The sequence below is a fragment of the Phoxinus phoxinus genome, assembly GCF_949152265.1.
Source record: "Phoxinus phoxinus genome assembly, chromosome: 3".
In the NCBI taxonomy this organism is placed as follows: domain Eukaryota; kingdom Metazoa; phylum Chordata; class Actinopteri; order Cypriniformes; family Leuciscidae; genus Phoxinus; species Phoxinus phoxinus.
Window position 1 is genome coordinate 28,820,974 of NC_136878.1, and position 72,089 is coordinate 28,893,062.

The 72,089-nt window shown below is 40.5% G+C and overlaps 2 protein-coding genes across 3 annotated transcripts; one reads left to right on the top strand and one right to left on the bottom strand.

Annotated features, from left to right (window-relative positions):
* Positions 1-861: 861 nt before the first annotated feature.
* vcana (versican a) lies at positions 862-14,789 on the top strand. Its single transcript, XM_079607659.1, has 8 exons — positions 862-6,826; positions 6,958-7,071; positions 7,919-8,032; positions 10,145-10,303; positions 10,456-10,538; positions 12,122-12,266; positions 12,470-12,652; positions 13,217-14,789. The coding sequence occupies exons 1-8, from the start codon at positions 1,063-1,065 to the stop codon at positions 13,363-13,365; spliced, it is 6,711 nt and encodes a 2,236-aa protein (XP_079463785.1). The 5' UTR covers positions 862-1,062; the 3' UTR covers positions 13,366-14,789.
* Positions 14,790-15,907: 1,118 nt separating this feature from the next.
* hapln1a (hyaluronan and proteoglycan link protein 1a) lies at positions 15,908-23,705 on the bottom strand. 2 transcript variants are annotated; one of them, XM_079608587.1, is made up of 4 exons: positions 23,298-23,696; positions 19,609-19,935; positions 18,108-18,410; positions 15,908-18,026 (listed from the first exon to the last, which is right to left on the bottom strand). In XM_079608587.1, exons 1-4 carry the CDS (start codon positions 23,359-23,361, stop codon positions 17,737-17,739), a joined length of 984 nt encoding a protein of 327 aa, XP_079464713.1. In that variant the 5' UTR covers positions 23,362-23,696; the 3' UTR covers positions 15,908-17,736. The 2 variants fall into 2 exon arrangements, with proteins under 2 accessions (XP_079464713.1, XP_079464712.1); XM_079608586.1 differs by having other exon boundaries at positions 16,036-18,026; positions 18,108-18,434; positions 23,298-23,705.
* Between the last annotated feature and the right edge of the window lie 48,384 nt (positions 23,706-72,089).

Sequence of the window (72,089 nt, forward strand, 5' to 3'; positions counted from 1 at the left end):
GTTACTTCACATACAGCAGCAACCACAGTGACGGTTATGGACGACAAAGAGCTGTCATCAAAACCATCTGAGTCCACCATCGTTGATGTTTCAGAGACACTTTCCTCCTCTGCTCAGACTGAACATTTAGACAAGAGATTATCTGAAAACACTGTAACAATTAACTCAGAGATGACAACTGCTAAAGATATCCTGTCCCCAATTATTTTTTCAAGCTTGCCATTAACAGAGTCTGAAGCATCAGGAGATGACACCTCTGATTTGTTTAGCAAAGAGTTCACAACATCAAGTTCATTGTACATACCAAGCAAATCAGACCAAGAACTCACCAAAACCACAGGACAAATCTCAGTGTCCAGCTCATCAGATGCAGTGGCTACAGGAGATCAGACAACTGAGACATATAGTAGAGAACCTGTTTCCACTCTTGACTCTACTGTAACTAGTACCATACATACATTTACATCATTGAACACTGGGGTCTCAACAGGAAGAACAGTCACAAGTCAAGATGTTACTTCACATACAGCAGCAACCTCAGTGACTGTTATGGAGGACAAAGAGCTGTCAGCAAAACCATCTGAGTCCACCATCAATAATGTTGCAGAGACACTTTCCTCCTCTGCTCACACTGAACATTTAGACAAGACATTATCTGAAAGCGCTGTCTCAATGACCTCAGATATGACAACTGCCAATGGTTTGCTGTCACCGTCAAGTATTTTTTCAAGCTTGACATCAACAGAGTCTGAAGCATCAGGAGATGACACCTCTGAAATGTTTAGCAAAGATCTGTCAACCAGTTCTTCACTTCATACTAGAACAATATCAGACAAAGATCTCACTAAAACACCGTCTGACAAAACAGAAACAATATCAGATACTTTAGTTACAAAAGATCAGACAACTAAGACACATAGTAGAGAACCTGTTTCCTCTCTTGACTCTACATCGTCAAGCACAGTACATACATTGACATCACTGAGTACTGATCAATCAACGGGACAAACATTCACAAGTCAAGATGTTACTTCACATACAGCAGCAACCACAGTGACGGTTATGGACGACAAAAAGCTGTCATCAAAACCATCTGAGTCCACCATCGTTGATGTTTCAGAGGCTCTTTTCTCTTCTGCTTGGCCTGGACATTTTAATGAGAAGTTATCTGAAATCACTGTCACAAGCACAATGACCTCAGAGAAAACAACAGTAAAAGATGCACTGTCACTGTCAAGTTTTGCTTCAGTTTTGCTGTTCACAGAGTCTGAAGCTTCAGGAGATGACACCTCTTACATTTCTGTCAACGAATTTACGACATCAGGTTCTCCATTGTACAGCACAACCAAATCAGACCAAGAATTCACTACAACACCTGACACAGCAGAAACATTCTCAGTGTCCAGCTCAACAGATGCTGAATCTACAAGAGGTCAGATTGAGACTTATAGTAGAGAACCTGTTTCCTCTCCTGACTCTGTACTCCTGACTCCTACTGTAACTACCACGGAACATACATTTACATTGAGCCCTAGGCTCTCAACCAGACGAACAGTCACAAGTCAAGATATCACATCACATAAGGCCACAGCGACTGTGTTGGAGAACAAAAATCAGTCAGCAAAACCATCCGAATCCACCGTCACTGATGTTTCAGAGACTCTGTTCTCCTATGCTCAGACTGGACATATTGTACAAAGTACAATGCTACCAAAGAGGACAACATCCAAAGATTTTCTGTCACTGTCAAGTGTAGCTTCCATTTTGCCATCTTCAGAGAATGATGGTTCAGGAGATGACACCTCTCATACGTTCGGTAAAGAGTTCACAACAAGCTCATCGCTTCAGGTTACAATTAAATCAGATGATGAAATCAGCAGCAATACAGCTTCTGTAAAAATGCAAACAGAGCAAGCTGCCACATTAACCCTTTCAACAGTACCTTCTATTGACATGACAAATGCAAGCTCAGTGTGGACTTTAACTCATGCAGAGATCCCAATAATTCAGCCAACAGAGAGACATCAAGCAGAATCCCTCTCCACATTTTCCTCTATCATCTCAGAGAAAACAGTTCAACAAGAGGTTTCAAGTGATGAAGACAGGATTACACTGACAACAAAATCATATGATCATTATATTGTAGCCACTGATGAGGCAGAAATTCATGAGACTGACCAAACATCAGAACCAATGAGGTATGAAAGTTCTTCACATTCCACATCATCCACAACAGAATTGTTTTCTAGCACAGTCCAAACAGTGGTTACAGACTCATCTTCTGAACAAGGTAGTGGAGACCTTTCTGAAAATGAAGTGGTTGAAGATGCTGGCTCTGGTGAAATATCTTCTGCTGTTGTAGAATCAATTCCCCCCCAAGTTACACCATCAGAGGACACGACAACTGTTGTTGGTTTTGAGTCAATTACTGATTTTGAAGTGCAGCCATCAGAAAATATAACTGCTATAATATATGTTAAAACAACTGTGAGTGGAGAAGCTAGATCAGTCACAAGACAAGAGGTCATTACATCTCAAAAAGAGATGGTCTCCTTAGCAACTGAAAATGAATCAAGTTACACAACAACACAGCCTGTTAGTACAAGATTCACAGAGTATGTTGTTGCCACCCAGACAGCCCCAGTGTCTTCCAGACCTTCTCATACTATTACAGAATTGACAAAGTTGACTAATCACACCACAGAATCAATTCATACTGCAATTGGATCAAGTAAACCAAGGCACACTTCAGTGGCAACAGTTGAATCTGCCCACACTGCCACACACACTCCAGCTATCCAAACAACATCTGGTTATTTTAAGCAGAGCCAAACATCAACAGTCACTGAAAGTTACGAAGCGACTTCAGCTCCTCTCAGGAGAAGAACAATGTTTACCCCATCTTCTAGCAAAAGCCTTAGCAAGCACACAACAATCTCATCTGTAGATTCAGAGGATGACACAACAGATGATGAAGGATCAGGGGAGTCTCCTGTCATTCATGTTTCATCAGCAGCCACCAAAATGCAGCCTGGTTCTCCTACAGTTCTTGTAACCAACACTGACTTTACAGAACTTGACAGGGACATCACTATAACACAAAGTTTGAGCTCCATTACATCTACATTTTTAGACAGAGAGGGCTCTGGTATTGTTGAAGATGACCAGGAAACCACTCACCAAGAGGGTTCAGGTGAGGAGGACAGAGTGAGTCCAACAGCTAAAATCTATGATAATTATACTGTGGCCACAGATAAGGTGGAAATCAGTGAGGCTAACCGCACTTCAGAGCCAGTAAGTTTTTCTGGTTCCTCCTATTCCACATCCTTGACAACTGAATCAACATTACTGTCTAGCACAGTCCAAACAGCAGTGAAATCCTCATCTACTGAAAATAGTGAAATCACTGCTGAAAGTGAAGTTGATGAAGATACTGGCTCTGGTGTAGCTCTTGAGACACAACCACAGAGAACTGAAGTTGCACCTGTTGCAGTAGTGTCAAGCACATCTGAAGCTTCATCAGGTTCAGGGACACAAAATAGTTCCTTACAGCCAAGTACTCCAGAAATCAACTTCAATGGGTTTTCATTATTAACCACAGAATATGACAAGGAATTTTCCTCACCTGAAGATCCTACTGATGAGATATCGAAAACAGCAACAACTAAGTCATATGAGGACCTAACTGTAAGAACTGATGAGGCAGAAGTTTATGAAACTGAGGAGAAAGCAGGATTCTCAAATGCTGCATCTTTCACTGGCAGTACAGATTTCATTCATCAGTCAACTTTATCCCAATTTCCCTCATCCCTGAGCTCCACCCTGTCAACGGTAACATTTACAACTTCACTTCCAGAGGATGGCAGTGGGGAAGACTCAACAGAGGGGGATGGAGCAGAAGATTATGGATCAGGTGATGACACAACTCCTGTGACATCGTCACCTTTGCTCTCAAAAATGAAAGAAACAACCATTAGCATTACATCCTTTAACTCAGTCAGAGATGGACAATACAGTACATACAAAATTGTTTCACACATAACCACAACACCTCAAATGCAGAGTGTGTTCTCAAGCACAAATGCTGAAGGTACTCTAGTTTCAGAGACAGCAAAGACAGAGAAGGAACCTTTGGGTGGTTCTGTCTCAGAGTCAACAGCCACTAGTTTTACTCCTCTTGAAACACATTCTGATGTGGCAACCAGCCACACTGTATTGCCTTCTTTAATGACATCTCAGGGACCTGTGTCCACCCCTACTCCACCTGTCTTCTCTAAGGACAATGCTGATCAGCAAGTCCCTCAAACAAGCTCAGTCTTAATATTCACAGGGGAGGAGGAAGATGAAGATATGCTTTTTTCAACTGTAACAGAGAGTATGAGAGATCATAGCATCAAACCAGATGTTATCACTAAGGATGAAATTATTCTTGATGCAGATACTATGTCTGTTTCAGAGCAGTCTTCACCTTTTGCCCCTACAATTGTAACAGAAGAAGCAGGTGGAGTAACCCCAATTTTCATGATGCCACATCCCTCAAGCATTATGACAGAAGAACCAGAAGGATCTGGAATGGATGGCACCCAGTTACATGTGCCATTTGAAACCTCCACAGATGAGTTAATAGTTCAACAAACAACATCAACCCCAGACATCCTGCAGAGCAGTTCAACATATGTAGATGAGGAAACACAAGCAACACAAACAGAAACTCCTGAGGCTACTGATGCTGATGTAAATGAACACTCAATAGATCGTCATACCTCCACAGAATCCAAACAATTTACATGGGAGACACTGACTGACGACTTCTCGAGAGACACTCTGTCTACTAAAGATTATAATGTGAAAACATCCACTTTAACCCCCAAATCATCTCAAGTGTCCACAGACAGAGTCATAGACATAGTTTCAGCTGAAGAGCACCAATCTGAGGATGTTCTAAACATTCAGACCCTATCAACACAGTCTTCCAAGACCAGAAAGGGAACAAGCACTGCATCCTTCCATACTGAATCAGATCAAATGTCTGTCACAGATTCATTAACAGAACTTATGGATTTAGAAAGTGTTAGCATGGCTGAACCTGCCAAGACCACTGCAAGTACACACACTGAAACAGCAGTAACAGATGTTAATGATTTAACAGCTGACACAGAGGACACATTAGACATCACAAATGTTGATGACATTGTATCAAGTAGTCCCACTTCTGATAAGGTAATTCAGGGAAGTGAATTAACAAACACAGATATTTCATCTGGTATTTCAGAGGAAACCACAAGTGCATTATTTTCTTTAACAGATGATGGCTCAGTTGATCAAACTATTGAAATGCTTATAGGACTGTCTGATTCAACAGACTCTCCTTTAACAGCTGCAGATGATTCAGTTTCAACATCTGTGGAGACTGATATTGTGTTTGTCCCGGCCTTGCCTGAAGCAATCACAGTAACTGATGGGGATCCATATCAGCAAGCTTTGTCTGAGATGACAGTGACACATAAGCCCAACACAGACACTATGACGGATGAAGATGTGCCGTTGCCATCAACAACCATTCCCACACCTCGTATATCTGCATCAATAATTAACATGACTACGGACATAGTAACATTAGTGGGGTCTCCTTCATCTACATCCATACCAGGTCTGAGTGACAAAACAGAAACTCCAATTTTCTCTGAGGAAGGGAAAGACGATGTAATAGATTATGACACAAAAACTGAACCTTACAAAGTTGAGTCCATACCAGACTTCATGAATAAAACAGACATTGAGAATAAGACTGCCTTAGACATTAGCTCAGAAGATGTGACTAGCATTGATGACATCACCAAACCTGTAGGGGTGAAGAGCTTCACCACCTCACAGCTTGATGTTGCGACTGATTTTGAGACCACGTCACAGCCCAATTTTGAGACAAGCTTTGAGACCATCTCACAGGCTGATGTTGAGACTGGATTTCAGTCCACTTCACAATCAAAGATGTACATTGGCATTGAGATCTCTACAAAACCTGAGGATAGTGCAACAAATATTGATGGAAACACACAAGCAGAAGTTTTGAATACCGAGACCACTTCTCATTTTGACATTGAAAAAAGCTTTGAGATAACCATGCAACCAGATATTAAGAGTGTCTCAAGAACTGAGAGTGATGCTTCACTCACCAGCTCACCAACCAGTATAACAAGTGGTTCAGATAGAAGCATGTCTGGGGAGGTTAACACAGTCTCATCCAATACGCATCTCATCACAACAAGACTTTTTGATGTCACAGATAAATCAAGTTCTGTTTCTATAAATGCAGAAAAATCATTGGAAGAAGAAATAGTTGAACATACAACCCAGCCCAAACAAAATGACACAGAATTCAGGACCACCACACAACCTCAATATGATGGTTCTGTAACTTCGAGTAGCTTGAAAAGCAGTTCAGAGGAGGATTCAGTTATCACAGATATCCCATCATCTCATGAGGTTCAGGTAGTGATTCTGTCCACTGCAACAACTTCACCTATACCTCTGACACCTGAGACTGATGTAAAGATTGTCAGTAAGGAAACTGCCTCAAGGAAACAAGAGGCAGCTGGTCAGATTGAGGAAGCTGTAACTCTTTCAACTGAGATTCCTATTCAAGAAACAGAAGGTCAGATGTCATCATCAGTGCCTACAACTCTGAGTGAGTCTGCAACACCGTTTGCTTCTCATGAAAATGTTTCTGAGGCCACTTTGGTTGAACGCTTACCCCCATGGTCACAGAATGAAAGCAGTGCGGCAGACCTTGCATACACAATGACCGGGCAAACAGTAGATATTCCAGGTAGGATGTTAACACTGTTTTAAAAATTTATTTAACATAATTTGTATAGGCTACTGTACTTTCTATACCTATATCAATATAGCCTACTTGTTTTTCATGTGCACAATGGCATATCTTTCCTCTTACTGCAGGTGTTCACTCCTGTTCTGATGATGTTTGCTTGAATGGCGGTTCTTGTGCAAAAATAGGCAGTGCTCAGATCTGCAGCTGTCCACCTGGATACAGTGGCGCATACTGTGAAATCGGTACGTTGCAGTGATATTTTATTTATTTATTAAAAGTGCACTGCATAACTTTGGGCACTCTGTTGCTATCTGTGGCCGAAACATGCAATTGCATGTTACATGCAACCTTGTTTATTTTTGTATCCGTTGTGCTTCAGCAATGCTGTTCTGCGCAGAATAATCTGATAGTTTGAGCAAATAAGTAGTATATCTGTCACTATAATGCTGGACCTTCTTTACTCTGTTTATGGACATGGCATAAACAGGCCAAGGCAAGTTATGTAAACCATTAATTTCCCACCAAATACATCCCAACAGCTATTTTTCCATCCAAAGTTGTGATTTTAACTTATGTGCAAAATTGGAATATCGCATAAAACATTTGCTAATAAAGCACTGTTTCAATCCAGCGAGTCAAAGAGAACAAAATTGTCACTTCCTGATAAACTGGCGCTAAATATCACTAAGAAAAGTAGGAGATGCTGCTGTATATAATAATTTGTATATATATAACATTAATATATAATGTGTTTCCATCGTAGTTTATGCATATGTTTTCTTATTGGATAAAAAAGGTATCCGACTCAAATGAGCGCATATGTTTTTTATGCGCATTTTTAGAATTATAATAGCATAAATATAGCTGGATAGAAACATAGACACTGTTGTGAATCAAGTTTAGACAACTTTTTAACTGTTTCAAACTGATTTTTTAAAATGTACTTAGTCAATAATCGGATTTTGTTCATTTTTTACACAAAAATATTTGGTAGTGCACTTTTAACTTATTATCATCTGGCTTTTTGAACTTATCTTATTGCACTTCAGTACATTATTTACTCATCATATATATTTCTTTATTTATCAGACATTGATGAATGTCACACAAACCCTTGTCGGAATGGAGGAACATGTATTGATGGCCTAAACTCATTCACCTGTGTATGTCTTCCGAGTTATGCAGGAGCACTGTGTGAGCAAGGTAAGATTATATGTATCAAATAATCACTTGTTCAATACCTAAGAGAGGTAATCACTGTAGTCACAATACTATATCTTTCAACTTGCTGATATTGCGTGACACTACTGTAGCCACTGAGGTTGATGTGGAGATGTAACAAGTGAATCTCTGAACTTACAAATGAGGTCATTGCTAGATGACATATGCGTGTGACTCACAGTTTGGTAGATTCTGAAAGTTGATAGATTTTGATTTTATGTAAGAAATTGGGTGTGTTCCAAAGCAGACAGACAAAGTGATGCTGTACTTTCCGCTATTTAAGAGGATACCATTTCTCACAGATCATTTGAGCACAGCTGTTAGGACCATCAGCCATCACTCTTTCCCTTATTACACTGTAGACGTTGATTTACACTTTACATGAGTGAGATTACCTTCTTGAGAGTTTTATCCCTGTCAAACCATTACAAGTGTTTATACACATTAAAATGCTTCATAAACGAATATACTAATCATATCAAAATCTCTCACATCTCACATCTGACTTTTGTCAGAATTAAAACAACTGTAAACTGTCGTCATGAGTGCATTACCCTCTTGAGTATGCTGAACAGTCTCTTTATCTTAAACTTGAGATAGCATCAACATTACATATATGAAAAAGTGTCTCTTTTAGAGGAACTGCCTCCTGTTACTAGTCAGTGATTCAGCAGTGACTCAGAATGTAAGTGGTTCAGTCTCAGGGGCCGTTCACACAGATTGAATTTTTGCATTGATCTGTGCTTCTTTTCCATTGCTTTTCTATCCACATGCGTTAGACAGACATGTTTGACCACTGCACTCACGCCTGGCATCTTTTGCAATGTCTCGCACATGACACAGTGTTTATAAAACACATTTTTTAAATTCCTCTGACCACTGTCTTTTGTTTTAAGCTGTAAAAATGAATTCTCTGTGAATGCCCCCTCAGAGTGTTAGTGCGCAGACAGCTGTTTACAGACAAAGCATAAATGCAGAAAACTGCTGAATGCAATCTATGCAAAATTAAGTAATTATGTCATTCAATTCATAAGCCAATTATGGTTTGTGTATTTTAACATATATTTTTTTACTGATGTTATGCATAATATAATGGTTAATAATTTGTTTACGAGTTTTAATGATTTTATTCTTTGGAATGATGTTTGTTGTATGTGTAGTAGTGACACATCAGGTCTGACATTTTCTCTCCTGTGTTAATTTGCTAAAGGTTTAGATATTTCCCCAATTAGTGGTTCTGTCAGGGCAAGTCTTCTGTAATCACAGTGATTTCAAACAAGCAATCAAAGCTCTCAGCCTGATGTTGAGCAGGGCTGGTCCACAAACAGTCAGTAAGTGCGTTTACATGCACTTTAAAAGTTTGCTTTCAGTTGGGCCAAAACAATAATTTGTCTTTTCAAAATATCATGTGAACGCTTTAGCCTGACTGAAGTTGTACCAGAAGAAACTGTAGCTCAAAAACCAGCTGCATTGCTTTATTGTAACGACGTACATAAACATACTTACTGTTATTGATAGGACACACTTTCTTTGCAAATGTAATGCTGGTCTAGAAACAAGACTAATAACTTTCTGAGTTGATAATATGTTTACTTTAAAACTCTCCAAGCGGTTACAGTGGCTATTTTATTGACAGAATTTACTTTGGTATACCGTAATATCTTTCTTAAACAATGCCTCAGAGCAAAGCATCCAATCTTCTCCACAGCACAGTAGACATTCGTATGCAAAAATGAATTGGCTTCCTGATATGATAGACACATGGGAGTAACTTTTGCTCTAAGTGATATTGCTGAACTGGCATGTAATTTAAAATGAGGATGAAAGGGAGTTATATCATATTCCCTCAGGTCCAATCATTCTTACTTGAAAAGAGTGCCACTGAAACAAAAGAGGTTTGATTTATTGTTCTGATAAGAACACCCTTACAGTGTAAGCCCAAAGGTAAGGACTAATAAAAAGAAATTGACAGCAGACAATAGAAAGCACCTTTTTTTTCTGACTTGCAACTACAGGATTATCTCAGTTTTAAGGGTCTACATGTCAATCTTATGTGTAGTGAATCAACAGTAATGCATACATTCTTTTCCACAGACACCGAAACATGTAGCTACGGCTGGCACAAGTTCCAGGGCCACTGCTACAAATACTATCCTCATCGACGTAACTGGGACACAGCAGAGCGTGAATGTCGTCTCCAGGGGGCACACCTTGCTAGCGTTTTGTCCCATGATGAGCAGCAGTACATCAACCGTGAGTATACATAAAACAAGTTATGGACATTCTGTCTATCATCATCTCTAATTTACGCATTCAGTTACATTTCCATGCAAACTAATGATGGTTATTTATGAGGAAGGATACTTTGCTAGTGAATTTACCTTAGTTTCTCTCTCCTCTTGTAGGCCTCGGCCATGACTACCAGTGGATCGGTCTGAATGATAAGATGTTTGAGAATGATTTCCGGTGGACAGATGGCAGAGTTGTGGTAAGAACATATTTCAAAACGTCCTTATTAGTTACTAAAATGTGTTTTGAAAGAATGGTGTTGATGCAAAAATACAAAGTTTACTTTTTTTCTTGAAAGAGATATTACTATAAAAAGAATGAGAACTTTAAGAAAGAAAATGTAGATGTGAAAAAAAGGACAACAGAAGACATATGCAAACTGCTCCCTGGTTCTAGAGGTGTTCCTCCATTGAACATGAAAGTGGCCAATTACAGTCGTTTAGTCCTGACTGGGCTCTCACTTCAAAGATAATGGCAGCATTTTGTGGGGAAGGGCCAAAAAAAGCCCTGGGGCTCATGAGATAGGAGTTTTCAGCTGTGGAAGTCCTCTCAGGACTGGAGGATAAAAATAAAACGAGTTGAGAGGAAGCTTACAGGTGTGGACAGGTAATGAAGGTGTGAAGGATGAGCAGCACCTGGAAAAGGCTGCACTAAAGATAATACAGACCTAGAATGTGAGTGGGTGACATTTCAATCCATTTGGTATCAGTGAGGTACTATAAACAAATCCGCTGGAGTTTGCTCTACTATTTTTCTTTTCTGTTTACAGAAGAGTTACTCTATTAAGAGTTTGTTTCTTCATGCATTTAAGTATGTGCCATTGGAGTTATCCAGACGGCCAAAAACTGCATTACGTCAATTTCCAAGCAGGGAGCGCACATTCCTTTTGTAAGAGGATAATAGCAGGACGTTAGGTGAATTGTGTTTGAAGAAGGTAATATTCACAGGCTTGCTGAAAGATCGTAGCTCCGACCGCTCGCATCGATCAGATGTAATTAGCCTATGCTATTTTTAATATATCTACAAACTTTGCAATTTTTATTTAAGTTAAAAATGATATACCGTATAGGTAGAAGAGTGCCAATACACATTGAAATACATATGTAATTGTCCACAGTGCATTTGTCCACAGCTGAGAAAGATGACTGCGGACATCATGTGGTGTGTGCAAGGGGAAAATATAGTAGTTGGACAAGAAAAAAGAGGATGCAGAGAAATATAGCGAATAAAGTGTGTCCATGATAGTAAATTACTCTTACCGTGACTGCTGGCTGGTTTTAAAATGTCTCTGTAACATTTAAGAGCAGTTAGCTGTCTGCTTCTGCTACTTGTTCAAGGGCAAGTGTGCACAAATGCTGGCATGACCTTGATTAATCCCTCCTTTGACATTTATCTTTTGTGTATAGTAGACCTACTCTTGTAGTATACGGCCTCTAAATCAAATCCTTCCTTGAAAAAAAGTAGTTTTGTTTGTATTTTGTGAGTTTTTTTTAATCTTTCAAATGCATTATACTTCTCTCTGCAGCTCCATATTGCAGTTTAGTAAATGTACTCAGCGCCCCCTACTGATGTGTCTGTATCATTGTCATTTTAATGACCTCCAGTAGGAACATTCTCTGCTTGAAAGCCTTTGAAGCCTTTAACACTGTGTTCAGTGACTTTAATGTAACAGTGTTTAATGTTTTAATGTAACAGTAGAACAATAAGATCTAAAACTAATTTCTTTAGGATTGTCTCCCTCACATTGCCGTTCTCATCTCTATCTGTATGCTTCCCCTACAGCAATATGAAAACTGGAGACCGAACCAGCCGGACAGTTTCTTCTCCTCAGGGGAAGATTGTGTGGTAATGATCTGGCATGAGGACGGCCAGTGGAATGATGTTCCCTGCAACTACCACCTCACCTTCACCTGCAAGAAAGGCACAGGTGAGGTTTCAGCTTCTGGATGAGGAGCATATATAGAATAATAGTATGTTTATTTTCAGTCAAGGTTTATATGTGGTTGCTTGCAGAAAAATCTAAAACTACTCTCATCTTACAGTCATGTCTATAGTGGTTTAAAGCAGCTTACATTTTAAAAGAAAATTTCAGATTTAGTGCTCCACTGATGGTTACTCTGTTGTCAATAGTGTCCTGCAGTCAGCCGCCTCTTGTCCACAATGCCCGCACTTTTGGCCAGCTGCGCCCACGCTATGAGATCAACTCCCTGATCAGGTACCAGTGCATGGACGGCTTCATCCAGAGACACGTTCCCACCGTTCGCTGCAGAGGAGACGGCTCATGGGATTTGCCTAGGATTTCCTGCACGAGTCGTAAGTATTCTGTGAAAATCCAACAAAGCTTTTTAAGAATCCATCCCAATATAATTTTTTTTGTCTTATGCTCACCAAGGCTACATATTTGATCAAAAAAATAGTATTGTGAAATATTATTCAAGTTTTAATAGTATTGTGAAATATTATTAAAGTTTTCTATTTTAATATATTTAAAAATGAACTTTATTCCTGTAATGCAAAGGTGAACTTACAGCAGCCATTAGTCTTCAGTGTCACGTGATCCATCAGAACTGTGGATCTGGTGGTTCATAAATATATAAATACATTTAAAAACGTATTATCATCAGTGTTAAAAACAGTTGTGCTGCTTAATATTGTTGTAGAAATAGTTGGATTTTAGGATTGGATTTTAAGAAATTTTAGGCTTCTTTGATGAAATATAAAGTTAAAAAGAACAGCATTTATTTGAAAAAGAAATATTTTGTAACAGTGTAAAAGTCTTTATAGTATATTTTGATCAATTTAAAGTAGCCTTGTAGAATGTGTTGTTGTTTAAAAAAGAAAGAAAACAAATTAAATGTACCTGTATTTACTTTCCAGCCTCCAACTTCCAAAGTTTATATAGAAGACGGTATCAGACATATAGAGGAGTCGTTCGCAGTTATCCGAAGAGATCTGCAGAAAAATCAGTTGATGTACTACGACGACACCATCGCCATGGTGTAAAACACAACCGGACACAACAATAGTTGCTATGGTGACAACCATAATGTAAGGTCCATTTTAATGTATTTTGATAACATGTGACGGACCTGCCTGCTGGCTGAAAGAAAAAAAATTAAAAGAAAAGATTATGAAAAGGACCTGAAACTGGTTCAGCATAGAGTGGAATATCACTGGAAAGAGTGCTTTTTTCTGTTTTTATCTTGTTAGAGAGATGTTTTTTTTATTTTTATAAACTATATAAAGGACACATTCAGCTGGCCTCTGAAAACACAAAAAGATTATCTGACCTGCCCTCCATCTGTTCTGCTTCTTCTTGGGAATACACAGTGCCTTCATACATTATAACTCGCAATCCAGATATAGTGAGCTATAATAGTACAACCAGAATACTATTATAAAGTTTGTGGCATTTTAGCCTGCAAACATAATGGTACATTTCTAACACACTAAAAATTGCCGTATGATTCCTTTCAGTATTTCTTCAAGTTTACAAAAACCACAGGTGTATGCAGACATCCTGCTCCTTACTGAACTAATGAGAAATCATACAGTACATATGAATGTGAAAGAATATATTTATTTAGAGAGAGTGAGCAATGGCTCACATTGAGTTAGTGTTTGTTGTGGTAGAAAAAGGTCAATAATATCATGAAAACACCTTTATGGTGGATGGTTTTGATATCTGAATGTCAACACAATATGTTTAATACTTTGACTTTAAGGTATTCAATATTGAAAAGCCATGTAGATTTTAGATTATTTATATTCTTCTGTTTGATGTCTCTTTCAAGTGTTTACAATACACATCTTGTTTCACATACATAATTCCACCATTGTATTTTTTTATAAACCAAAGAAACTTACTGTATGTATTTCACATAATTTCAACTTTCATGTTTTTTTTCTTGGACTTTTTAAAACTACTTTAAAGAGAATGTATTTTGTGAGATGCTTAAAAGACTTAATTTATTTCTTGAGCTGCTCAGCATTGTCTTCTTATTGCTGTAATAAAATACAACATACTGAGGATTTAACTTGGCCAAACTGCACATTGACAGAATTCAGTATAGTAAAGGACAGTGTGTCAATAGTTGGCGTTGATGTGACTAATAGACGACATTTGCAACTCACAGAATTTAGATGGATTTCGTTATGACATTTGGGGTGTATCAATGGACCAAAATAAGAGGATTCAAAGTAACAGTTTGTTGTTGAACTTGTCATCCATTTGTTTATTCCCAAGCATTTTTTTCTGATCTTTTCATTTGTGTGTTTACTTGTTGTCAATGTTTTTTTTGTTTTTTTTTTTAAAGTGCACATATCTTTTGTTTTTATATTTATGGTATAACTTGTTTATTGTCAAATGTGATCGTCTAGAATGTTTGTGAAATGGAAAAATTGTAAGGAACGTTTTTGCCTTCTATGTAAACAAAGTTTATTATATTATACTTGTGTTGCTAGTCTTTTTTGATTCTGATATATAGAGTGAGTTTTGGCTATAGGGAAGGGCTTAAGGATAGACATAGTTAATAATTCTCAAACATTAACTCAAAAATTTAAATGGGATGTAATTTATTTTTAATATGATGAAATGCACTGTGACACGAGTAAAGACATTGCACGTCATGTGTTTTAGTATAACTATAAAAATAAATAAATAAAGTATGTGGTTCATCGGCAGTGCCTAATGTTGACCACCAGATGGTATCAGTTCACTAACACAAAGACACTTGAGCTTCTGAATAGTTCTATCAGATAGCAAAATGATGTAAATGATGTTTTGTGAAGCTGAGTTTCATTGAAATATTAATGATAGTCAATAAAAAAATGTAAATGTTTAAAAAAAAAAAGAAAAAAAAAGAAATGTATAATAAAATAAAAAGTCCTATAGTGCGTCAGTATTACTGTTCCTTGGGAATAAACAAGTTCTCAAAAAGTTAAATGTTAGTTCTGAGGACAAAAAACATCTTGCATAATTTGTTGGCAGATGCCATTTGCTTTGATACTGTGTTTGCTATTGTAATAACAGTCAGACATTGCACTTAGGATCTGTTGTCAAGTTGCATATCTTTGTGGATTATAGTTTAATAAATATGTTGCATTTAAAGTTGCAAAGTAATGTAGAAGCAAAAACAGACTTCTGATGTGCCTTGGGTGTATGAAGTCCCATTGCTATTATTTTCAGTTGACATGAATGCATTTCCCTGCTGGTATACCGCAGTGTCATTGTTCATTAATACTTGTGGTTTTCTCATTTATGTCTTGGAAGACAACCATTTTCCATTGCAAAAATTATTTATTTATTTATTTATTCATGTTAAACAACTGGTATTAATTTACATGTAAAAAAGGCTGAATTAGTCACAGAGTAGTGTATAATCAGCAACTTTCCCTGCAAATGCTTCCCAGACTTCTCATAGAGATTCGCATAGATCTAAAGTTGAGACAGAGCTACTCTGAATAAAGTATTTAAAATCCTCATATTATAGGCCCCCACACACACTCAGTAGCATGATGAGAACTCTCTGTTCCCAAAAGAAGTGGAATATACTATGCAATCAGCTTAGTTCATGTTGATTTAATGTTTTTTGTTGGGTAATGTAATCCATGCCCAGCCAAGCTGGCATTCATACGGCAACAAACATTGCATACTCAGCATCTGGACCTTCAACATCCATGGTTATAGGCACTGTAGATTTACAACACAGTTTAATGGAGAATAGAACAAAAGCCATTTCAATTTTTATGGGTTTTTATTTTTCATTTAAAATTGATTTCATTCATAAATCGTACACTGCAATTCAGATTAAAAGAAAAGAAAATTATATTTTGAGCATAGACAAAATCATACAAAATGTAATTTATGTGCACTGTGGCTTCTGCAGTTCAAAGCTTAAAGGTGGAGAATATTTTCCTCTCCCAATCCCATAATCAAACAACATCTATCAATACAAAGTGACAAGTAATAGATGCTACGTTCACAGATCTCATTATCTGAAGTCAACCACACTTTGCCTGTCATTACATTCCAATGTTAGAATCTATTAGAATCAAACTGTATGTGTGTGTGTATGTGGATTTTAGTGCTGTTTCTCCCTTTTTACAGAGAACAGTGGTATTACAACATCATTCAATTGAGATTTACATTTACACTTAAGCAACTAAGGCTCAAGCTAGTCTTGAAATGGTGTTGCAAAAATTCAACTAGGTCCTAAACGATTCTCTCAAAGTAAATTTTGTGTGTAAAGTTCAATGCATCATCAGCAGTTTGTCAAATTCTGTCAGTCTCTGGTGAAATACTTGTCAAAATTCGATGAACACATTTTACAACTTTTAAAATCTTCACCCAAGGCCATCAAGCTCAAAACTGAGAAATAGCTTCTCTCATGATTGGAAAATAAAAAATAGAGCAAGTAACAGGTGAGAAAGTACATCACAATATTGCAAACAAAGGGTAGACATGAATAATGAAACAATGGAATTATTTATGAATACAAAGCCTCAACACTACAGGCCAAACACATTCATTTGATATTTCAAACAGATAAAATAAGGTCACAGTTCAGAGCACTGGATAATACACCAACACAAGAAAAGAAAAATATATAGCTATATAGTATTAAGAAAATTAGAATTTGAGTAAGATCACAAAAGTGTTTCAGGAAAAGAAAGGTGTCAGGTCCATTTACGGTGCCTTTGCTTTTCTGTTTGGGAAAGTTTCAAAAACTTTCTGTCATGTTTAGACTATTTTGTTAAGTTTAAATATTTTGTTACAATGTCACAATTGAGATTCTTGACAAACTCACACTTACTACTTACTAAAAGGGGTTTTCATCAAAATGGTGTGACTTGAACTTTCCTTCCAGCTGAATATACTTTCTGAATGCAATTTGTGTTTGTTTTTCATACAAATGGTGTAAAAATCTATATAAATTGTAAATGATAGATAAATAATATTGTGATGTGAATGTTGCAGTACGGTCTTTACAGTATGCTTTCTATAATAGTTGTCACAGGATGAACGTGATTTCACCTAATGCAAGATGTTCCTGGAGCAACATCTTAGTTGGTGCTGGAACAACATTCCAATCAACCAATCAGATTTGGGTTTGGTGCTTCTACATCAGTGTTATACACCTGTAATTTCCCTCTGATTTTAGGGATAACATATGGGTAGGGTTAGGTTTTGGGGTAGGACAAAACTTTCGGGCAAGAATGCCGTTTCAGGATCAACAAACTATATTGACCCAGGAACATGTCTTACTTGGAAAAATCACGGTGACCATTGTCACAGTTAAGGCTAGTTCATGCAAAAAGTCCTTCATAAGTTTGGAGGAGGACACCGATGTATTGTTGCTCTTTGGTTGGTGACAGGTAACGTGACATGAAGCGCTTCACGGTTGAGGTTTGTAGCAATAGACACCGTACAGCTTCTGCTTTTTGTCGGGGAAGCCAACAAGGCGAACCGCAGCCTCCGTGGGGCTGCAGTTCTTCCTGGGCCTGGAGATAGGGTAACGAACGCTACCGTCGACCAGCCAACCGGCATCACAGCGGTCGTATCCATGAAGCTTCCAGGCAGCATACATATGGCCGACCTTTGCAATCTCAGCTCCATCTCTCTCGCATGCATTGACAGCCTCCTCATAGTCGAGCTTCTTGGGCTGGATCAGGTAGTAAAAGCGGCCTGTGATGTAAAACAAAGAGTTTCAGGGTTGTGGACACAGACACTGCTAAATGTTATACAGAATTGAACTGTTTAACCCACCTTTAAGGCTGGCTGTGAAGCAGAACACATCATAGCGACTATTGGACTTGTCCCTCCTGCCGTAGTTTCTCAGTCCGGCGGAGGTCCTTGCGCCTCCACAGGGCTCTCTGGGTTTGGTGATGGGATACTGCACGGTTCCGTCATTGAGCCAGCCGGCATTGCACCAATCCAGCCCACTTCTCCATTCCTCGTAGAGCTGATCGAAAGAGGCGACCACAGCGTCCTGCTCCAGACACGCAGCCTGGGCGTTTTGGAAGTTGAAGTTGTACCGCCCCAAACGAGGGGAGTATGGGAAAACAACCCCTGTGAATGAAAGTGAATTTTCCCCTGAGGAAAAGTTTGACCGAGTTTAACATTAGGTTGATTTGATGAATGTATTTTATGACCAGCCAAATGAACGAACGAATAAGAGCGATATTAGTAAAAGCCTTAGTTTTACAGAGCTCCCTGCTTAGTTACAAAGATTTACATGGTACATTGTTAGACAAAAAAGCTATTCAAAAAGAGAGAAAATTACTTGCAGGGTTTAGGCTTTTCAATCTTATACTCCATTGTTCCAATGTAACAATGGCTAGTTTTGCCAGCCTGCTTCATTATGCTCATGCACCTCACTTTTCTGTGTAAAGATCCCCATTGTTTCTCTGGAACCAAGTCTGCAATGGTGGTCTTGGCCAATGACAAGAACTACAGGGTATTACAGGAGAATGAGCTAATGATAAGTGGCAAATACAAAAGTTGAAAGAAGCATAAGCGAGCATCTTCACATTTCAAGTGCTAATGTGTAGCTTACTGTTGATGTAAGATGTGTTGATGTCTGTTTACTAAAATTACCTGTTAAAATTCAAATTCTGAACTATATAGAAATAAAATAAAATATGTTTGTAAAGTAATGGAAATGTGTTTTAGATTACAGTCAGTTAATTTGTCAAGTGTGCTGCACACATCCTGAAAAGTGAAGCCAAAACATTCCGATCGCTGGTGGCTGACTGCAGTATAGGTCATAAACCCACCCTCTCCATGTAATCGAATGGGACATGAGCCAAAAAAATCTTCTTATAATGCTGATGTAAGTTCAATTGTTATTTTCCCCAAAAAGTTTGGTTTTAGTTAGTTATTTAATGCTATAAAATTGGGTGTAACATCATTATTGACAGCTGTGCTTGTGATTGAATCTGCGGGAGCGGGAATATGGGCAGGACCTTGACGCAGACTTGTGCTCCAACTGATGTAATCGGCAATGACCATTTCTGGGTTTCTATTTTGCTTCATTTTTCTATACAGTGGAAGGAACTGGAGACATGTCAACTTTTCAGTCTATTATACAGTACATGCCAATGCAGACACATATGGGACATCTCTGCTGTTTTATGACCAGTTGGCTATGGATTGTTTAATTTTCAATAGTAAGTCACTTTGGTTTAAAAGAGCCTGCTAAATGAATACATATAAATGTTACAGGTTAAATGATTACTTATGTGGCAGCATAAACAACTGAAGTTACCTTGCAGTTCAAGGTCCACTTCGACAATCTTGTCAGTCAAGCCATTGATGATCTCACACCTGTATGTGCCATAGTCCTTCAGATCTAGGTTTGTAATAACCAAGGTGGCATCATTGCCATCCGCCTCCAACATGTAAACGCGGTTCTCAAAAGTTCCGTAGGTCTTCTTGTGGAACCCCATGGACATCAACACGTCTGTCTCTGTTGAGTCATCCTCAAGCTTTGTCCACTTGATTCTGTTTCCGAACAAATTGGACAGACCTTCCAGTCTGCAGGGCAGAGTGATATTGTCTCCTCTGTTGGCGTAGACCTTGATTCTTTCACCATCTAAAATGAAACAAATAGAGGTTTCTCTCTCAATGGTTTCTTTGTATTGAAACCACAGGTGGTCTAGTATATTTGTTTTATACGTTTACAAGGACAGGATGAGTTTAATTATATGAGATTTCCTCCCATCCTTTTATTGGTTTGATTTTATTTATATCCATATGTTTTGTCTTAAGGATTTAAAGAAGCCTACAATCTTCACAAAACAGGAAGAAACACAGTGCCAGACAAATCTCATCCGAAGAAATACTCAAATTAAATGGAATCAGATGGTACGCTTGCACACAAACTGGGCTACCACAGACATTATTCTCCCCTTTTGTGTCAATAAGGACATATGTTCCCCGACCCCTCTTGAACAGTTTGCTAGCTGATGCTGTGTCTGTATCTCTCGTAGTAGTTGCTATGTCTGCTTGTGGTTAGGGGCATAATTGTCTCATTCAGTTCCTCAATATGTTTGCTGATCTCAGCTTGAGCCTTGGGAGGCCCTAATCCATCACAGCTCCATGATGGAAGATTTGATAGATATCAAGGAAACTAAAACCGACCCAAGAGTTCTCCATGCCAGCTATACACCGCTATCAAAGTGTCGATTGCACAGCACACATAATTCGATTTAGCTCAAGGCACCATTCAGTCTCTCTTTTCCCTATGGTTCAAACTGTCTACAGATGTGCTTTTCCAAATAATTTAACCCATATTATTAAGTAAACTCTAAAAAGATTAAGACAAAGACAAAGGCACTTTTACTGTCAAACAATGACCAGCATGTTCTACAAATAACCTTTACACTCAGGTGAAGTGTATCTGCAGGAAAACCTTTCCCATATGTTCAAAACAAATATGGGACTCATTAGCAAGACTTTCTGTCTTCTGCATCAAACCATTTCCTTTACCGTAGTCCTTTATTACTCCTCACTCGACTAAGCTGGAAACTTAACCATAATAACATGTGCCCAAACTGTGTTCTAAACATCTGAGTTTTTCATGGATCAGAAGCCATGTTAAACTGTTCTCCACCTTTAATTATACAGCACTTAATTCACATTATGACCAACTGATGAAATATTCTATTCCGTCCAGAAGTAATAAAATCCTAGCCCATTTCTTACAATCATTACCACATCTGATCCCTTTTTACACTTCATTGTGAGTCATTCACTCTCTCACTTTCACTTTCTTCCAAATAAACTCTCGCTTAGGAGACAACAGTGCCAAGGTGGAACAGATGAATAATCTCTCATCAAATGATCAAGTACACCCTCCAGCAGCTACCAGTTTTGGAAATTTATAACTAAGCTTTTTGGATTAGGGCTCCACACATACAAGAGCTCTCTTTGTTGGCTGACTATCTGTACACAATTGCTGGTGTGATTTTGTACCAGGTTTGCACAACTCTCAAATATCATCTCAAATCCTCTAACCCATAATGTTCTCCATATACCCAACTCCCACTAGTTCCCGTGACACCCCATCCCCCATCTCCACCCACCATTTATTCCTGCTCTTGTAAGCAAACAGAAGGAAAGTGTTTACTCTCGAATGGTAGAATGGAAGTGCAGAGGTGGTGTAAATATTTAAGTGCCTCTTTCCCACCCACCAAGAACCCAGCTATTTGGTGTGAGAGAGGATAGATATTAATTTAACATAAATTTATTTTTTTCCTCACAGAAAACTGTAATTGAGGTCCGTGACTGAAGGAGTCATAATAATGTAGTAATCATCTAAATTATTAAAATAATAAATAGTATTACAAAATGATAACAACAAATAACAATTATAAATAAAAAAGAGCAAGAGAATAAAAAATATTCAAATTCAAATAAAACAATATTTGACAATTTATTAAAAAAGAAAATGTAAGCAAGCAGACTCCAAATAATATTTCACGTAGTTAGACAATAGGTTATATAACAAAGTCATCAGAGACATTCCCAAACTGAAGTATAAACAGAGAGGGTGATATAAATTTAAATTAAAACAATCATTCAACACTGCCATGTAATAAATGTGTTTGGGCCCCATTAGCATCTTGTACACATCTGCTGCATAAATGAGGTTGGAGTCCCACAGTTTATATGGTTGTGAAGTACACAACCCTAAATGCATAAAAGCACACTGATTAGAGCTTCACATCTGTGTATACAAGTGGCATATGGAATCGCTCCCTCACAGTCAGACAGTCTTGATGGCTAAACTTGACTTCCTACACTTTGCTGAGCAAGCAGAGGTCAGTGGAGTATGAACATGAATTATTGCACACAGCTGGACAGCACTCCCGCTATCATAACCATCCTACTTGTGCATTGACATTTAGATTCTGCCTCTTTCTCCCCATTTGCATGTACTATGGCGAGTTTATTTGAAAGTCCTTCCTTCATTATCTCCCCTTTTCTCTCGCCCATCACACACAAAGCCATTCTATTTCTTTTTCACACACCCCCTACTCAGCCATGCCTGACTAATGGCTGCATTATGTCTTGAACAGAGCCTCCGTGAATCAGGCCTGTCTTGAGCAGTCGCTAAGTGCCCAAAACTATAAGAAACTGTCACTTCTTCCTCCAGTCCCTACCTTCTCTCCATCAGCCCCAGTCCAGCCCAATCCATACACACAAATTAATTTACAGACCATTACATCAGAAGGAAACTAACTGCATTCATAGAGGGGCTCTTTACATTTTCAGAGGCTGTTAATCTTGCTGTAGCTCCTGTCAGATACATACATTCAGTGGCTTCACTGTAAAATCAATGGATTTGGCAACGGCCAGCATACAGCTGGGAATATAAAGGTCCACTGTGTGGCTCTTCAGCCACTAACATGCTCCTGACATCACTGGCTGTCAGGAACTGATCTTGCATTTACCCTCAAGAAAAGGTAATAGATCTGCACTCAGGTGTAATCAGCCGACCCGCTTTTCACGGTCAGTTCAGTGTTGGCTTACATCCTCCACTAACTGTCAACAACTGTAAAACAACTGTTAAATTACCTGCAGCAGATGTTTTAAAGCTTATGAAAGACTGTGGTGAGCTGAATCTTTGTGGGTGTGTGTGTGTGTGTGCATGTGTATAGTAGGAGGAGGCTTGGAGTATTTTAGAGATGAATAGTGGAGTAATACAATTCAAATATGGTGATAGCTTTGAGGAAATTATGTTCATCCATGGTAAATATTTTTTTGTCTTATCCTTTATTCTCTAGTGTTTAACTTTGATGATCTAATTTCTATAAATTATAATGTGCAGTTTTTGAGTATTACATTTATATTACCACATTCTCATATGCACATAGACACATAAACAGATGCATTCTGAAACATAAATTCATTAATTCATTCATGCACGAAGGGATCAAAAGTGGTTCTTACCTTGTGCTTCAACATGTAGACTGCTTGCAAAGAAAAACAATGCCAAGGAAAACAGAGCGATCATCTTGTCTTTTTGTTTCTTTGTCTAAAGGCCTACTAACTAGAAAAGCAAAAAAAAAAACCAGGGAAACAAAATAAATGCAATAGGGCAATAAAACTGGAGAGTCCAGAAAAATACTGTCTTCCCGTTGTTGTCGATGTAGGTGTTGGTAGTTGTGCCACAAGAAAGATTGGGCTCCAAATAGGTCCATTCAAAAGGCTTATATTGAAGCCCTGGCCAAATGTAGCCACTCCCCCTCCCCTTAGAGCGAGATGAAGCCCATCACCCTACATTGTGTGTCTGTGTGTGTGTGTGTGTGCGTGTGGACTCCCTCATTTAAGAGCAGCTTCTCTTTCTGCCATGCATGGTTCTCCGTTTTGATTTAAGGGGAGACGTGCCGACTACAATGTGTTGTTTGTGCTGGCTACAGTATGGTTAACAGGATTTATATAAGGACTATTATGTTACAATGTCTTTAAAATGAGAAGAAAAAAGCTTAATATATTTTTTTAAAGGCTTTTGTGACATCACATTTGTTTAAATACAGTTTAAATTAACCAGATGTTGATAGATCAACTTTATACAGGCATCTTATCAAATAATATATTAGTACCAGAAACCCACTTAAAATATTTCTTTCTCAACATTTAGTCTAAGGTCTTCAAAGTAAATCTGTCCAACAGTGAGCATGTCTCACTGGAAACAATGTACTCCCCCCACTAAGAATATATTAATTCAAAAACACCATTCATGTTTTCCAAATTCTGAATTACACAACCTCTCAACATGCTTGTAATACATGACTTTGCTGATTGATTTTTTCATGTGTTTGTACCTGCTGTGTTATGATGTTTTACATCAAGGCCTGCCAGACATATTTTTGATCAGCCAAGAAATCCAGAAAACATCCACCTTCCCATTTGCCCATCTTCTTGGTTCCTCTTGAAACCTCTTCTTCACCTAACATAACCCTCTTTTCAGATTACTTAATGGAAGGTTGTACTGATAAGTAAAGATATGACCCCCTTCACCAAAACAAAAATATGTCTGGACTCTAAAAAGACCTCATTATCACAGGAGAAGAGATAGGATGGGGATGTGGAAGGAGAATGTGTGGTCCATCAAGGATGTTTTCTTAGTGGTCTCGGAGTGATGGTGAAAGGGAGTAACCTGTTCAGTAACCTGTAATGATGTCCCATCACAGCTATTTCAGCTGTGATTTACAGATTCTAGGTGAGAAGACACCCTTCATCCCCACAAGGCCTTGTCTTAGACTAAAGCTCCATTGAGTCATGTTCCCCACCCTGAAAAAAAAGCTAACAGAAGATAGAGGCCGTTATGCCAAAACCAACACACACACACACACACACACACACACACACACACACACACACACACACACACACACACACACACACACACACACACACACACACACACACACACACACACACACACACACACACACACACACACACACACACACACACACACACGCACACGCACACGCACACGCACACGCACACACACACGCACACTCACACGCACACACACACGCACACTCACGCACACACACTATGGAAAATGAGGAAGGGTCTCTGGTTTGCAGCATGACTGACTGGAAATGTGGGTCTAAAACACGTATTAATTCTTGATTACCCCAGATGATGTCATGAGTTTCCAAACACTTAAACACAAAAGGACCAATTTGCAGAAATAATAATGGCACTTATGAAAGCTAGTTTAGGCAATTTGACTGTTTGCTCTTGAAGCCATTTTATTTTTGGTTAAAGGGGTCATGACATGAGAAACCAAATTTGCCTTGATCTTTTGGTATATAAGAGGTCTTTGTACCATTAAAACGTCCTGCAAGTTTCATAGCTTAAGACGTCCTCCCCATTATAAACGAATCATTTATTTAATCAAGCTCTAAATACAGCTCGTTCTGGATCCATGGTAAGAAGTGACGTCACGGTACGAAGTGACGTACCAGCGTTTGCATATGACCGCCTCCCGCACAAGACAACTACACTTAAAGCGCAAGACAGCTACGCTCATTTCGTATCATCGTCGCGCCCGCCGCTCGCCTCACAAGTGTTCTGTCGACGGACAGCGAGTGGGTCTGTGTACAGGGAAGTTACGATGCCGCAGATGTGCTGTTCCTGGCTGTGGACAAACAACATCTTTGAATACGCTGCGAAAGATCCAGTCGTCAGGGAAAAATGGATGCACTTTATTTTTTGCGGACGTCTCAGTCACGGCAGTGTTAGTTTAAGCGTGTGTTCTATACATTTGAAGGATGACTGTTTTGAGCTTTGCCAGAAAACTGTTGCTCAAAGATAAGTCCGTGCCGACTATTCTTGGCTCAACATCGACGACGCAAACTGTAAGTAATGTATTTAAAACTTTAAACTACTTTTTAAATACGCTGAAAGATCCAGTCGTCAGGGAAAAATGGATGCACTTTATTTTTTGCGGACGTCCCAGTCACGGCAGTGTTCTATACATTATAAGGATGACTGTTTTGAGGAAAAAATCCCAATATGATGCTTGGCTTTGCCAGAAAACTGTTGCTCAAAGATAAGTCCGTGCCGAATATTCTGGGCTCAACAACGACGACGCAAACTTACTTTTTACCATGGCTAATATAAACACATTTGTATAAGAGAATCTTGAAAATATGTCGCCTTTCTAGTAGGCCTACATGTGATAGAAAATTAAAAATGTTGCCTTTATCAATGCTGCATCTTCAAATATGGCCTGTGCATGCATTTTTGTCCGTGGTACACCCTATCATTTCATTGGAATTAGTTAAATAATGTTAAACTGTTAGCAAATTAAGCTATAGGAAAATTATGTAACAATAATCCGTTTTCAAGTGTCTCGGGTTAATTTTTTTTTATTGATTCAAAATAGTTTCACTTTCCATGTGGACACGGGCTGATCCAGTCTTCGTTGTTGTGGTGATCGTTCATTTTCCTCTGATTCCGGCTCAAACATAATAAGGTTTTATCATTGCAAGAGCCATCGCTTCGCATGCATCACCCGCTACTAAACAGTTGCGCCGAATCCGCAAACGTTCTGGCTGGGGGCGTTAATAATTGATGCATAGGCACTGACGTTAGCCAATCATAACAGTGGGCGTTAACACTGAACTCTTAAAGGGGAAACACCCCCAAAACAGACTGTTTGAATCAGAGGATGAAAAACAGGGTGGGAAAAGGTCATAAATCACTACATTTTAAAAGTTTTTTGTAAAAAAAACTATAGTAATACTATATTTGCACCTAAGGGAACATAATAATAAAATAAAAAAAAACATGTCATGACCCCTTTAAGAGGTGTAGTTTTGAGTTGGTAAGGTAAAAGAAAACAGTTTTTACCACTGTTTAAATCTATGAATGACTTGTGCATTGATAAAAGAGAACAGGTTTAAAATATACTGTACAAATCTTAAAAGGCTTTATGAAAGTAAGGAAACCAGGATATTTATAATAATAAATAATACTAATAAATTATTTTATCATCTCTATCAACGACAAACAGTGTAGAGCTCATCAGATCACTTAAGTCTGGACTAAATCCTTCTGCTTTATTGAATTATGAACCCAGTCTTATTTGGAGCCGCCAAAGGCTAGGGAGTTGAAACCATGTCTGGTTGTATGTGGCTATAAGCCATAGTGCACATCTGGAACATTTGTGGTACATGTAACCATACAGTTCAGTCGGGTTTATTCAGCAGACTCACAGTATTCACCAAAAACTAATTTTTTAGACTTGAAATGCCCCTAATTCTGCCTAGTGATGGCAACATAATAAAAACACAAGCTTTTATAGCAACACCTACCAAACAAGCGTCCCAGTGTTTAATGGATGACGCATGGAGGTACTCACCTCATATTACAGTAAAGAAAAAGTTCACCCAAAAATCATTTACTCACCCTCATATGACTTTCTTTCTTTCATGGAACATGATAAGATTGAAAAGAAAGTCAGAAGTTTATAGTGGAATTTCTAAGTTGCTCTTTTCCATACATTGAAAGTGAATGGTGGCCATGGTTATCAATACATTTTTTTAAATAATATTTAGTAAATACTTACAATTTTAATTTATGTCCCTCAAACAAAGATATCATGTGGCTATTGAAGATTTAGTACATGGGTTATATGAATACATTTGATGATGTTTTTCTGATGAGGAGATTTCCCTGATCCCAATCCACTTTCAACGGAAGAGATTGGTATTGTGCCATATTTCTAAAATATTAAATAAATAAATACATAAACAAATTGAACAAAACCGTTAAGGATTTTTTTTGGGATACTTTACATTACAGCAAAGTATTATTAGTAACATCATGTTATTTATTATGTCACGGATGCAACAACCTCATCCACACCAAACCCTTCAGCTCCACCCACTCGATCAGCTTCACCTGAGTATTTACCCAGCGCACCTGCACCCACAGCCACTCATCAACACACAGTACTTAAGCAGTCACCTTTCCCAATTGTCTGGTCTTGTAGTTACCACCTGTACAACTTGCCTGGCTCCTTACCTGAATTACTCAACTGCTACAATCCCTTCTTTTCATCATCCTTCTTCTTCCTCATCTCACAGCACAGCACCTGTAAGCAACACACAGACTGTTATCACTCCAGTTAAGTCTACTGAACAATCTATATGCTGAACACTCACCTGCTTATCTCGGCTGCCAAAGTTACCTGTGTTGTCTCCTTCTGTATGTTGACAGAAGACCAGACCACCAAAATGCAACAAGGGAAAGAGACGAGCGAAAATAGCCCGCCGGACCCGCTCATGGAACTGGTTTAAGCCGTTCGCCAATCATTGTCATCCACCACCGTTGTAACTACTTCTGATTGACTCCTTTCCATCTTTCCTGTGCGGAGTGTCAATGTAGAATACAAAACCAACTGTGCCTCTACTGTGGATCAGACGGATATCTGATTCCTAACTGTCTGGTCCGTCCGCCATGCCCAACGCTCTGTTTCAGCGCAAGCCCTCATTGATACTGGATCAGCCTGAAACTTAATTTCCCTTAATCTTCTTCACCAACTCCATCTGAAAAGGAAACTGCTCACACAAAATGAATATTCACTCCATCCTGGGAACACTGCTGGGCCGTGGCTGCATTAAAGGTGCCCTAGAATGTGAAATTGAATTTAACTTGCCATAGTTAAATAACAATAGTTTAGTACATGGACATGACATACAGTGAGTTTCAAACACCATTGCTTTCTCCTTCTTGTTTAAATCTCGTTTTTGAAAAACACCCCTGAAAAACGGGCGAATCTCCACATAACACCTACTGTGACGTAACCGATGGCATCATTAATATGTACGCCTCCAAAATTTGCACAAGCCAAGCCCTTTCAGAGATACGGTGCTACACAGAACTGCGCTGCGCAGGTGAAACACACACACACACACACACACACGCACACGCACACAGACACACACACGCACGCACGAACGAACGAACGCACATACACACACACACGCACACAGACACACACACGCACGCACGAACGAACACACATACACACACACACGCACACACGTGACTGTTAAGTTCGTACTGAAAATAATGAATAAACTTACCACTCCGAAACGTCCATTTGCATTCTACAAACAACCGCTTGTTCCTCAAACTCTGCATCGTCGTCTGAAACCGGCTCAAACATATACGGTTGTACACCGAGTCTCTCCATTTGCACGTCGGACCTGTTTGCTGTGACTCTCTGAGCTGTTGTAATGAGCCCGCAGTGAAAGAGCCAATCAGAGCAGAACTCCTCATTACTATTCATGACCCTTCCAAATAAGGTAAAAACAGACCATTTCATTCTAGGGCCAATTTATAGGGTTGGAAATTGACCTGTAAAACCTTTTCTGGACATTTTAAATGGCTTTTTAAGCCACATACCCTCTATGTAGATATCAGGGACAAAATTAAAATATTATTTCAACACATTCTAGGGCACCTTTAAGTACTACCCCCACCGCGAGAAGTGGATGCCATCCGAAGTTGGCCTCAGCCCAATACCATTATGGACCATCAACGCTTCCTTGTCTTCACCAACTTCTACCGCCGTTTCATCTCAAGCTACAGTTCGATCAGCTCTCCACTCACCTCTCTCCTGAAGAACCGGCCCAAGTCTCTGTCCTGGAACCCCCTTGTCTCGAAAGCCTTCCAACAACTCCAAGAAGTTTTCTGTTCAGCTCAAACCCTGGTCAACCCCGATCCAGCATTACCCTTCATTGTGGATGTTGACGCTTCTACGACCGGGGTTGGAGCCGTGTTATCACAGCAGCAGGGTGATCCACCAGTACTCCATCCATGTGCCTTTTCCAAAAAACTGTCCTTGGCAGAGTGGAACTTCAAACATCAGAAACTTGCCTTGGGGGAGTGGATACACTAGCTGGAGGGGGCTAATCATCAGTTCGAGGCGATAACCGACCATCGCAATCTAGAATACATCCAAGAGGCCAAGAGGTTAAATCTCAGTCAACCACGTTATGCGTTGTTCTTCACCCGATTCAATTTCATCATCACTTACCGTGTGGGCGGCAGTGGCTCAGTGGTTCATGTAGGTTGTCTACAGACTGGAAGGTTGGTGGTTCAATCCCCGGTTCCACCTGACCAAGTGTCGAGGTGTCCATGAGCAAGACACCTAACCCCAGCTGCTCCCGATGAGCTGGATGGCGCCTTGCATGGCTGACACCGCCGTCTGTGTATGAATGGGTGAATGTGAGGCAACATGTAAAGCGCTTTGGTGGCCATTGGGTCTGTGAAAGCGCTATATAAATGCAGTCCATTTACCATATTCCATTTACCGTCCAGGAGACAAAAACCTGTAGATTCCCACTCTCACCCACATCACCTTGAGCCAGACTTGTCAAAAACCTCAACCTATACTCCCTCCAGCCATCATCTTGTCCTATCCAATGGTCTTTGAAAGAGCAAATTTCCGAAGCCTCACAATAGGATCCCGCTCCGCCGGGAGGTCCTGGGGGATGAGCCTACGTTCCACGGGCTCTACGTCTGTCCCGTATGGACTCAGTCCATACGTCTTTGTACATCCAGGCAGCCAGCAAACCCTCTTCTCCGAAACAAGTACTGGTGGCCAGAAATGTCTCCAGATTCATCAAGGCCTGTTCAGTCTGTGCCATTTCACAAAGTCCAGGTCATCTTCCTGCCGGTAAACTGGTTCCATTACCCATTCCCAATCGTCCTTGGTCCCACATCAGCATCGACTTCGCGACCTACCTACCTCCCTCCGAATCCTACACTTACATCCTGGTTGTCGTCAACAGGTTCTTAAAAGCTTGCAAACTGATCCCTCTGAAAGGGTTACCCACAGCATTGGGAGCATAATCCTTATTTCAACCCGTTTTCTGTCATTTCGGAATACCTGAAGACATAGTCTCCAACCGTGGACTCCAGTTCATATCTCGTGTCTGGCACTACTTCCAACTTCTGTGGATTTCTGTCAGTCTCTCATCTGGATACTATTCCCAAACCAACGGCCAGACTGAATTTAAGATCTAGGAGATCTGTAGAAACCTGCGGTCTTACTCTCACGGATGCAACACCCTGATCAACACCAGACCCTTCAGCTCCACCCACTTGATAAGCTTCACCTGAGTATTTACCACAGTGCACCTGCACCCACACATCAACACACAGTTCTTAAGTAGTCACCTTTCACTTCCCAATCGTCTGGCCTTGTTGTTACCACCCGTACAACTTACCTGCCTCATTACCCGAACTACTCACCTGCTACGATCCCTTCTCCTCATCATCCTTCGTCTTCCTCATCTCCAGATCATCGTCACTGTCACAGCACCTGCAAGGAACGCAGAGACTGTTATCACTCAAGTTAAGTCTACTGAATGATATGTACTATGCTGAACACTCACCTGCTTATCTTGCCTCCTCTCTTCTACCTGTAAATAAACTACCATAACCAGAGTTACCTGTGTTGTTTCCTTCTGTACGTTGATTAATTAGTCTTATGTATGTGGATTTATCAATGTTTATAATAAAAGCCTAAATTAAATCTGTTTATCGTATAAAGTAATCATGTCTCTTAAAGGGATAGTACACTTTAAAATGAAAATTATGTCATCATATACTCACCCACAAGTTGGTTCAAACCTGTATGAACTTCTTTCTTCTGCTGAACACAAAGGAATATATTTTGAAGAATGTCGGTAACCAAACAGTTAACTGGTCCCATTGACTTCCATAGTACTTTTTTTCCTACTATGGAAGTCAATGGGACCAGTTAACTGTTTGGTTACTGACATTCTTCAAAATATCTTCCTTTGTGTTCAGCAGAATAAATAAATTCATACAGGTTTGAAACAACTTGAGGGTGAGTATATGATGACAGAATTTTAATTTTAAAGTGAACTATCCCTTTAAGAAGACTGAATAAACTGTTTGATTCATATGGATTATTTTAACGATCTCTTCAATAACTTTTTAAATCTTCAAAGGTTTGTTGGAATGGACTTTTGATAGAGCGATAGAAATATCTCAGGTTTCATTAACACTATCTTGTGTTTTGAAGATCAACGAAAGTCTAATGGGTTTGGAATAACATGAGGGTGAGTAAATTGTGACATCATTTTCATTTTTGGGTGAACTGTCAGTAACAGGACATACCGAAGGAAAACTATCAAGAATATAAATATAAAACCTTACACTGAATGAAACACCTTGTCTGAAAAATAAAGTCTGAAGGCTTAAAATTACAGTCTTAACCCTCTAATGTTATTTGTTTCAGCAATGATTAATGAATAATAATTACACAACAGCAACATGTAAGTGATCTATTATTTTAAAATCGTCAAACTGATCCCTTTTCCCTTAGAAGCATTGGTGTCCTTATAGTTAAATTGCCTCTGTGCAAAGATTAATCTTGATACACAATGGCAAGAGATCCCGATTTGATATGCTGTGCGGTGCTTTGCTGTGGGAAAGCTCCCAAAACAAACAAGGCACTCAAGTGTGTCTGTGTTGGCTGAGCCAACAGTGGAGGAAAATTATGTAGCTTTCCCATGTAACATAGGGTTCCTATTGCACCAGTACAGTTATTAAATGACTCATTTGTGCATGTGTTTCTGACTCAGTGTGTGAGTAAGCGTGCAAGGGAGTGTAACCAAACTTATGTGTAGATGTAGTGATACTGTGCATAAAAAAAGCAATGAACATCTATGAGATAAATCTCTTCTGCCCCACCCAGGACCCTTCCCCAAACTTGCACCATTTCAGAGCCAAGTGTCTGAGGTGCTGAGCGTAATAACAGCTGGCCAGCAGTTTCCATATCATGCAGATGCTCTGTGCTTTCTGCATTTGGCAGGGTGGTACAGTTCCCATCACCGTCATGCTGTTTTCTGGTTGCCTTTAGGAGCTCTGCCAAGACAGCTAAAAAATAAACAATCCAGAGACTTCTTATGTAAATCAGTGCAATATAAGGTTTGATAACATTCATAGAAGGTGGAACTACAAAGGCAAATGTGCATTAATGACATGAATAGACTCATGAATAAGATAATATCCTGTAAACATTTCCGTGCTGCACTATATGTCCTTTAAACAGCTACGTAGAGCTGTGACTAGTGACCCATGAAACTTGAGCTCATACGTCATAGTTTGAACGATAATTAGAAACACAGGCACTGCTCTCATGGGTAAGTTGTGTGACGTGCGAGCACACCTCAAAGGACTTTACAGGCGCATGAGAGACAAAGGCCCTATTATGATTTTTATTGCTCCAGATTTTCCTGTGACTTCAAAAAACACAAATAATGAGATATCAAGACTGATTACTGTTAAAATGGTTCTCAATAGTGAATTGTATCATTAGTAAAGCTCCCCAGAGAAGGAAGAAAGCAGCACAGAAGGTGCTGACTGATTGTGGGAGTGTGAGATGATGCAGTACTCTTGTCAGCAAAAGATCATCAGATTAGAAGAGATGAAGGGAGTATCTCTTGTGATGTCAATGTGGACTTATTGCATCCCCATATGCATTTCATTGGTTGTGCTTTTACATGTTTGGTACTATTGTGTGGATATACCATCTGTGCTCAATGCCTGGCATACTGTATAAGGTGGTGATGGCATCATTCAAGGGGCCTTATTCACTTCCATTTACTTGTCATTGTGTGAGCCCAAAACCACCATCAGGGTGGCCTAGACACAGTTTGGCTGAATGATAGAAATGTGATCCTACAGCTGTAAAACCACTGGGACATTTGGGGTTATTAAACCGTTGCTGATTGGTCAATCGCGCCATCCAGCGGTATGTTACTCCCAGATAACAACCGCTGGAAACAGATAACACGGGCTCATCTGGCTTACTGAAGTTAGCAGCACTATACGCTTGCTAGAAACAGTTTTTCTTCGTGGAAGTTTTGCATTTGATGTATCACATGATTTTTCTTAAAATATGGATTAGTTTCTTCAGTTTAGTAAATTATAATCTTAAAATAATACTAACAATATGAAAGTTACTTCATAAGAATCAGTAAAAAGTATTTCACAGAAAAAGCCAGAAGGCATGTAGTAGCAACCTTTTGAAAAATGAAAATTGAAAAATGTTGAGGCCTTAGAATTTTGCACATCAAATATGATAAAGCAGGCTTTATAGGGTTAATATTTAATTATTTAAATAATATTTCATATATATATATATATATATATTGGTGGATGCCCTGAACGGTTCAGAAAATTAATTTGGGTCCATTTTATGAGAAGGCATGACAGGCAAACATGCTGCATTAATAATGCAATTTTAAATTCATCATGAAGTAAAGGGAACTTTACAGAGTAAAAGTTCCCCCTCCCCCTTCCATTGCCTTTCTCCAGCCTGGCTCTCCATCTAGTCTCTAGGAGCCTTTGTCAGTACGCAGGCTGCACTCCACGACTTGCCATATAACTGTTGAAGCCCAGAATATAAAATCATGCCTCTGATAACCTGTAATACCTTTACATCATGCATTCATGTGATGCTCATAATTTGGTTTTCAGCATGCTCTGCCAATTCTTACTAAATGCTTTAAGCCTGCACTGAGAGCGCAAGCATAACACTATATTTATTTTCATGAGTTTATTGAACATATTTGTTGTAGTTATGTAACTGTTGGTGTTGAGAGTGAAGGTTGGCATGCACGTTTTGGAGCGAGTGAAATAAAGCGATCATTGCCAGGCTTACGCTGTAAAGTGAGGCCAATGAAATAGAGTGTAACTGAGAGGTAACCGTCCAGAAACATGCTGTGGCAATTGTCTGTGCTTGCCTGTCACTGTGGTGCAGAGTCACTAAATTGTGTTCTTTGTGGTTTTGGTGCAACAGCCACATAAAGACTAGGTGAAATCAATACAGCCTCTGCCTGAATGAAAAACAGATGGGTCAAGCAAGATTTTGGAATAAGCATTCTAGAGTAACACTAAACTGTTATGAAAGAGTAACACTCTTTCATTATAGTTGAACAGCTTGATCATTTAAACAACTGCACATTAAGTTCAAGGCTTTGGCTACAGGAAATTATACTTAATATTTATGCCTTTAAACCCGACTATTACAGTTTTTCTTAATCGCTTGGCACATTTTTCGGTCTTAACATTATCTAAACTGTAAGTGCAAATGCCACAACTGTTTGCTTGAACATAAGAACTCTATTACATGTCGGCAAAATGTAGTTACTCACCCAAACTTTTTAATTCATGTTTCAAAACCTATAATGTGTAAGTAAATTGGCCAATGCAACCAAAATAAAAAAGTGTTTTGTGTGAGCCACACTGGTCAAAATGTTTAGATATATTTTCACCATGGAAATATTCCATTTCATGTGTTTTCTACTTTTCAGTTGACAATCTGTTTTCTACATTATACAAGAATGTCAGTTTTGTCTAGCTGAATACTCTTGTGTATCACACTGAGCTTTTTAGGTACAGATTTCAGCAGTCGGTATTTACAAGGCAAACTCAATATTGTAGTACACAAAAAGAAAATGGACATTTGGTCACACTTTATACTAGGTGTCTTTATCTACTATGTACGTGTATAAAAATAATTACAGTGTACTTACGGTGTAAATTTTGTATTGCAAAACATTTTTGCTGCTATTGAGGTGGATTGGATATGGTACGGTTAGGGACATATTTGGTGGTATGGTTAGGTGTAAGGGGTAAGGGAAGTGAAGGGTCAACAGTGTAATTATAGATTTAATTACAGCTGTAATTACAATGCAGGTATTCTTAAACTATTAGTATCATTTAAAAACATGTATGTACACAATAAGTGCATTGTATCAAAATATTCATTTAAAATAACGTAAAGGCCTGGTTTCAAAGACGGGGCTTACATTAAGCCAGGATTAGGCCTTAGTTCAATTATAACATTTAAGTGGCTTTTATAAACATGCATTAGAAAAAAAAACATTACTGATGTACATTTTGAGACAAAACAATGGCACACACAAATGTTAAGATATATCAGTGCTAGTTGCATTCAGTTACTGTAAGACTGCTCAAACATGCATTTTAGTCTGGGACGAATCTTAAGGCTTGTGAAACCGGGGGAAAGACACTTAATATAAAGTTGGATTAAACATTTTTATTGTTTATTTATAAACTGAAAATTCCCAGTTGCTTTTTTACACACTATATTATGTCTTCCCATAACAGCACCACTACCACCACCACACATTTTTACATATCTTCCTATTTCTTTTTTTAGTTTTTAAACGCATTTCTACAAAAATAAACTGCTGTTGCTGTTTAGGATTATGTGTAATGTTCAGTGTCCGATAAAGACGAAGAAGATCCAAAAAGGTTCTAAAACAATAGTATTTATTTAAAATAAAAAAAACTTCCATAATCTACAAGGAGACAGAAAAAAAGAGAGAAAAAACGTGTAACGCACGACAATATTGGACAATGCACAGAAGGGGAAGATGAACTAAAATACACATGATAAAGAACGTCTCGGTTACGTATGTAACCCTCGTTCCCTGAGTAAAGGGAACGGAGACGTGTCGTCGGGGGAGTTCCCTGACGAATTGGGATCACGCTAGGGAGACCAATTGCCTTCGAGATAATTAAAACGAGCCAATGGACATTGGCATGCAAGATTTGCATTCCGCGACCCACCTACCAGCGCGGGTATAAAAGGCGCAAGTAAACATTGCGTCAGTGCTTTTCGCTGAGTAGCCGAACAGTGTCCAGTCCTCCACGAAGGTACAGCAACATGGCGAAGGGACGATACGTCTCCGTTCCCAGTACTCAGGGAACGAGGGTTACATACATAACCGAGACGTTCCCTTTCGTCCTGGGAACTCCGACGTGTCGTCGGGGGTGTTCCCTGACGAATTGGGATCCCTAATAAAACGCCATGGTGCTGGCCCCTTCCAGCGCCCAGCTAAGCTACCCTGCAGCAGTTTCTTGTAATAAGTTGCGGGAGCTAGCTAGGAATCCGACAGCTGTTCCACAAGACCCGCTCAGTGGATATTGGATAACACTGGGAAAACGTGCCCTAACCCCCAAAAAAGGGGAAGGGAACGCTGCGGAAGTCCCAGCCTGCCTGAGGAAGGCCTGGAAACACATATGTACTAGCCCAGTGGGATAGTGAAACATATGGCAGTCCCTGAGGTGGTCCCATCCGAGGAAGTGGGAGCGAACTCAACAGGGACGACAGAAAGAGTCTGTCAAGGGGAAGACACGGCTGAACTGCACGTGGCATGATGGGTCACAGTAGAGACCACTAGAGAACACCCAGTCTACTAGAAACTCGACTAGAGGTAGCAGACCTGGCGCTGGCGGTCCGCTACGCCAGGCACCGGAGGGGTGATGGGAGGAACTCACAAGGCTCACCGACGTTGGGCGCCAACGGAGCAAAAAACGCACGTAACTGGCCGAAGCGCAGGGTGGCGTAGCAAGCCGACAAAACATATTCCCTCGCACCACTGGCCGTAGCGAGCACTCGGGAGGAAACGGGTTCAACATGCAGGCTATAAAACCTAGCGACCGTGTACGGTGTCGCCCAGCCCGCAGCTCTACAGACGTCTGTCAGCGAGGCGCCTTGAGCCAAAGCCCAGAAAGCGGCAACACCTCTAGTGGAGTGAGCACGCAACCTGGGAGGACAAGGCTCACCCAGAGACTCATACGCTCGGGTGATAGCATCCACTAACCAGTGAGCCAACCTCTGCTTGGAGACAGCCTTCCCCTTCTGCTGGCCTCCAAAACAGACAAAGAGCTGATCTGAGGTCCTGAAGCTTTGCGTTCTGTCAACATAAACCCACAGGGCGCGGACGGGACAGAGAAAAGCTAGGGCTGGGTCTGCCTCCTCCTGGGGCAGTCGCGAGGAGCATGAGTTCCGTGAACCAAGTCCTGGTGGGCCAATAGGGCGCCACTAGAAGGGCCTGCTCCTCATCCTCCCTGACCTTGCACAGAGTCTGTGCAAGAAGGCTCACTGGGGGAAACGCATACTTGCGCAGGTCCCGGGGCCAGCTGAGAGCCAGGGCGTCCGTGCCGAGGGTCCCCTCGGTCAGGGAGTAAAACCACTGGCAATGGGTCGTGTCTGGAGAGACAAACAGGTCTACCTGTGCGGCTCCAAAGACACTTCAAGTCAGCTGGACCGCCTGGGGATGGAGTCGCCATTTTCCTGGCAGGTGAGGCTGCCGTGAAAGCTCGTCTGCCACACAGTTGAGCGCCCCTGGAACATGAACGGCACGAAGCGACCTCAGATGCTTCTGACTCCAGAGAAGGAGGTGGGAGGCGAGTCGCGGCATACGACGGGAGCGTAGACCACCCTGATGGTTGATGTATGCAACGGTCGCAGTGCTGTCCGTACGGACCAGTACGTGCTTGTGTCTGAGAAACCCCTTGAGGCGACACAAGGCAAAGAGTACTGCTTGCAACTCTAGGCAGTTGATGTGCCAATGCAGGTGGGGTCCCGTCCACAGACCCGAGACTGCATGCCCTTTGTACGTGGCACCCCACCCCATGGCAGAAGCATCTGTGAAAACCACAGCATGCCTGGACACCTGGACTAAGGGAACTCCGGCCCGAAGAAACGCAGGATCTAACCATGGGGAGAAGGTTTGGCGGCAGTGCGGGGTCACTTTGGCTGCCATATGCCCCAGGAGCCTCAGAAATAGTTTCAGTGGAACCGCTGTCCTGCCTCGAAAGGGCCTGAGGCAGGTGAGCACTGACAGGACGCCTGTTCCTCTGTGAGGCGAGTCCAGCTCCATACCGAGATAAGAGATCCTCTGCACGGGGCAGAGTTTGCTCTTGTCCCAGTTGACCTGAAGCCCCAACCGGCTGAGGTGCCGAAACACCATGTCCCTGTGATCGCATTGCGAACGCCTAGTTATCTCATGGGAACAATGGCCGCCTCCGCGACTTTCGCGACAGGGCCAGCCCGAAGGGTAGGACTTTGTACTGACATGCTCGGCCCTCGAAAGCAAACCGTAGAAACGGTCTGTGTCGAGGAAGAATCAAAACGTGAAAGTACCCGTCCTTCAGGTCGATCGCTGCAAACCAATCCTGGGGACGGATGCATTAGTAAATGCGCTTCTGCGTGAGTATTTTGAACGGGAGTTTGTGCAGGGCCCGATTCAAAACTCGCAGGTCCAGGATTGGCCGTAACCCACCGCTTTTCTTGGGTACAATGAAGTAGGGGCTGCAAAACCCAGACCTCATCTCGGCAGGAGGGACCGGCTCGACCTCGCCCTTCGCCAGCAGGACGTCGATCTCTTTCCGCAAGACAGGGGCATCCACTGAATGCACACGGGTGAGTGGATGCCGCTGAACTTGGGAGGCCGGCGTGCAAACTGAATTGCCTAGCCGAACCGGATGGTGCGGATGAGCCATCGGGACGGACTCAGAAGCGCTAGCCAGGCTTCTAGAGACCGTCCCAACGTGCCTACCCGAACCAGCAGCGAGGTGGAAGACAGGGACCCGGCTCTGGTGGCGTTGTAGCGACCAAGAGCGGGGTCTAGGTGTCGAACTCGACACCAACCCGCTTCCACCGGGGGGCAGACGGCAGAGAAGGCCCGTGGGCGTTCTGCTGCTGCAGGCTGCCTGGTGGCGAAGTGAGGGGGAGAGGCGAGGAACGAGGCCCTGACTCCTCGTGTCCTGGTCTCTGCGCCTCCAGGCCCAGCTGCAGACCAGAGCGACGCAGCCGAGGCTGCGTGACTGCTATCCGCGAGCTGGGGAGAGGGGAGCGGGAGTGTCGCCGTTCGGGGCGGCGCACACTGCCATTCTGACCCTCTCGGATGGAGGAGACAGGTCTTATTTTACTGCCAGCCCCGACCGTGAGGGGAAACGAGGAGCGAGGCCCGGGGGCCTCGAGTCCTGATTTCCACCTCGTCACCCAGCAAGAGACGAGAGTGACAAGGCCGTAGCCCTCACTGTCATCTAAGCGCTGGGGCCCGTGAGTGACTCAGAGGAAGTGAACTGCTCAAACTTTGGGTACCACTGACTGGATGACCAGCGGCGGAACAGAAACAAAATTCTCCACCCGGCCCTCCCCCGGGGGAAGGAGTGGTGATAACACGCACTCCCGAAGACCAGATATCACATACTCTGGGTCGCTCCTCTCAGGGTCGTTTCCCATCCTCTTGCTGAGGGGAAACGAACCCCGAGCGGACTTGTTTTAAGGCGCTTCTGGACCACCAGTGTGGACATCGTCTGCCCGAGGGCCAGCACTGTAACTAATCACGGTCAGTCACAAGCGCAGCTCCACCCCGAGTCAGAACTACCCACGTGCACTGAATGTGCAGGGGTAGTGAGAGAGGAAAAACTTCTGCAGATATAGGCATGTTTGGCTTGCCAAAAATGCTTCCATACCGCCAAAATTTTTCACACCCATCCAGGCACTCTTTTAGAATAGCCCAGGAAAGTGTGGCTGTCAAATCTGAAACTTTAGCATGAGAACACACTATTATAGTAGGAACTCAGCATCATTTTCAGAGTATAACAGCCCTCTCTCCGATGTAGCGACCGACATCTGTCCTCCCCTGGAGCCCCGAATGAAATGCTTGGTCCCCCATGAGAAGGACCAGAATCTCACCCGAAGCCTCGACGGCACACGGCACGCTGAGCGGCTCAAGCCTTTACGAGAAAGGGGAGACGAACAACGTGCCGACGTGGTCATACACTCCTGAGAGAACATGAACCACCCACGAACGCAGTCTCAACACACCGATTAGGCATGTGAAACAGTGATCGTGGCCGTCAACCAGGCATGGCATGCTGGGCGCTCAAGCCTTCAGGCAAGGCGAACAACGTGCCGACGTGGTCATGCTCTCATAAGAAAGCATAAACCACCCACGAACACAGTCTCAGTATGTTTGCAATGCGCTAAAGGAGTGGGAAGCTCGTGAGGGTCTTTCACCAGGCGAGACATTCCGCACTGTAACCCCCAGATCACCAATGCTCATTAGCCAAAGTAGTCCTCTCCTTTTTAGAAAAGGAACTAGATTGGGAAATAAGCAAATGGACTCAACCTCGTAGAGGTATACGAGTCTCGACCGCGCATCTGGAGCGCCGAATGACGCGCGCTGGGTTGCCGTGACAACCGGCACTCGACGGCACATGGCACGCTGAGCAGCTCGAGCCTTTGAAAAGGGGAGACGAACATATGTGCCGACGTGTTCATACACTCCTGAGAGTGTATGAACCACCCACAAACGTAGTCTCACACACTGATTAGGCATGTGAAACAATGAACGTGGCCGTCAAATGAGGACAGGAAACGATCGCATCCAGAAACACACGAGTGAAACGTCATCCTGAAAAGGACGCGATCTTCACTCGTGTTGCTCTTTCAGGAAGAAAATACTCTCTCTATTTGTGCTGAAGCACACAGGGACCCAACGCAGCAACAAGCAAGCCCGCTGTGCGCACTCAACCGTCTACCAGCTGTGAAAACAGCTTTTGAATTAACAGCGTGTAAACGCAGCCGGCAGACAGGAAATCGTGCAGTCGCTGAAACGCCGTCTCACCAACACAGAGAGATCCCGTCCCGAAACAGCAGACTCGTAGAGCGTAAGATACAAAGCTCATTCACTCAGAGAGGACACCACCGGTCGGCTCCGAAGCAAAAAGCACTGACGCAATGTTTACTTCCGCCTTTTATACCCGCGCTGGTAAGCGGGTCGCGGAATGCAAATCTTGCATGCCAATGTCCATTGGCTTGTTTTAATTCTCTCGAAGGCAATTGGTCTCCCTAGCGTGATCCCAATTCGTCAGGGAACTCCCCCGATGACACGTCAGAACTAACAGACAGATTTCAGATAACAGGTGTGATCGTTAAATGAATAACCATGATAACTAATCACTGGTGGGAACAAAGGAACACAGGAAACAGATAACTAAGTAGGCGAAGTGAAAACACTGCCAAAATAGAACTTAACAGAGTTTCTATGTGACATTATGACATTTCTGCATGTTCAAAAATGGTTGTGATTGCATGTGCTGAGCAAACTCCATATACTGTAGCTTAATTTATGCTTCCAAACTTGATTGATTGATTGGTAAGATTGTGATTCATATTTCATTACAATTGCAGGCCGTTTGCCAACTTAACAGACAATACAAACATTTCATGTTATAGGTATTTATCATGTCCGGCAGATTTTTATAATTGAATGGACCATTTTGCATGGCTCACATGACGAAATAATGTTTAGAAGTTGTGAAGAGTTTGAAGATTTCACTGAGAATTAACTCAGTTTTGATCAGCAAGCCATGCACATTTAGTTATTGTCCAAATTGTAGACAAATGTACTTGCTCTTTTGCACACGAGCCAAAACACATGCAATATGCTTAAATCAATTAGAAATTAAGAACAATAAATTATTGTTCAGAGATCTGAACTTATTGTTCGGAGAAAAAAAAAAAAGCATTCAAGAACTGAGCCAAATCGATTGATTTTTTTTTTAAAGAAATTACCCATGCTTAAAGTGTCTACTAGAATTTAACTGGCACTAGACCTGGATGTGTACTTGAATTACAAATTCCTCATACAGTCACTTTTATTCAGCAGGATAACTATTTTCATCAGTATACATGTGCAGTGTATTTTGTAGTTTGGAGGTGATGGTCTCCACTGTACAATGGGCTGTGTTTCCATTGCTTGTCACATCCAAGAGAAACTAGGGCACATTTCCTGACCAGCCTGAGGGCTCGCTTAAGTTGAGTAATGCCCACATATTGCTTTCTGCAAAGAGTTTTCTTTGCCAACTAAAACATTTAATCTAAAACAATTAATGACTGTAAATACTCACATTTTATTTTGCTTTTTATTATTATTATATTACAGTCTGACAGTAGTGAAGAAGTTTCACATTATGTGAAAAAAAAACACCAAAAACTCTTTATCGAAAAGGCTTGAAGCCATTTAAAATAATGCACACCTAGCAACATGTAGTCAAATTTTCTCATACATACTCTTTCTCATACTCTTACATAGTTTATTTATACTTTTATGTGAATTTTAATATTGCATAGAAATGCTTGATGGAAACCTCACCGTGAGAATTAGTGACAATCATCATCTACATGGTTGTGCCTCAGAACACTAAAAGCTGATCAACATCCATGTTTGACCTTTCCTAAGAATGACCCTTCTGGTGACACAATTAGACCCACTATATTTTTCCTCCACCTTTCATTCATTAGTGAATGTTCTTCATGTTCTGTTTCATTTTGCTGTCCCTCTAAAGTTTAAACACAGTTTAAACACAAGGGCACAGATACTGGTATACATTACATTCACTAGTGCTCTTCCGGATCCCCTTAAAAAGATCAAAAATGGTCCTTCAAGCCATGAGAACAGCTGTTGATACTGCATGGCGCCAAAAGCTAACAAAGCAGAAGATGATGACTAACCGGCAACAGACTTGGATCTTTGACGTCTGAAATAAGAACATGATGAACAAGATAATGCTTATGCAGATGCCAAGGAGAACAGGAATAAAAGTTTGGAAATGGATTTAGATTGTAGATTGTGGTGTCACACTAGATGATGCTCTCACAATCAGTAAAAAAAAAAAAAAAAAAAAAAAAGTTGGCCAATTGCGTTGGCTGAGGGATAATTGATGAACAGGGATGTCAGGATTAGGAGTGTCTGCTCGAGTTATTAGCAAGGTTGGCTAGTTTGGAAACAGAGTAAAGAGATGTCAGAAACCAACTGAGGTGAAGAAAGGAGTCACTGTTCTGCTTGGCTAATGCTACGTTGAGTGAAGAAAATGGACCGTGGATGAATGAGAAATTGGGTGGACCTAATGGTTGATCCAGGACCCCTGAGCCCCATCCACATTTACAATCACACAATTTTATTTACTTGTATTATTTTATTGCATAAATGCTGTCATAACACTTCAAACAATCTGTTTATCTATTGAGCCCAACTCCAGTGTCTGCCAAAGACATGGGCGGTGGTCTGCACCACCACCTGCTTTCTTTAGCTAAACGTCCAAACATGTAAATTATATCCAGGCTGTCCATTGTTCTCCTTTTGTTTCATATTGCTGTTATGTAATTTAATTGCAAACTGACATTCAATTGAAAGCAGTAGACAAATGTGAATCATCAAAACAAATAAAAAATCATTAGGCATGTTTGCGTGAACAGAAAAACATGTGTGATCTTTTTTTTTGCAGCGTCACACTGATAGATGAAATGGATAGATGAATATAGCCTACTGCAGGTGAATGTAGATTTGTGAATCTATCTATCTATCTATCTATCTATCTATCTATCTATCTATCTATCTATCTATCTATCTATCTATCTATCTACTATAAGACTGAAAATATTGGTTGGGGCCCTGGTCTGAGACAAAATGGCCCTGCTAGCTAATTAACATGTAAATGTGAGCTATACAAATGCAAATCAGGGTAGCAGGAGTTTTATCCCAAGTGACATTTTTCTAACCCACGTTTGATTTCTGTGTACAGCCTTTATGGAGCGGGTTGTAAACTTTTAATATCAACATTTGTCAAACATAAAAAAAATAAAAATAATATGAACATAATCTATAAAAATGTTTTTTTTTTAACCCTTTTTTTAAAAACAGTTTTGTTTTGACAAAATTGGATTATTATTGAATAACAGTATGCTGTTTTTTTTTTTTTTTTTTTTAGCATTTTATGCTTAGAACATCTTAACTGAACAATTAAATGTAGCTGTATAATGAAAATAATGTTTACGCTGTGGGAACACCCCTGGTGATTGCGTCGTGAAGCACGTGTATAATCAGTCCAATGAAAGAGCAACACGTCATAGGCGGGTGATGTCATAGACCAGGAAGCTATAACGCATCCCTGAACGCAGAGCGTGTCAGCTTCTGAGCCTTCAGCAAGCACTCTCTGTATAACTGTTCTTGTCTTATTTATTGTCACATTTACATTTATTCATTTAGCAGACGCTTTTATCCAAAGCGTCTTACAAATGAGAAACAATAGAAGCAATTAAACTAGCAGTAGGACAACACTATGTAAGTGCTATGACCCTTCACAGTTCAATCTAACACAATTTATTATTATTATTATTATTATTATTAAAAAAAAATAGAATAGAGAAAAAAGTGTTAGTATTACTGGATCAAGTGCTGCCGAAAAATAACTGTCTTCAGCAGTTTCTTAAAAATGGCTACGGACTCAGCAGCTCTGGCTGAGTTAGGCAGATCATTCCACTAGCAGGGAACATTCATGGTAAAGGTCCGAGAAAGGCAAAAACTCGGGCCTGGGAGGACTTCGGTGAGGCCATGGAAAAGGACTATCGGCTGGCCTCGAAGAGATTCTGGCAAACCGTCCGGCGCCTCAGGAGAGAGAAGCAGTGCCCTACCACCGCTGTCTACAGTGGATGTGGGCAGCTGTTGACCTCAACTGGGGATGTCGTCGGACGGTGGACGGAATACTTCGAGGATCTCCTCAATCCCGCCGTCAAGTCTTCCATTGAGGAAGCAGAGGCTGAGGGCTCAGAGGTGGACTCGTCCATCACCCAATCTGAAGTCACCGAGGTAGTCAAGAAACTCCTCGGTGGCAAGGCACCGGGGGTGGATGAGATCCGCCCTAAGAACCTCAAGTCTCTGGATGTTGTGGGGCTGTCTTGGCTGACACACCTCTGCAGCATTGCGTGGCAGTCGGGGACAGTGCCTCTGGGATGGCAGACCGGGGTGGTGGTCCCTCTTTTTAAGAAGGGGGACCGGAGGGTGTGTTCCAACTACAGGGGGATCACACTTCTCAGCCTCCCTGGGAAAGTCTATGCCAGGGTACTGGAGAGGAGAATACGGCCGATAGTAGAACCTCGGATTCAGGAGGAACAGTGCGGTTTTCGTCCAGGCCGTGGAACGCTGGACCAGCTCTATACCCTCTACATGGTGCTGGAGGGTTCATGGGAGTTTGCCCAACCATTCCACATGTGCTTTGTGGATTTGGAGAAGGCATTCAACTGTGTCCCTCGTGGCGGCCTGTGGAGGGTGCTCCGGGAGTATGGGGTCCGGGGTCCTTTGCTAAGGGATGTCCGGTCCGTGTACGACCGAAGCAGGAGCTTGGTTCGCATTGCCGGCAGTAAGTCAGACTTCTTCCCGGTGGATCTTGGACTCCGGCAGGGCTGCCCTTTGTCGCCAGTTCTGTTCATAATTTTTATGGACAGAATTTCTAGGCGCAGCCAGGGGCCGGAGGGTGTCTGGTTTGGGAACAACACGATTTCGTCTCTGCCATTTGCAGATGATGTTGTCATGTTGGCCCCTTCAGACCAGGAACTTCAGCATGCACTAGGACGGTTTGCAGCCGAGTGTGAAGCGGCTGGGATGAGAATCAGCACCTCCAAATCCGAGGCCATGGTCCTCAGTTGGAAAAAGGTGGCTTGCCTACTTCAGGTTGGTGGAGAGTTCCTGCCTCAAGTGGAGGAGTTTAAGTATCTTGGGGTTTTGTTCACGAGTGAGGGAAGAATGGAACGGGAGATTGACAGACGGATCGGTGCAGCTTCTGCAGTAATGCGGTCAATGTACGGTCTGTCGTGGTGAAGAAAGAGCTGAGCCGCAAGGTGAAGCTCTCGATTTACCGGTCAATCTACGTTCCTACTCTCACATATGGTCATGAGCTTTGGGTCATGACCGAAAGGACAAGATCCCGGATACAGGCGGCCGAAATGAGCTTTCTCCGCAGGGTGGCTGGGCGATCCCTTAGAGATAGGGTGAGAAGCTCGGTCACTCGGGAGGAGCTCAGAGTAGAGCCGCTGCTCCTCCACATCGAGAGGGGTCAGCTGAGGTGGCTCGGACATCTGTTCCGGATGCCTCCTGGACGCCTTCCCGGGAAGGTGTTCCGGGCGCATCCCACCGGGAGGAGACCCCGGGGAAGACCTAGAATACGCTGGAGAGACTATGTCTCCCGGCTGGACTGGGAACGCCTCGGTGTCCCCCCGGAAGAGCTAGAGGAAGTCGCTAGGGAGAGGGCAGTCTGGGCATCTCTGCTTAGACTGCTGCCCCCGCGACCCGGCCCCGGATAAGCGGAAGAAGATGGATGGATAGATGGTCCGAGAAAGAGATTTTGTGCCTCTTTGAGATGGCACCACAAGACGCTGCTCGCTTGCAGATTGCAAGTTTCTGGATGGCACATAAGTTTGAAGTAATGAGTTCAGGTACAAGGGAGCAGTGCCAGTGGTTGTTCTGTAGGCAAACGTCAGTGACTTGAATTTGATGCGAGCGGCAACAAACGGCAACAGACACAATCGCTGTGTCTGTTGAGTGAAATATGACAGAGCCTCGGGTTAAAGAGACACTTGCAAGCTATCTCTATCATAACCCCGATGTTACCCACCAGCCATCAAAAATAATAGATAAATATTATTAGGCAGCGCTGGTCGGTAAACTATATAAGGACATGGATGAATGTGAGGATGTCAGCACTGACGCTATTCGAGAATTGCGTAGTGCAACAGATAAACTATACCGGGGAGGGACGGTTTTGAGAAATCGTTTCTACTCTGCGTCCTCTGGGGGGGGCGACTCTCTGAGGAGGGTCGCAGTGCTGCCAGTTCAGTTTTTTCCTGCTGGTGGCCACGGAGTTATATATATTAAGTTTTTCTGATGTAAAGAAAAATAAAGATAAAATATGTCTATTCTTCTGAACACTCAAAAAAACGAAGAAATAAACTATTCATCGGCGTTCCAGAGGTTTCTTCCTCACCGATCTAATGTTCCTGAGACTGCTGGGCGGGAGCAGTCTCAGCCTACTAAAGCTCCTCGCAGCATAAAGTGCTGCAAAACAGAGCGTCGCCATTCGAGCTCATTCACAATCGAGGGGGACCTGGGTGGCGGTTGCAGTCTAGCCAGTTAGAGGTAGGCAAGATCTGAGGACTGTTTTATCTCTAAAATAGCTTGGAAGAAGAAGCCCTGACGCCGAGGCTGCAGGCTTCTGAGCGTGGTACCCTCCGGGGTAGGGACGGTTTTGAGAAATTGTTTCTCCTCGGCGCCCTCTGGGGTGCGACTCTTTGAGGTGGGTCGCAGCACTAGCAGTTCGGTTGTTACCTGCCGGTTCGCCGTTCAGGGCACCGAGGTGTCAGTGTCCCCATACGATCCTCCGAGGAGGGTCATAGAACGGTCAGTTCGGATGTTCCCTGCCGGTTCGCCGCTTCAGGGCACCGAAGTGACTGTTCAACCAAATCCAGAGGCCAGTCTCGAGAGACTGGTGCCCTTAGTATAATTTCTGGCAGCATTGAAACTACTGACATATTTCTCAGTGGGTCCTGCACACTATAGAAAAGGGTTTCAGAATTCAGTTTGGTTCTCGTCCGCCCAGATTTCTAGGGGTCCTCCCCACAGTGGTGGACCCCGAGCAGGCTCTGGATATAGAGCAGGAAGTACTGACACTTCTGCAAAAGGAGCTATAGAAGGGGTTCCTCCTCCCAGCAGACAGTCAGGATTTTTTTAGCAGTTACTTCATTGTTCCGAAAGAGGATGAAGGGTTGCGTCCTATTCTAGATCTGTGTCAATTAAACAGCAAGTTTCAGAATCTCAAGTCCAAAGTATGCTTACAGTAATATGATTGTGTCACAGATTCAATCCGAGGACCGGTTTGTCACAATAGACTTGAAGGACGCTTACTTATCTATCCATCCTCATCACAGGAGGTTCCTGAGGTTTGCTTTCGGGGGCGAAGCATACCAGTATTGAGTTCTTCCATTAGGCCTAGGTTTATCACCCCGCACCTTTACAATATGCGTGTATGCAGCTCTGGCTCCTCTGAGACTCCAGGGCATTCGCGTATTATACTATATCGACAATTAGTTGATCCTAGCTCAATCTGAGCAGATGGCAGTTCGGCATGGAGATGTCGTTCTGTCTCATCTAAAGATGTTGGGGTTGCGACTCAACGCCAAGAAGAATGTGCTCCTCCCAGCTCAGAGGACCACTTATCTAGGTATATTATGAGATTCACAACGATTCGCCGTAAATGGGGTAAAACTAGGCCAGTCACTCCCTGTGGAACAGTTTCAGACTGTTGGGTCTCATGGCAGCTGCGTCCAACTTATTACTTTTGGCCTTCTGTACATGAGACCCCTGCAGTGGTGGCTTAGGACCAAGGGGTTTTCTCAGAGGGGAAATCCGTTTTCGTATGATCAAGGACACACGGCTATGCCTACGTACCTCGGTCATGTGGAAGAACCTTTGTTCCTCGCCCAGGCCCAGTGTTGGGGGCTTCTTGTCGACGCATAATGCTATCGACGGATGCTTCCCTCACAAGTGGGGGGTGATCATGAGTGGTCACTCGGCGAAGGGTCTTTGGCACCATCTTCCTTTTTGCACATAATTGGCTAGAAGTGATGGCGGTATTCCGAGAATCTCAATACTTCCTGTCAGATCCGAAAGGTCACCATGTGCTTGTCCTTCCGGACAACACACTGATGGTCTCGTATATCAGAGCAGATATCCTGTTGAGGCAATGTTTCTTTGCTGGGTTATCTCTGAGGAGAGATCCTTAATTTCGTTTTCTCTGTGGTACATGAGGCTGAGGCCTGCACGTACTTGGGTTTGCACCTGGTATGGTGATAGTCTTTCTTCATCCCAGGCCGGGTTGTATTCCTAGGTCCCTACTAAATTTGCGGGTCATTTGTGCTGCAGGCCTTCTGTCCTCCACCTAATACCCCAGATCAGGAAAAACTTAATCTGTTATGCCCTGTCCGGGCTTTGGATGCTCATGTCCACAGAGCTGCCCTGTGGTGTATATAAGAGCTATTATTTGTCTGCTTTGGGTTACCTAAAATAGGTTGCCCTGCATCTAAACAGATAATGAGCACGTGAGTAGTTGAGGCTCTCTCACTTGTTTATGAAGCGGCCATTCTACGAGGAGTATGGCTGCCTCTATGGCTCTAACTTCGGGAGTTTCCCTTCACGACGTTTGTGATGTGGCAGGCTGGTCCTCGCCGCATACATTTGTCATGGGCACTTGTCATTATGGCGTAGTGGGTATGGGGTTCCCACAGCGTAAACACAGCGGGAGTTCCCTTGATAGGGAACGTCTCTGGTTACGTATGTAACAATAGTTCCCTGAGAGGGAACGAAACGCTGTGTTCGCCTGCCATACTTCCTGCATGCCCTGTTCGACTTGCTTCAGGCTTATCAGAAACTGACACGCTCTGCGTTCAGGGATGCTTTATAGCTTCTTGGTCTATGACATCACCCGCCTACGAAGTCTCGCTCTTTCATTGGACTGATTAAACACGTGCTTCACGACGCAATAACCAGGAGTGTTCCCACAGCGTAAACGCAGCATTTTGTTTCCTCTCAGGGAACTAAGGTTACATACGTAACCAGAGAAGATTTCTTCTTCAGATTCATCAGTGGAAATAAAGAAAAAGAAGAGGAACAAAAGGAAGAACCCAAGCAAGAGAAAAAAGGAGGGACAAAACATGTTACTTTCTGTCAAGACTTAAGCATTTTAAATGAATTGCTGATTTAAAAAAGCAGTTTTAAATGAAAAAGAAGGCTAACACTTTATTTTACAGTGTCCTTGTTACATATGTTACATGTACTTACCATAGTAATAACAGTAAATTATCCAAATCCTAATCCTACCCTAACCCTATAGTAAGTACATGTAGTTAACTAATATTACTCAGCACTTAAATATATAATTACACTGTAAGATTGACACATTAAAATAAAGTGTAGCCAAAAGAAGTGTTGTAAATCTGTTTTGAATGAAGTTGTTTTTCAAATAAAGGTTTCGGAGTCAGTGATATTAGATTATGTGTACGTATTTTTATTGTACTTACCCTGTAACTACATGGAACAAGAGGGTAACAAGCACCACTTTAATTTACGGCCCGCAATGTCAGACTTACCCTGTAACTACATTGAACAAGAGGGTAACAAGCACCACTACATGGAACAAGAGGGTAACAAGCACCACTACATGAAACAGTTTGCAGTGCACGTTTGTTAAAAAGTTTACTGTATAAATGTGTAGATATGTACCCTGTAATTTTTAAAAAGCCCTGTAAGACTGAAAATATTGGTTGGGGCCCTGGTCTGAGACAAAATGGCCCTGCTAGCTAATTAACATTCGACTTCCCCCATACAGCCTGACTTCCTCTCAGAAACAACGAAGAACTCACACAAGAACATGGTTTAATGTGAATGTTTATCAATAACTTATGTTTTTGGTGTCATTTGAAAGGTCTCAAAGTGAGTGGTACAGATATCTCATATCCAGATAGATAAAAGGTAATAAGGTTGATAGAAGTTTAGAGAAAACTGGGAAAGCCATTTGAGGGTGGCTTTCCCCATCCCCCATATCACCTGGGCAAACAGTATAAAGGAAGGTGTGCTTGCTCTATCGGGTCTCTTGTCTTTGGATGCCAAGCTGGGGAGAGGGTCTCTCTCCCTCTCCCTCTCCCTCTCTCTCTTTCTCTCTCTCTTTCTCTCCCCCTCTCTCTCTCTCTCTCTCTCTCTCTCTCTCTTTCTCTCTCAGGTAACATTTATGCTGGGTTAAAAATGGTTTAAATTCTCATTACATCATGTTGTAACTATTTAAGTGTAAACATAACCTTATTGCACATTGAACTTTTATTTAATTCATGGAGTCAGATTAAAACGAGATAATTGCATATGAGAACCTGTGTCTTATTTAACCAAAATTCCTTTAAAACGCTGGAGAGACTTGAACACGCGCGTCCTTACCGGCTATTTGGAGACCGGAAATTGGGCCGAATAGCCGGCACTTTTACAGCCTATACAGTATGTATTGGTACACCATTACTACAAAAAGCTACACAGTGTATGTTCTTGCTAAATTGCTCCCAAATGTTAGATTTTTGTATCATAATTGTATAATAAGTACCCCTTAGTTCTATAATACTTACAGTATAAATATATATTTGTTTATACTGTACCCCTTCCCCAAACTTTACATATTGTTCCCTTATACTTACATATAAGTACTTTATAGGTACACTATATAATTACAGAAAGTTACACTGTAAAATCGCTTTAATTACGCAGTACTTTCCGGGCTGTAATCTAAAGCGTTACCGAAAACCCCCCGCCAAACTACAACAACAACAACAAGTATCCAGAATGAAAAATAAATAAATAAAGATGCTACATATGACAAATAGGGTAGTCACTAATTGGTCTGTGAAAGAACATTCAAAGAGGCATCAAAGACAAATTCTGAATAAATAATGCCTAATACCATATTTAAAACTAAGACATAAAAGTCCTTTAAGGAAGATATTTGATAGGATTTTTAATTTGTATTGTATCTGTGAATCCACAATAAATAAATAAAATAAAATAACAACATAGGAACATGGTCTTCACAAATACTCTGTGTAGCTACTTCTCATTTTCTCCCTTTTGAAGTCAATTCGCCTAAGGTTGTGTGCCATTACTAACTCAATCAGCCTCTCTTAATAAGTGGCTTGATAATTACACACAGACTTCAAAACTAAGATGTGGCTTTGTATACTAGGAAACCTTTAGGCAACACATTGGCTCACTGAAAATCACCAAACTCATTTTCAAGCTTAAAAACCATGCCAGCACCAATATACCAGAACCAATATATATTGTGTGTTGGATTTATTGAAAGACTTTGAATGGATTAAAACCATTCCCATACTGGCAGTACACTTGCCTCAGCTCATTACAATTTTATAGCCAGGGTGGACCTTTTCCTGGCAACTGAAGGGTATGTATTAATGTATTAGACCTTTTCCTGGTAACTCAATGACTAAATAAGAGCTGAGGACCCTCATGTGTTTGTGGATGGGTTCAGAAGGATGAATCACCAAAACAACGCATATTGTTTTAGAGGGTCAATAACATATTCGCCCACTGATGCAGATGCATTGTGATTTTTTTTTTTTTTTGGCAGCTATTATGAAATAAGAGCTACCAATAGGTAAGTCCACAGGTATCTCAGGTAGGTCCACTTTTCTTCCACATTTACATGACATCACTAGGATGTGTCATTCAGAAACATGGCTTTTCCCATCACTGCTATGCTGATGACACACAACTACCTCTCATTCCAGCCGGATGATCCGACGGTAGCTGCTCACATATCAGACTGCAGTCAGGAACCTCTGAGTTCTGATTTATGAGCAGCTAAACTTCACAGACCGCATTACTAGAACCATTACCCAGTCTTGCAGATTTGCCTTGTGCAACAGGAAGATCAGGTCCTTCTTATCGGAGCATGCTACACAACTCTTTATCCAAGCTCTTGTTCTATTCAGACTGGTCTAGTGCAATGCTCTCTTGACAGGCCTTCCAGCATGTACTGTAAAACCTCTGAAACTGATCCAGAATGTGGTATCGAGCTGAAGAAAGCATTGTCACACCTCTCGTCACCTTTATTTATATAGCGCTTTATACAATACAGATTGTTTCAAAGCAGCTTTAGAGTGATAACAGGAAAATGATTCATTTCTGCTGTACAGGAGCTCTAAAATAAAATAGTGTTCAAGGGCTTCACATGGGATTGTCTAGTTGATAGGATCTCTGCGGACATTCCGAGCTGCATTGTGGTCGGGTCTAGGTATAGGTCCACCATCTGATCTGGATATGGACTGGATTAGGCTGACTACGGTAACCTCGGGATAAACAGAAAGACTACTATTAAGTGTAGATGCCATTCTTCTTATGATGTAACTAGTACATTGTGAATGTTATGTGTTACATGTATGCCAGGTTAAAGAGATGTGTTTTTAGTCTAGATTTAAAAGTGACATATCATGCAAATTGACTTTTTCCTTATTTACGTGCTATAATTGGGTCCCCGCCGTGCATCTACCAACACAGAAAACGTGAAAAGTGACAACCCAGTAACTTTGTTTTGTTAAGCCTTTCTCTACAAGCATGTCAAAAAAATAAGCTTATCAGATTTCGCTCCCCTTCTGCCGTAGGAAGGGGATCTTATTATAATACTACCGCACTTTAATCTGCAAGTTTCCACCCACAACGCCCCCATTTTTTTTCGCAAGCAACAACAGTGTAACAAGTTCTAACGCAATGGCTAAAGTTCGAGCAAAGTTCTGTCGTTGGCTGCACAGATGAGCACAGAACACTATTTAGAGTCCCAGCCTCAGATGAGACAAGAGAGCAGTGGATTAATTTTATTTTCAACAGAAACCCCACAGAAACAGATGTTTTGTTATTGTATCTGAAGCTCGTGTAAAGGATCGGGACTCTTCTGAATGGAGGCGGGAAGCAGCAATTCATTTGCATTTAAAGGGACACACAAAAACCAGTTTGGCAAGCTATAAATCACAGACACATTCTGGGGACACTTACAGAGTGTGTCTGCTTCTCGAACAAAGCTAGGAAGACTGTTCCAGAGTTTGGGTGCTAAAAAGGATCTACCGTGTCCAGTTGATTTTGATATTGTAGGTCTTATAAACTGGACAGAATTTTTAAATCGCAATAGACGTGAAGGACTATAATGCGTTAAGAGCTCACCCAAGCACGAGCTAAATCATTTAGCGCTTTGCAAGATTTTAAAATGTATGCAATGTTAATAGGGAGCAAATGCAGTGTTGACAGAACCGGGCTAATATGGTCATGCTTCCTGGTTCTAGTAAGAACTGTAGGTGCTGCATTTTGGACCAGCTGTAGTTTGTTTATTAAGTGTGCTGGGCAACCACCCAGTAGAGCATTACAATAATCTAGCCTTGAGGTTGTGAACGCATGAACTAACTTTTATGCATTTGTCATTGAGAGCATATTTCATAATTTAGATATTTTTTTTAAGATGGAGAAATGTGTGGTTTTACAGATGCTAGAAATGTGGCTTTCAAATGAAAAGCTTGGTATCAAAGAGCACACCCAGGTTCCTAACTGATGACGGAGACTTGACAGAGCAATCAAGTGTTAGACGGTATTCTAGGTTATTAGGTGCAGAGGTTTTTGGTCCAATAATTAAAACCTTAACTAGTAAATTACTAGTCACCCAGTTTTTTATATCAACTATGAATTACGTTAATTTTGTGATTTGGCATGTTTCGTCAGGGCGCGAAGAAATAGCTGAGTATCAACAGCTTAACAGTGAAAAATTATGCCATGCTTCCTAATGATATCCTAATGGTAAAAAAGCAACGGCCCTAGTACTGAACCTTGTGGTTCTTTATACTGAACTACTGATAGATATGACACCTCTTTTCATTTACTGCTACAAATTGATAGTGTTTAGATAAGTATGTTCAAAATAATGTTGTCGTCATCCATTTGCACTAGCTGCACTTTTTATTTTTTTAAGAATGGCTAAAGACACATCTTTTTCATCAAAACTGGACCTATTAATGTTAACACTTATACTATTCTATTTTTATCTATGTATCATAGTGTTGCTCTTTTGTTGATTCAACTTCAATTTGGACAAATGTATCTGCTAAAGATTAAATGTATTGTAAATGTAATTGAAATAACAATTTTACATTTACTACTTACTGCAATGAGACAAGTTGCTTTCACAGTACCATTAACCCTTCTAGAGCAACAAAGGCTTGATAACCTCTAAACAAGAAAGTTTAGTTTACACAACAATCTATTAGACTCAATCTTTCGTCATCTTCGTTTGGTTACAAAGCTCCTCAAAGGAAATGAAGTTAAACACAGCAGGGGCAGGGCAGAGACTACCCCACTATCTTGAAGAGATTCAGAGGAGGACCACATGGGTATAGACCACCCTACAACTCCATTAGCTGTCAAATCCTTCCTGGAGACATTTCAAGACACCACTGCCACGAGCTGCTAGGACATTTGTTTTTAATTATAAAGTACGATGATAGGGTGATTAGTAGATTTTGATGTGGGACTCTTAAGACTCAAGAAAATTGTAATCATTATTACATTACTGGCCCTTAAAACACTATTCCACTATTTTCTGTCTCAGAATTTCAATGGCATTTGTGCGTGAAAACACACGACCTACTGTAAAATACTAGTAAAGCTTTGTGTTAAGATTGCCTTGCAAAATGCATTAGCATACTAGTAAAAGACTCATTGTTTCAGGCAAATAATACATGCATTTGACCTTAAATGTCATCCATCAGTAAGCAAAGAAAACTATTGAGGCCTCATTTTGATTTATGACATGATAAGCTTCCTTCCTCTAATATTACATAGCACCCATCTACATTGACTGTCCCTCCTGCTTTCGTCGAGCAGCTGAGAGACAAACGCATGTACTGAGGAAGCTGGTTTAAATCAGCTCTGGCCTGACTGCCTGATTGTGCTGCCATTACAACAGCCCACAGCTGCCTCCCCTCTCTATGTCCTGTTCCCATCTAACCAGGAGTCCTGGACGGCTACGTGCAAATAATTTCCACATGTACAGTGCGGAGGGAGGGCAGTGGGAAAATAGGAGAGGCCATGAGGGGGTCGTCTTTGGAGCCTGGGTGCCGTTATATGAAAGCCCTTTCATCAGTCTTGTATAATGAGCCAGCTGCTCCAGTCGCCTGTTTTGTGGGGCTCTATGATGGGGTTACTTCATGGAACCTATTACTTGTGTGTCCCATATGTACTGTGCTCTGACCATGTCATGTTAGGCGGACGGATGCAAGCAGGTTGTGCATAATGAAATACTTAATTTCCACTTTGCCAAACCTGAGGAGTTCGGTTTGGCCATAGAGTCTATTTTATCCCTCCCATCAAGCTAATAAAACCCATTGGCTACTGAAGACTAAAGCTGTCTTTCATCCATTGTCTCTGGTTTCCCACCAGCAGGTCACAAAGAGATTACTGAAGTAAACATATTTGAATTAAAATTGTACAGCTGCACTATTAAAGAGTTACTGATAATATACTGTCAGGGAAAAATAGAGAAAGGGGGAGAAGGAGGGGGACATTTAATGGGGTTAAGAGAAAGGAAGCAAAATTCACCAAAGCCCCCTTTGTGCATTAACATGCTGTGGGCCTCTTTTAGTAAGACAAAACAGAAACTCCAACATGTTTTACAGATCCCTGCTAGGCTACAGGGAAAATGCAATATGAGCCTATGTGTTTAAAATGTAAAACTGAAATAGGTACTTTAACACATTGTCTGTGGTCATGTAACAACGGTATTGGTGTTTGATTCTAGGGGAAATGGAAAATATATTTTATATTCAGTTCAGTTGGATTTTGACCCAGTGTCACTGGTGTTGGGTATACCTAATGGACGCATTGTTTCATCTGCTAAGAAGAAATTGTCCAATATTTTATCCTTTGCTGCCAGAAAAAAATAGTTTACTTAATTGGATCAGTGATACATCTCCATCTCTTAAAAGGTTGGCAGAAGGTTATTTTTGAGTTGATTCCCCTGGAGCGTTTTACCTATGCATTACATAAAAAAACATGCCAGTTTCATTAAAGGAACACTCAGACTTTTTGGGACTTTAGGCTATTCAACTTATCCCCCAGAGTTAGATAAGTCCATACATACATTTTTCATCTCCGTGCGTGCTATAAGTCTGTTTGACGCACCCACATCTAGCCTAGCTTAGCACAAAGACTGGATGTAAATGGTTGCAGCTAGCATACTAATCCAAATAAGTGAAAAAATAACGCAAACATTTTCCTATTTACATGTTGTGATTTGATACACAGATACACTCTGTGACTATACAAATCACAACATGTAAATAGGAAAATGTTTGCATTATTTTGTCACTTATTTGGATTAGTATGCTAGCTGCAACCATTTACATCCAGTCTTTGTGCTAAGCTAGGCTAGCGGTGGGTGCGTCAAACAGACTTATAGCACGCACGGAGATGAAAAAGGTATGTATGGACTTATCTAACTCTGGGGGATAAGTTGAATAGGCTAAAGTCCCAAAAAGTCGGAGTGTTCCTTTAAAGGGATAGTTCACTTTGAAATTAAATTTTGGTATGTTTTAGCTTACCTCAAGGGCATCCAAGATGTAGGTGTCTTTTTTTCCGCAGTAGTTCAAATTTAGATATTTTTAGGCCAAACCGTTTTTGTCTGACAGTCATATCATGCAGGTCCACGGTCGCTGTCTCAAAGAGCATGCACAGAGTCCAAATTAAAACAATTCCCCATCGTCCAAATTCAACAATTCCCCATCGTAAGTACACATTGATGGCCTAAGACGTGTACGCAGACTGGTGCATAGATATATACACACTAGAGGTCGCATTAAGTTCCAATGAACTGCCGTAGCCACAGCGACATCTAGTGTATACATCTATGCACCAGTCTGCGCACACGTCACACAGAAGGAAGCGCCCGCGCCCTCAGATCACTTGGTCGTGGCTGTGTTACAAGAGGTAAAAACGATATAAATACTGTTAGTTTTCTCACACAAACCGCTCGTTTCGTGTCTTAGGCCATCAATGTGTACTTACGATGGGGAATTGTTGAATTTGGACGATGGGGAATTGTTTTAATTTGGACTCTGTGCATGCTTTTTTGAGACAGTGACCGTGGACCTGCATGATATGACTGTCAGACAAAAACGGTTTGACCTAAAAATATCAAAATTGAAACTACTGCGGAAAAAAAGACACCTACATCTTGGATGCCCTTGAGGTAAGCTAAAACATACCAAAATTTAATTTCAAAGTGAACTATGCCTTTAAGTCGGGACCCCATATCTAGACTATTTGGAAACTCATCTTCGTCCTATTATATTACAAGGAATTTTGTAATTGTTTAACTCTCTGGACATTGAAGCTTTGTTCTCTTCTGCATCTTTTTGAAATCTGTTATTGTTTTGTTTTTATTCTCTAATCCATTATATTATGGTGTAGTCCTGTTTTATATACAAATCTGGGCTGCGTTTCCCGATAACGCTGTCTCTTAGCGCGCTACCAAGACTCTTAAGGTATAACTTAAATAAAGGTATACCATTTCTAGGCGTGGTCCCCAAGCTTAGGAAGATATACCTTAAGATATACCTTCTTACGTGCAACGTTACCAGGTGCTGTCCGTGTCGATGGTGCTGAATTTGTTGATATCGACATCTCGAGAATCAATTATTCTCTCGAGCAGGGTCTGCTTCACTGCATTATGTGAGAAAGCGGTTATAAAAGAAGCAATTCAGAAATAGTTGACATTGCATTTATTAGGACTCGTGGGATATTACAAAAAATAATACAAACCAAGCCTACGTATTTTAAAATTGTATCATAATATGCTGCCACAATTTTTGCGTGCTTTCTTCTCTTTCCCATTTTTTGTTCGCTGAGGTGGAGCTACGATTAAATGGTTCTTGTAAATACTTAAAAAAGTATTTCAGCATTTCAGTAATACAAGTGTACATCTTACATACGGTGCTCGACAGTGGTCAAAAAAGATTTAAACAGTGAGTTTTTAATCTCTTTTTGTAAACTCAGAGATGTGGATTCAGATGGCAATTAAATTACCACACGACCTGTTTGTCAAAAAACAGTAGGTAATTTAGCCAGGGATTTTTACGCGGGTTGGGAGAGGAAAAACACTGACATTATGGATTTGGCCGGCAATAAAATCACAGACTTATCCCTGTAAATGTTTAAAATACCGTATGAGCCCATGAGAAACAATTAGCGTCCGAATAGGACTTAACTGACAGTATGCTTTTACTGGCCTTCAAAAGCACTCTGCAGACGGCGCTTTTGAATAGTTTTAGAACAACTATTCGCTGTATTGCTGCCATACTTTGAGCAAACTCCCCACCACAATCATTCCCTTTAAATGTACTATTAACCCTTTAATGGTTTGCCAGCTGATGTACCTTTAGATAATATAATTAATTAAATTATAATATTATAATTAAAAACAACAATCAGTGCAATGACAATTTTATTCTTTGCATGAAAACAATGAATTGAATTAGCCTAATTGAACACTGTCTGGGTGTATTACAACTTTATAATTATATTCGTATGACCTGCAACAGTGATAAGGTAAAGCTAAAAGTGGTCCAGACCAACCTTCCGAACGTATGACTTACAGAAGGTATACTTAACTAAGAACATTTCGGGAAACACGTATTAACGATAAGGTACAGCTTAAGGTGTAACTTAAGAACAACTTAGCGTTAAGAAGGTTTCGGGAAAAACAGCCCTAAGCTATTGGTGTTCCTTTATTTTAATAAAAAATGTTTGTGATGTCTTGTTATATTTGTATTATAATGAAAAATTCAATAAATAAATACATATATTATATAGATACATATACATGCAATATGAAAATAAATCCAATGTGTGTTGACACATAGACCTAAATAGCATAATGCGGTTCGGAAATGGATTTAGGTCATCTCATAAAGTCTCAAATGCTGAAATTGTGGCCCTCCAGTTTAACTTTGATCAATTTTTTTTTTTCAGAAAAAAGCATTGGTCACCAAAACTATTTGGTTACCAACATTCTTCAGAATATCTTCTTTTATGTTCCACAGAAGAAAGACATACAGTTGTGTAATGAGATGAGGGTGAGTGTTACGGTCTATGTTATTTGTTTGGAGTTTTTCCCTTTCTCTTTCTGTACTTTCACTTTTAAGCAGGACGATGCGGCTACCTGAGTGGTTTATCCATCTGTCCATCATCGTAATGCCTGGTGACGATTCAACGCGGCTTCACCAATGAGGGCGCGCCATGTGCCTTTAAAGAGCGCACCTGCGTGGGAGGCGGGAGATGATTTGCACTCTAGAGCCATTGATCTGTTTTGTGATGCATGTTTGCCTGACCTGTACCGTCATAGTGGTTTGAGAAATGTGTTCTTGGTGAACTCGGTATTTGAGGCACATTTAGTGTTGTCTTTTCTCTGTGGGTATTTCGCCGTTTATTTTGTTCTGGCGGTTTGATCTGTTATAAGCGGGGGAAGAGAAAAGAACAGCTGAGATATCACGTGATATACATGTGCTACACTGAGTTACCCATTGTGTCTAGAACACTAGTTTAGCGATCTGTGCCACTGTTTGTAGTTTTCGTTTTGTTAGTAAGAATAGTTTATTTAGGGCGTCTTTGACGTCGCTGAAGATCTTTTGTTTTTGTTCTTGCTGAATGTTAATCTAGTCAGATTATATTGTGTTGTTTTTCTAGTAAGATTGGTTTGGTTTTGCTTATTTCTTTGATTTGGCACGGTCTAGTTCTTTTCTCTTTATCTCCTTTTTTTTGTGAACTCTTTTCTTTGGTTTGTAAACCCTTTTATATAATTAATTACTTTGAAGTGTCCTTGTCATATTGATACTCATTGTAATAAATCCTATCACTTTCCTTACACTAGATTGGGTTTGTGTGAGTTGTTTTCCAGTGCGCGTTCAATATTTTAATGTTACACGCCTTACTCCCTCTAGACTAGGGAGGTTTGTAACAGTGAGTAAATGATGATTTTGTTTTCTCCCTAAACTACCCTTTGAAATTCAAATTCAAGAACAGAATTGGAGCCAATTCGGAATCCTGCTCCATCCTCTTATGGAAACACAATGCAAACACATGCACCTCAACACCAATGCAGTAGTGTCTAGACACCACTCTTCATCTGTTCTTATCCAAACAAAGAGACCTCAGTGAGGCTGGCCAGAAAACCATACCATGATCTCAGATCTCCATAACGGTTGGACATAACTAAAGCCAGTTTACTTTTCTTTTTTTCCCAAGTTACGTCCTGCTAAGAATGCTAAGACAGTCTAGTATCCTGAATCTGCCTAATACTTTGACATTGTGCAGTTTGTCTTATTCACGTCCCCCACTGAACTCATCGGACTTATTCTCTCCCTCTTCGTGAGTTTACCCCTGCATTTACGATTCTTCAAAAATTTGGATCAAAGCCTCCTGGATGCACGTTCCAGCATCCAAACCTAGAGCAGAAGTAGCAATTTCTGCTTTGAAACTTAAGATTACTCGCAAGAAATAGTTTTAATTTAAATAAGAAGAAAAAGGAAGGTAATAATTTTCCGATTTCATAAAATGTAAGCTAAAAGAGCCCTTGTTAGAGTGTGAGACCTCCAGTCATATATTATCACCCTTACATTACAAGATGACTCAATATAGCCACAAGCGACAGTCACCGGGTTCCAATTAGATTGGAAAAAATAAATGAATAATAATAATTAGCCATTGCAAAATGTGTTGATGTAGTGTGATAAATGTAATCTTCCTTGATAAATGTGGCAGAACTGTGGATTTTCTAACCCCCTAATGAAATTGCTGCACTGACATTGTCCTGCCATGAGTACAAAGTTTTGTGAAATCTGGAAATTACACTTGCAATATATATGTAATTATTGTAACATGCATGATCTTTTCTGGTTGAGTTTCATTGTGTTTTGGATCTGTATTCCGTTCGCATGTATGACTAAGGCTGCATCTGAAATCTCATACTTCCCTACTATATAATAGGCGAAAGACAGAAAGAAGTGATGTGACAAAGAAGTCTGAATTCACAGTACTCGTAAAAGAGTGAGCAAAAAGTACCCAGATGACCTACTACTTCCAGTGAGATTCTAAAGTTAGCATACGATGGACACTTTACAATCCCATGAGGCCGCAGGAGAGGATTAAATGACAGAGTAAGAGTAAAAAAAAAGAAAGTTCATAATGCTAGAAAGTTTTTCTTAAAGAAATGAAAACCCATGATACCTCTAGATTTGGGCGGACTGAGATGGGTGTAAATAGTAATTTAGCTTCAATTCAGTATGGTTTGTCGACCTAAAACGTAAGACTTTTTGTAATCTTTTGGAGTTTTAAAATCAAGCAGCTATCACAAGCCGTTGCAATATGCATAATGTGATATTTCGGTAATTCCGATATATCGTGCAGCTCTAAAAAACTTTTAAAAGTTGAAAGGAGATGGAAATTAATATGATTCGAAGCCAAGAGCCAATTCAAATATAGTTTGAGAGTTATAAATTAACCAAGAGAAACGTAAAAAAAAAAAAAATACATTTTCTTATTATAGCACCACTTAGTGTCTAATTGTTTGTGCGTGTATGTATGAGTAGTGGGTTTGTTTAGGAAAGATCCTAGTTTGAGGACGGTCTGCATAAAAATAATGAAGAATAAAATCATGGCTTTGATGGCCATTTCCACTCTGGAGCCGTTATGGGACCTCAGAGACCCACGCTGTTCAGCAAAAAGTTACATAACTTCTCAGGGAGTCCCACAGATTTTCAGTCTAATCTGCTCCTAGTACTAATGTAAAGAGATTTGCCTATATGATAAAAATAAATGGCTCAGTACTATTATAGATAAACTGTGTAGACTTGAAATTAAAATGCTTTACATTACGTTAGCTAAATGAAAGCAGTAGATATATGTTTGTCGTTCAATTATTATTACATTGATTTATTTGATTCCGAACTACGTTTACCAAAGACTATAATGGAAAATGGAATTTTTATCTCAGAAGTGAAATATTTGTACAGCATACATCAACATTTTTCATGTCTTCACAATGGCAATGACTCAAAGTCTACACTTTCAGCTTCTGATTCAGAAAAAAATAACAGTCAAGAAACTCACAGAAGGTGACTGTAACTAAATGTATTCAAGACATACATTTTTTCGACATTAGACTTAACCAAACTCAGCAAATTCTGGTTTGGGGATACAATTTTTTTTTTAACAAATAAAACAGTGCTTCATTGTTTGTCAGAGAAACATTTGGGATCACTTAAGTGTGTGTGTGTGTGTGTGTGTGTGTGTGTGTGTTAAGATATACAAAAAAGACAGTCAGAGGCTACTTTTGGAGTTAACAATTATAAAATCCCTGGTGCTATGAATGTTTGTTTTTAATTCACAAACATAAAACTAAATTAAAATGTCTGAATAAAAATGTAAAAATGCCTACTCTTTTCTGATATACTTTCGGACAGAAAAATGAGCATACAGTAATACAAAAATGAATGGATTTTTGAATAGGCCTGTAGACATGAGCGGAATTCTTAATTTACTAAGTTGACATTATATGCTTATGTCTTTAAACAAGATGTCATGTTCTTTTCAGCACAGTTTAAGCACCTTATTTTCATAAATGTTTTCTCTCAAAAGTATTAAAACCCCTTTGCATTCTCACATTTATCAACTGTATGCCTTTGAGCTCTGGAAAACGGAGATGGATTTACTCGATTAAACCGTAAGCCCCATGTATCCGATAAACCCAACAAACAGCAGAGGCAAGAAAACAGTCATGCTGTACAGCACTCATAATGGCATGGTTCCAAATACACATTTTTTTTGTCCATGAACAGCATGCATCATTAGGGAGCTCACTTGTTTCTGAGACTGCCAATATGTTCACATCCCTCCACAGATTGTTCCCATCCAGCTGTACTTTTACGCCATAGGCCATTTATCAGTTGGCCACACCATCCGGTTTTAGTGTCACTAAGCCCTCACGCCCTTTAGTTATTTTTTCCCACCGCAGAACAGTCAATCCATTAGTACAACACCATATATACAGTACGAGGAACACTCGTCTTCGGTTAGAGTGATTACCTCTATGTATTGGTTCTGCAAACCAAACAGAATATTATTTATCTTCTATTTTACTTTTTAATAATACATTTTATTTAAAGGCGCCTTTCTCGGCACTCAAGGACAGCACACAGGGATACATAAAACATTTAAAAGCAACAATAGATAAATAATAAAACAACATTCAATTGACATCAAGTGGAATAGGCAGTTTTAAACAGATGTGTTTTGAGTTGACTTTTTATTTGACCACTGCGGTTTCCCTAGGGAAATTAAAAATGGTCAAGCAAACAACTTTGCAATTCTTGGACCACTTGAGATGACCCACTCAACAGAATGATGGAAAAATCTACTAGTTGTTTTGTGGAAGACTACTATTTTGGGTAGTATACCTGTACAAGTTATGCAAATTCATTCATTTTATATTGTAAAGGATAAAGTAAGCTACATTATTCCTGTCTTTCTAACTTTGCAAATTCCTACTCTAAGTGTTTTCTTTTCCCCTAAAGAAAAATATAGTTGTCAAAAGCTAACCTATGACTGTTGACCTAGTGTGAAGTTCTCCCCAGGGCAGATGTGCATGTGCCCTTTTGAGTCATAATTTAGGCTACACATCTCTTTAATTATTTCCCTCCTTGTGTACTAAAACAAGGTTTGGGGTCACATTAAGTTCAGCCTTAAAAAAGTGCTGCCTTGAACCAACACTCCTTACTCAAAATTAGTCCATAAATAATTGCCCTATTAATTTTATTATTTAAACCACAAATCAAAACAACATGTATATTTAACGCTTAAGGATGCTTCCATAATTGCTTACATTAACTTGGTCTTTAAAAAAGGGTGGATGAAGGTATAACGATTAGATTATACAGCCTACTTGAAAGGTACTCAGCAGATGTGCGTAAAGCTCTTCTCCACTGTGACGTCTCTAACAACATTAGAAACTTAACAGACTAGAGCATATCTAAGAATAACCTCACTCTCAAAGCCATCATTTGGGTTTGTTGATAACTACTAAGGAGTTTAGAGTGGAGGGCTGTAGTTGATTGGAACATGAGGGCTTATTCTCAGAAATGAAACTGATTGATCACTGGCTCTAATTATACCAGACCTTCATCTAAATGTTTAAAGTGATGAGTCATGAACACCCACAAAGTCATCCAGCACTCCAAGAGCAGTCAGGTCTTATCAGCCTAAGATGTTCCCATTACAGTTTTAAGTCCTATTCTTTGAAGAGGACAATCCACTGTACCTATACATGGACTGGGGAAAGAGTGGGGAAGAATTTTAAGTGAAACACATCAGAACTTTCCTTTTTGAGCATGACGAGCAGATCTTTTCCAGGCTCTTGACATCTCAAGACTAGACTACTGCAAGATGGCCTTTAGTTAAGACACTAGAGATTGCTCTGGCGAACTGTTTGAGCTACTTTTTGAGGCTGTGGAAAGAGCAGTGTCAGATTCTAGATTAACTAAAAACAAATGCATTCAATTGGATTTCAGAAAGCACAACTTAACTGGCTTAATTAAAGACACTGAGGGAGTATTCACATTGGGCATGTTTGCTGCAAACCGAATATGAGTGTGATTGTTCCTGGAGTCCCCCGCTGCATTGGTCTGGTTTAACACTCATTTGATTCTATCAAACCCGGTGCATTTGTGTTCATCTTACATCATCACAAATATGCACAGCCAGGGCCATCTCAAGCATGGGGCTCGGCCCAGTGCGAGTTTGAGTAAGCGGTTGATTCATTCATGATTGAATTATTGGGGGGATTCTCCATGGGGCGTGGGGCACCAATTGCACCACCTAAGGACAGTCAAGTCAAGTCACCTATTTATATAGCGCTTTTTACAATACAGATTGTATCAAAGCAGCTTCACAGTGATAACATGAAAATAATACCACAAAGTTTGTTTCTAGAAGAAAATTGCATCATTGTCCACCTTAAGTAAGGCAGATCAATAATATTGTTGAATAATAAATGTCCCCAACTAAGCAAGCCAAAATCCAAGGCAAACAGTGGCAAGGAACCAAAACTCCATCAGGTGACAGAATGGAGAGAAAAAAACCTTGGGAGAAACCAGGCTCAGTCATGGGCCAGTTCTCCTCTAGCCAACGAGCGAACAGTGTATGATTATGATTCAGGCAGCATTACAGGTCAGAACTCAAATTGGATCAGAACATTCAGAAGCCCTGTGCACAGCACATAATAGAAAACAGATCCCAGGTCAATATATTATATATGTTATTTTCTTCTTCATTAATTTGGTGCTATTATGTACAGCAAAATTAACGACACTTGTGTCTACTATATGTACGTCACAGGAAGGTGGCTTTCTGCTGCTTGCAAATTTAATCTTTTGAGGAGACAGCTGATTGCGCTCATTTACCACTTACTATGCACAATTACACTGCACACTCTCACTCATATTCAAGGTAAATCATCATTCAAAGAAATGCCACAATCAAAACCTCAGAGCAGAAATGAGGGTGAAACACCCAGAAACTCCTTATATATCGTTCGGACTATAGGCTAAGGGTATTTCCCTGCCATTAATGCTTGGATAACACGTACGTCTCTCTTCCATTAATAATAATAATGTCTAATGCGGTGGCTGTGAGATTATATAAACCAACGTCCGTTGCCGTGATTTTTGGAATGACTTATCGCGCGAGAAAAAAGGACGTTTTAGTTGCATAACATCGGTTAATGGAAACGCCGTCATTTCGCAATAGTTTTTTAATCGATATTTAGATAACAGGGCATGTTACTTTACTTCCTGAAAAAGTGCGGACCCAAGTTCAAATTGTGCCACAGTTCCACTGCATCCGTATTCTCGTAACATCTGTCACATAACCAATTTTGCATGTGAACCGTGCTCTGTTTCGAACTAAACTGATAGTGGGAAAGCACCCTGATACTTGCATACATGTAACAACCGGTCCTACTCTATTAAGTTTGGCATACACGGTGCGATTATTTTTTTCACTCTGAGAAACATACTATTTACCTCAGCTAAGACAATCAACCCTGTGACGTCAGGCGCTGTGGTATTGCAAGATGGCGGCGCCCTTGCTCCAAAAGCAATAACAAAACATCCATTTTTCTTTAAAATGGTTACATTAATCGTGTTTGTTATATACATATATTTTTTTATTCAAGTGGAAATCAGTTTACTAAATAATGTAAACTTGACTGACTGCTTCATTTCCAATTTAAAGTGACGGCACCCTTATAAACCTGCTGCTTTCTCTATCATTAATGAAAATCAAAAGAAAAAAATTCTCACTGCTCTTGACTGAATAACTTTTGTAGCTTTAATAAGAATTAGTGATCGACCGATATTGATTTTTTAAAACCGATAACGATTATTTGCATGTTTACATGCCCGATAACCGATATGCAGAACCAATATTTATTTACTGTTATACTTCTGTTTTTGACACAATTATTACAACACAACTGAACTGTACAAACCATTTTATTTATAACAATCACTCCCTCCTGTTTCCAAAAAAAAAACTTATTTATACACCAATAAATAGAGAAGTCTGAGGGCAAAAAATGAAGTGCACTGTTACTAAAGTGTCTTTGTTTAAAAATAAAAGCTTTGATGGGGTAAAAAAAAAGTCGTACACGCGCTTCATGAGGCACACGCGCACGGTCTCTTGCTCTCTCTCCCTCTCTGCCGTGCACGCGCTACGCGGTTTGGAGCACAGTCTCTGTCTCGCGGGCGCGCTCACTCGCTCTTGATTCCGGGATATTTTAACTAATTCGAGATTTTAAAAGGCTATTTTGTTGGTGTCCCCTCAGCACTCGGTGGTGCCCTACGCACAGCGCGAGATGCGCCTGGTGGGAGCGGCGGCGCTGATTCATGGAAATAATAAATAATTCATTTCCACAGAGCTGTTTTTATGTAGATGTGTATTAGCTAAATAATGGTTATGTAATACGTGTTTATATCATTTAGGGTGTTTTAAACGAGTGAATCTTGTTAAAAGTGTCATGCAGTGGCCGTGCATGAGCATTCCTGATCATCAACCCAGTGAGTGCTCAGCAATATGAACAAACTTTTTTTACGCGACTAATGGCGAGCGAATACAACAGAGAGAGAATTAAATTCAGCGCTTTTATTTACAACATGCACTCATTCACGTCGGTTTTATTTAATTAATGTAAAGTTACGTCTTTATTGAGACAGAACAAAGCGGATTAGGCTGACTCCGTGATTTTTTTTTTAGAGCCGCCAAGCTGCATAAATAAACTACATATCAGGCATTTTTGTCTCAAATCTCATTCGTGCATTATGTCTGTAGTAGGCCTACATATTATCTACTTTACCTGTGCTGTGCACGCAGTTGTTGTTGTCTCGTCTCTCCTCAGACGCGGTGCTGCAATGGGGAAATTCTCAAAACGCCCACAAGGTGGCGCTGTCTATCGGTCAAGCCGATATTACAAAACCGATACCCGATTATTGGAAAATGCTTAAATATCGGTTAAAATATCGGTAAACCGTTAAATTGGTCGATCACTAATAAGAATCAGTGTATATTTAATTCAGTGAAGACTATGTTGTTTCAATTTTTACATTTATTAAATTTCTTAAATGCGGCTGTTAAATATACTACTGTAACTGAAAACATAAGTTAAAAAAAGTAGTTTATTTTATTTGTATATTTTTTTACATTGTATTTGTACTATTCTTTTTTTATTTATTCTGATGTCATCATTGTCTTCTGCAATGATTAAAGGACAACAATTCAAAATAAATGTAGAGTTTTTACTTCATAGTCAATGACAAGAACAACGGTGATAAAAGCATTATTATATATATGATAGAAAAGTTGGCCTTCTGCCATGAAGAGCACAATGGTGGCTGTACAGAACCAAAATGCCTTGCACATAAATCACTGGTCATGGCCTACCAGAACACAGTGTTCAACTGATGACTGAATCCTCAAATCAATAGCCGCTTGCCTATTATTTAGAAAATGGTTTAATCACCCAACCCTAAATAGAGTAGATCTTTTGTATATGTATTGTTGTCACATGAAATATTACCATGTTTTCCAATGTTTTTAAACTCAAGAAGATGTTTTCATAAGCTCTGTGGAAACATAACTCAGTATTCCCGTACAGCCAGATAAACTATTTTCATTAATTGTCCAAATACGTCTATACACATGAAAACAACAGAAAGCTGTTTGGCCCATATTAATTTAGATTTTTTTTCTTGCCAGCTTAATAACAGATGTCCAGACAGTGGAGACATTTTAATAACTTTAACAGCTTATCGATATATTAAACACAACCATCGAACTGTAATGCATAATAGAATGGTCTAAATATAAAAACTGACATAAATATTGTCTTGCTAATATGCTTAATGCGATTAGTCAACCTTTGGGAATTTAGATATTTGTTGTTGAACCACAAAACTGCAAGTTTAACACACATCCACTCTAACACACCCACAGCTATAACCCCAAGAGGTTAAAGCTGTTCCGTTTATGCTCACCAGCTGTTTAAAAGAACATTACACTGTAAGCGAAGACATTGACAAGGTGCTTTGACATTACAACTGCATTATAAAACAATGTACTTTTGAGTAGCAGTTGTAACTCCAAGTAAATGCATATGGAAAAAACATCTGATGAGAAATATTATTCAGTTTATGGTTCTTTTGGTTTAAAGTGACATCAAATAAATAAAAATAATATAACATATTATACGGATAAGAATCACAAACATTTCCCCCTCTAAATAGTCTGATTTTGGGTGGCCTATTATGCATTTAGTGGTCTGTGGCTGAACCTAAATCAGTGAATGTATTTAAAAGGCTGTGGGATGGGATGGATACACATTTTGTCTTTAAGGCCTATATTATTTTATGTTCTTACATATTTTTTTCAACATGTATTGATAACAACATCTTATGGGCAACATTGCGAAACAATATAATTTACGCCTAATATAATATTATAATATAGGTAAATATTGGGGCTGGTTAAAAAAAATATATAGATTTCTCGATTTTAATCGATTCTCATTTTTACGAACCGATAGCGATTCTTAAATCCCAAGAATCGATTAGGCTATCCTGTTTTCAGTTGATGAATGAATGGAACATTGTAGCGCGCATCCCATAAATCACAATAATCTTTGTGGTTTGTTACTATTGATATGAAACAAAGTCTCAGATTTCAAATTCGCCTTTGGCTAAGCCACGCCCTAGAATGTAGATTGACCAATCACAGCGCAGCCAAGAACGAGCTCCCACACAGAGGGTCCGACACTTTTTCACGGCGCTCCATTGACTTTAACACAGGCGTCTCATATTTTTGGTCTCGGCAGGCTATTACGTCGTCGTTTTATTAAAAATATGGTTAAACGTTGTGCCTGGGGCATTTGTAACAGATACGCGTTTCCCAGAGAGGTTGGAGGGGGGTGTCCGTTTTTTCCCCTTCCCAAAACCGAAGTTAAATACTGACAAGTGTCATCTTTGGATTAAACTGTGTGGACGTCCTCACAGTCAGCGAAACCCCTCAAGGATCAACAAGCTCACTTTTGCTCTAAGATACATTTAGCTTTTAACCTTACTGTGAAGTTATACTAGTTAGACAGTTTTATGCTGGTTTAGGTTATGATTTCGGTTCTCTGCCCTAATTGTTGATACGCTAGCACACGCTGCTAATAAATACAACTTTATACTCGCGTAGTCCGCTTGCTTTGTAAATAATAACGATTATAGAAGTGAATAGAGACCTACCCAGCTTTGCATGAACAGTATTTCTCCTGATATTGTTAGTCCCAGCCTCCGTCTCCAGTAGGATATGCGGTGGCCCATTTTTTGACTGTGACCGTTATGCTTTTGCCTCTATTTGGATGCCTTGTTGTTGCTTGCGTTTCACCTGTATGTCTTGAATATAGCCTTTGAACGCATACTGCAGCCCCTTTTGCCTACTTCTATCGGACACTTTATTTGCTGCTTTATAAAAGTTTGATAAAATTTCAGCAGGAAGAGCCGTCACAGCATAAGCCATGTTGATACCAAACCAGAGCCCAGATGAAGTTGTCGGAGGTAGCAACAGTAACTAAGGGGGGCGCGGCTTAGCCAAAGGTGAATTACGCCTGTTTTCTCACGAAATTCAAAAACATAAATACTGTTTTGGCATGAGATCGCTCTGGCTCAGCTCAGCTCAAGAGAAGCAGCAGCGCGGAATGCACATAATCTCCTCTTCCGCCTTAATACCAGTTACAGCGCGAAAAAAACATGAATGAGCATCTAAAAGTGTGTTAAAAGAGAGAGAACAACTTATCGAAATCCGATGTCACATGGAATCGCATAATCAGTGTTACAACAGTGGAGAGACTTCAGTAAAACAGCTTGTAAACAATGTCATGTAACATCACATTTACCTCATAAAAAACATATCCAGTGACAATAAACTCGTTAGTCAGCTAGAGAAATGAACTCTAGATGAGCATTTGCTAAATATATGCACCATATTACATATCAAGTGCATCATATTACACTCCTGAATATGTGATCTGAACACGTAACACACCAGGAAGCATGCGTGCCCTCAGATCACTTGGACGTGGTTGTGTACAACAGTACAAGAGGTAAAAACGATACTGTTAAAAACTGTTCGTTTTCTCACACAAACCGCTCGTTTCATGCCATCAATGTGCACTTACGATGGGGAATTGTTTAATTTGGACTTCTCTGTGCATGCTCTTTGAGGTGGTGACCATAGACCTGCATACTGACAGACAAGAACGGTTTGACCTAAAAAT

Excerpts from the sequence above, each read along its gene's own strand:
- hapln1a (XM_079608586.1), bottom strand. The coding sequence starts at position 23,361 with ATGATCGCTCTGTTTTCCTTGGCATTGTTTTTCTTTGCAAGCAGTCTA. Across the intron at positions 19,936-23,297 it reads TCTACATGTTGAAGCACAAG|ATGGTGAAAGAATCAAGGTC; the intron begins GTAAGAACCACT and ends GTTTCATTTTAG. Across the intron at positions 18,027-18,107 it reads CTTCACAGCCAGCCTTAAAG|GCCGCTTTTACTACCTGATC; the intron begins GTGGGTTAAACA and ends TTTACATCACAG.
- vcana (XM_079607659.1), top strand. The coding sequence starts at position 1,063 with ATGGACGACAAAAAGCTGTCATCAAAACCATCTGAGTCCACCATCGTT. Across the intron at positions 8,033-10,144 it reads AGGAGCACTGTGTGAGCAAG|ACACCGAAACATGTAGCTAC; the intron begins GTAAGATTATAT and ends TCTTTTCCACAG. Across the intron at positions 10,539-12,121 it reads GGACAGATGGCAGAGTTGTG|CAATATGAAAACTGGAGACC; the intron begins GTAAGAACATAT and ends CTTCCCCTACAG.